Here is a 68,826-nt window from a genome sequence, read left to right on the forward strand (position 1 = left end):
TGGAACACACACCTGCGCTGCCCCACCTCCACCAAGGACATAATCACCCGGTCTTCAGGGATGATGGCATTGTGGCTTGGAGGAAAAACCCTTGTGCGACCGAAATGCAAAGCGGGGAAAGGCCCTAAAGGCTGCGCATCTCCCATTCTTACAACCAGGTGAGCTAAACTGATGTTGCAAATCTATTCAGTGAAGCCACTTATTGTATGGCACGGGAAAAAATCAGAGCCCCTGGTTCCATCACCTTTAGCACTGAGCCCCAGGACACCTTGAAAGCTCTCCTTTTGCTTCGGTCTTTGAACGACAGCTGCCAACGGGGTGATTGACAGGGGTGTACTTCATCGTTCCGGACTTTTCACCCTGCCTTTCGACCACGGAGATGTCAGTCCGGCCACTCCCTCGCGGCGGAGTAATCCTTTGCTCACCCTAAATAGGCCCTGCGTGCTGGCGATGTTCCCTGCCGGAGGATAAAGATAGAGAGGCGCTGCCCCTTTAAATAGTAAAGGGTGTTCTCTCTCAGGCCACCATGACATATCTGGGCGTTGGAACGGGGGTTGAATAAACGGGGCGAGCACGAGACCTGCGGATGCAGTAAAGGGTTTGCAACCAGCGAGGGCTCACTCGGCGCGCACAGGAGTTTAGAGGCAGATCTGCTTCTGTCCTGGATCCAACAACTGGAGTTTAATACCACCTGGCTCTCGCTTTCTAGGGAATACTGCTTGGAAAAAAAAGAGCAAGCTCTTTGGCCTTGGTAAGTTGTTTATTATTTTTATTACTAATTAATTAATAAACGCTCAAATCTAGCAGAGATCAGGATTGGGACAACCTGCCTTTCCTCTTAGAAGCTCGGGGGTGCCAAAGATTCACGAGGAGCACAACTTCGAGAAACGCGGTGGCTGTTCTCTTAATTCGGATTGCCACCGATACAACACTCTAGAACTGATGCTAGATTTCCACTGCTTCGGTTACTATGGGCGGGAGGTGGTGGTAGTAGGAAGAAAGGTGAAAGAGGTCTGTTAGGTGTGAAATCCTAGCAATACAATAAATTTAAAGGGTGAGGTATGCTACCCCCACCGTCGGATTCCTCTCTGGGTGTCAGGTGAGCGGGACACAAATGCAGATAAATGAAATCGAGAGAGGAACGGATGTGAGCGGCTTGAGAGAGGGCGTGCAACATAGGCAACAACAGGTTTTGGGGTGGACAAACCGGAGCCATCTGGCCCAGGAGCAATGCAGCTTGCTCTTGCACGCATCAGCTTGGGGGGCACAGAGCGGTTAAAAAACCCACTGGGAACACGCCAGAAATCGAATCAAGAGCAGCTATAAGGAGAGGGCAGGCTAGCGGTCTCTTCTCCGGGTTACCGACGGAACGCCTTGCGCGTGTGTTGTGTGCCACGCACCGCATCCCATTCCAGTGAAAAAAGCACTGGGACGGGGCGTGTGGAAAAGGAGGCGCTTAATGCGTGGACGGACTGTGCTGAATCCGTTGTGCCTAGCTGAGCTGCCTAGGCGCGTCAGGCCGCCGGCCTCTTCTTCCTCTGGATCCCCGGAGCCCACCAGCGGCTCCATCGTAGCTGCGCCTCCAAACGTGCGGCTCCAAACGTGCCCCCGTCCTGCGCCCCACTTATCGACGGATCTGCATCCGCAGCCATCCGAGGACGACCGGACGCGAAGATCTTCACCGCCGCCGCCCCTTGACCCGCCTTGCGTTTCAGCAAGGAACATCGCTTTCCCAGGACCGGAGAAGGGGAGAGTGGTTGTACCACGGGGCCACGATCTTTCCCATGCCTTCCGCCATAGGAACCAACTCGTAGGTTGCCCACCCAGCAATAAAATATTTGAGTTGGTGGGCATTGCCATTCCTATGATGTGGGTGCCCCTCATTTTGTAATAGATTATCTGGGGCGGGGCTTACCTGGACCCCCAATATTTTATTCAAGTTGGCACCCCTGCATTCCGCTTTTCCACTGGGGATGAGAAAGAAAGAAAAGAAAAGAAAAGCCCAGGGGTACTATAGCTATCCGGGCTTGGATTTCTGGGGCCCACGATCTAAGGCGGCCGCTCCGCTGGCAAAGCGATCGTACGCACGCTCTCCCTTTTCCTTTCCCGTCCGGGAAAGTATTTATAGACGCCCGCCCGTTTTCCCTGCCCGTCGGTTTGCGCCGGCGCCCTGGACCCGCCCTGCTTGGCGCCCGGCCACCATTGGGCGTTGTTCCGGCGGGAAGGCGAAGCTCTTGGGGTCCCGCCCATTCGCGGGCTCACTCGATCTTCGGACAGGGAGGCACGCGGGCGCCCGCACTCGGCGCGCAGTCTTAGTCGGAGAGAGCGTGTGGCCAGGTCGCCTGCCAGAGGGAGCGCGAGCTTTTATTTTATTTTTTGCAGACCAGTAAGTAACCCGCCTGTCTTCCCAGCGCATTCTTTTACATATATATATTTGGGGTGGAGGGGAGCAAGAGTTTTTTCCACTGAAGCGCCCCCTGGGACCACTCTTCGCAACCGGCCCCATGGCCCCTCTCCGCTCCGTGCGCACACTCTAGATTTGGATATAACGTCAGCAGCAGCCCCACCCAGCTTCTACCCCTGGATGCGGGACCCTACTCGACCCAACTCCCCAGAAAGTTTATCGGGGGATCGCTGCGTGTTGATGCCTGTTGCATTGAACCCCACTTTGTAGGACTATTGTGTCTAGCGGTGGGAGTGGGGTGGAGAGCTCTCCCCAAGGCTTCGCGCAGCTGAGAAAGTCCGCTACTCGAGGCTGGGGCTGATATAATTAGAAACGGGTTGAAACATTTTAGCACGTAGGTCTTTCCCCCTCCTCTCCCCCCCCCCCCGCCGGCCCTGGAAGAATTCCACTCCTCATAACAGTCGCTTGGCAGATTTGGAAGTGTGCGTAAAGGGGAGCGAGAGAGAGTGCATGGCGCTCTTCTGTGAAAGAAAACTTTTCTAGAGAGATTTCTCCCACCTGATTATAAAGACACCCCCCCCAAACACACACACACACACACACACACACACACACACACACACACACACACTTTTAAAAACAGTATTTCAAATAACTGATCCTCTGGTCCCTCCGAATCCGCAGAACTTGATTGCTGTTCCTGCTCCCCAAATTCCATCTCTCCCACATTTGGCCTCCTAGGACTCTCGCCCCCCCATACACCCCCAAAAGGGGAAAACACATGTTTGTGTGTGTGAGAGAGAGAATTTAATGCAATCTCTAGTTTTTTTTTTACAGTTTCCACATTCTATTTAGAAGCTGTGGGGAGGTAGCTGGCCGGCTGCGTTTGTGGGGCTGGTGGTTTAATAGGCTCCAAATGTTGATTATTCAAGGGAGAATGGTTGCTTTGTGGCATAACGGTTTCCATTCCCCGCCTCCTGAGCCAGTGGAGGTCTGGTCCAAGCGGGGTGGCTGTTTTCCTGCTTTATTTTAGACTCTTTTCTTTTCTGCTTTGGAGCTCGCTCTTAAGCACCCATTTAGAAAACAGATACTTGATATATGTATATATCACCTCATCATCTGCTGGCTGTTTGGGAGCAGAGTGCACCCCCTCCCCCATAAAATGGAAACTTTGAGGAATGTGATGCCGTTTGAGTTTTTCCATACACCAATAGTCACCATAAGTTTTCCAAATCTTGGGGCTGGGGCTGGGGGCAGGGAGGGGAAGGAATCCAGTCCTGAAAAGAGAAAGATGTGATATTTTAGGGAGAGGTTGGAGGGGAGTTTCAGAACATTTATTCTGACCCCTTCAGCTCTGTTTGCCTTCTGATGGGTATGTTCACTGCACCAGGCTCTGGGTCTGGTTTATTTCAGATCTCACCCTTTACTTTCCAAACCTGCCAAATTGGTTGACTTTCTTCAGACATGCAAGATTAATTACTCCCTGCCCTGCCCTTATTGGCTAGTGCTTTTCATCTTTTTAGATCTCTTAGTTAAGAAGTTTGAAAACTTTCCGTCTGCCTCCACCTTCAGTGCACATTAAATGCCCCCCCCTCCACACACATGATGTATATTGTTTTTTCATGCATTTATTTAGCTTCCTCAAACCATATGGTGTATATTTTCGGTCTCAGAGGCACCCTCTGCTGTTCGTCTCTCAAAATTAGACTTGCCTCATCATCCCAATATCATGCAGAAGGCTGTTCACTGGTAACCTTTCTCCCTTTGCTTAAATGTGTGTGTGTGTTTTATTTTTCCCTTCCAGATCTATCCAACACTTTTGCCAAAATGCTCCTTTTGTTGTTGGGAATCATTGTGCTCCATGTTTCAGTGCTTGTCCTTCTCTTCGTCTCAACAATTGTCAGTGTAAGTACAAACACTCCTCATTTGTTTTCCAGTTTCCTTCCAAGTTGCTAAAGGGCAGAAGAGTGAACCAGAGCTTTTGAACTCTGGTCCTAATGCTCTCTGCCTAGATGCGATTCCATTGGAATCTGTAGAAGTTTACTTTGCATTTAAAAGTGCACTTTCTCCATCGAAGTCAGGTCTGAGCAAACATGTTAGGGTTATGCTTTTTTTGTTTGCAACTCCAATGCTTCTTTATGAACTGATCACAGTGGAGATCCAATGGCTTCTCATGAAAAAGGAAGCTGTTGCAGCCAAAATGGCTCCCAAATGACTTCATTGCTTTGCATCTCAAGAATAACTGAAGAACAGTTTGTTTTTTGGAGATCAGGTTTCTGGAGCATGTGAGCATCTTGAAGCATATGAAACCTTTATAAACATTGTTAGTCTTTGCTAGTTAAAAAGAAAAGCCAAACTAGGAGAGTCACAAAGCTTTGTTAAATCTGAGCCAGGACTCTGTCCCAGAACTGGTTTTAAGTTCTAGGGAAGAGAAAGAGCCTGAAAATCTACAGAGCACATTTCCCTCTCCATTAAGTGACTTGCCTATACAGTCAGCCACTACATATTCAGCATCCAGGAGAAGAATTACTACCGGCATGCTGCTGGATGCATTCACATTTCCATATCTATCTGTTAACTAATCTGTTACCTTAGGCAGAGGTGTGTCAATGAATGCCTGATTGTAATCAGTTGTGTGAGCAGTTGTTTACTGTAGGCTTGTTTCATTTGCATGCTTTTCAAGAAGGTCTTATTAAAAAAAAAAGAAAAAACAGTAAAGGGATGTTTTGGGAGTGCATGAAGACCTGTTTTTGTAGTCTGCCACTGGGAGGTGAGTCTTGGGGAACTGGATTTCCCTTTCCCTGTGGATTTGGCAAAGGCTTAAAGAGAGAGGTGTTTGTTTTTTCTTTGAACTCTCTCTCTCTCCCTCTCCCCTTTTGCAATGGATGCAAAGAATGAAAGTACGAAGCACTTTTTCTTTATTTCTTTGTCAATTTAAATAGGATTGTGTGTGTTTTTGTGTGCCTTCCCCAGAAATAAGCTTTTAGTTATGCACAAAGGTGGTGTGTGTGTGTGTGTGTGTGTGTGTGTGTGTGTGTGTGTTTAGAAAGCTTAAAGTGCCTCGCCTCTTTACTGCCCAGGGATTCATTTCAGTTCTTAAGAACAAAGCAAGAACAGACATGCGGATGAACTTGCATCAGGCAATGGATCAGTTTTAGTGGTCCATGGTTTCTCTGAGTGCTTAGTTTATGTGGCCCTGCTCCTCTTAGACTCCCCCCCCCTCACTGTGTTCTGTCCTTCTCTTTCAGCAATGGCTCATTGGGAATGGGCACACATCAGACCTTTGGCAGAACTGCACCCTCCAGGGATCCCTGAGTTCGTTTCATTGCTCTACATCGTCCACAAATGGTGAGGATTCTGTCACCTTTTCTTCACTTTGCCTCCTATGATACATTTTTTGGAAATAGATTTGACAATGAGCTAGTCCTTAGGGCTTGCTCTGAGTGCAGTTTGGGCGAAACCCTAGTCCCATCAGTGAGTGTCTGTGTGTCTTGCAATGTTCTCCTCATTGTTTAGCACATGTTGCTCAAGGGATGGTCATCTGCCATGGATGCTTTAGCTGAGATTCCTGCATTGATGACCCTTGGGGTCTCTTCCAACTCTATGATTCTAAGGACCTACATCTTCTGACTTCTTGCCAAGCCTTTCAGAAAACCTAGAGTCCAATATGTAACAAGAGAAAGAAAGAATTGGCCCACCATTCTCTAAAATCACGTGAACTTACAGGAATGTGTGAAACTGCCTTATACTGAGTCAGTCCATTGGTCCATCTGGCTTGGTATTGTCTACCCTTGGAGCACATCTTCAAGGCTTCATGGATTCTGCTCTACCTGGAGATGCCAGGGATTGAACCCATGACATTTAATATGCAAATCATGTGGTCAACCACTGAGCTATGATTCTTCCCCTTCTGTTGCCTATTATTATCCATGAATGGTTAATCCAGAGGTGGCTGCTTGAAACATAATCTTGTGTATGATGTACTCTGGCTGCCTACCCACCCGCTTCTGCCTACTCACCTGCTCACTACTTGACATAAGCTTATGTTAACATTTGAAACCTAGACTCCCTTGCTGCGTTTTGAGTCTTGGCTGTGAATAAAACCTGTATGGGTGGCACACTCTTAGTAGCATAATGGACAGCTCTGTGGGTAGGAATGTTCTACAGGCTGGATCACAGTTGTGTTTTGAAGATAAGCTAGTAAGAACTGTAACCTATTTGGCACATTAAGGCTGCAGTCCTGTGCACACTAACCTTTGAGGAAGCCCTATTTTGCACAGTAGGGGTCTTAACTGGTCAGTGGACATGCATTGGATTAAGCTGTAGAAGCTGTTAATAGGTAAACTGAGGATCCATGTTAAAGGAAGTCCCAGTGGAAATGTAAGTTGGGAACTTTCCTAACTTGGCACAAAGTTGCTGCTGGTTCCCCGCCCCCCCCAATCTCTAAGTATCCAAACATTTCTGCTTACTTTTTTGCTTGCAGTTGATTTGTATTTGTTACTATCACTGCTACAGCTTGTTCACACATCTCACGTTGGCTTGTAGCAAAATACTTCCATAGCTTAATGGCTAGAGGTATCCTGTTTCCACAACTCAGGAGTTGGGTCATTCAGAAGTTGGTGAATAAATCTTCTGCACTCAAGACAATTTAAACCACTGACATTATTATTAACTAATTAGATGTTAATGCTATGGAGAAAGGCTTATCGTAAAGGCAATCATGATTCTTTTGCAGCATTGGAGTAGGTGAATGTTTGGTATGATACAGCAAGACTATCCCTACGTACTTGTAGATTTGCAGCTGCACTGTGTTGGAGCAAAGCATCTCCCATTCTCCAGAGTTAAAATCTTCAACCTAGATGATGTAAGCAGAAGTTGAATTTTGTCCATGGAAGAAGGTGGAGAGGGAGAAACCGTTTTGGAGTTATGACCCAAACTGAGCCCTTTTCCATTTCGGTTTGTAAATAATTACTCTCCTAAGATTGTTCTTCTACCCAGCTCAAGTCCTGGAATTTCTTAGCAGATTTGGAGCTGCTGTAGGCTGCAATCCTATACCCCCTTACCAGAGAGAACTAATCTGAATAAACATACATAGGTTTGGGCTGTTTGACGCTGGTCCTTAGTTGCTGATAGAGTGTTTCAAAATTGCAGTGACCTCTCCAGTTTTTTCTTAGGGTGTGGCAAAGATTCCCACCATTCTACTTGTGGCTTGCTTCTGTTCTGAGGATGCCCTAAGGAAATGGCACCAAGTGCCAAATCCATATCATAGTTGTTGTCGCCTCCTACATCACATAGTCTCCTAAGGTCATGAGGCTTTGAGGGCACTTAGTGATTACAGATGTTCCTTATTCCATCATAGCTACTGAAGAGCAGATTTCCTCCAGTCATAACTTGGCCACTTTGAGTATCTTCTCAATGAGTCACTAGGAGTCCAGTCCCAAAGCATTTCTTTAGGCATAGTCATGCAATGTGAGTTGCTCCACTTCTGTATCCCCTCCAGGCACATTTTTTTCCAAAGTTGAAATGTTCTCAAATCAGTGCCTTGAAATTGAGTGTTTATTTATGTAATAATTAAGAGTTAATATTAAAATTGTGGTTGTTCAGTGGGCCATCATTTTTTGTTCTTAGTTTAGAACAGCTTACTCTGGTAGTATGATACTTGGTGTTTTCACGGGAGCTGAAAATCCCATGAGTTGTGACAATCAGTGGGACTGGCCACTGGTGGAGTAAATCTAGGAACCAGTGCCTGATAGCAACTGGAGTGCATTCCCTCCACACATCACCCAGGTAGGCGTTCAGGGAATTAAAAATGATAATTGTGCAGGTGGCGCTGTGGTTAAACCACTGAGCCTAGGGCTTGCTGATCAGAAGGTCGGCGGTTCGAATCCCTGTGACGGGGTGAGCTCCCATTGCTTGGTCCCAGCTCCTGCCAACCTAGCAGTTCGAAAGCACATCAAAATGCAAGTAGATAAATAGGAACCGCTACAGCGGGAAGGTAAACGGTGTTTCCATGTGCTGCTCTGGATTGCCAGAAGCGGCTTTGTCATGCTGGCCACATGACCTGGAAGCTATATGCCGACTCCCTCGGCCAATAATGCGAGATGAGCGCGCAACCCCAGAGTTGGTCACGACTGGACCTAATGGTCAGGGGTCCCTTTACCCTTTACCTTTTTAGTATTGTGGAAGTTCAAGCTTCTTGTATTCATTTATAAGGTCCTTAACAACTTGGCCCAGGATACCCTGAAGACTGCTCAGTCCCTTATATCCAGTGTGATCACTGAGGTCTTCCGGGGAGTCACAGTTAGTGATTCTCCATGGCTCAGATGCATAGCTCACTTCCACCAGGAGTGTTCAGTATTGTGGGTTCAATTCTGTGGAACTCCCTGCCAGTTGAACAGGGAAGGTGCCTGTTTGATGTCAACTTCTGGCACTTAGTGAAGACTTCTAAAAACAAATCGGTGGGCATTTTAAGTGAGATTCCCCCCCCCCATTTTAAATTGCTTTTGTGTTGTATCCTTCATGTATCCCTCTTATATACTGCTTGGAAATGACAGTATTAACTGGTATATAAAATATGAAAAATAAGGAAGAAAGGATAGAAGCAGAATTTTAAAACTGGTTGGCATTTCCATACAACCTATGGACCTCCAGGTGTAGTTGAACCCTGACTCCTATCATCAGGGCCAACTCTAGGGGTAGTCTGGGTGGTGCCGTGCGCCGGCCCGGTAGGGGGGCGCCGTGCGGCAGAGCCGCATCCACCCACCAGCCATGACAAGGAGCGGGGCGGGGGCACCGGAGCGATCACTGCACCACGGCGCCAGGGCACCCGACGTGCTTGAGACGGCCCTGCCAATCATCCCAGACCATTTGACATGTTGGCTGGGGCTGATGGGGGCTGTGGTCTGCCAATGTCTGGAGGGCACCAGAGTTTCCCATACCCGTACAAGATGAGTTGGAGACCTGAGGCTTGGGAAGGGTGAGACATGGTTGCCTACTTGCATAGTTTGGGACAGTGACTGCTTGCTTGCTTTTGTTTTTAAATATGGACCTCTATTCTTCTCTCACTCGTGTGGCATGTCCATACGAACATACGTCTGGCAGCATTTTCTCAGCTGTAGCATGTCTCTCTAGAATCTTTGACTCCAGTGAACGGGAGCATGTGTGTTGCAAACAATGAGCTGCTTTTGCTCTGTGGGAAGTTTATGAAGGAACTGGTGTGACCTTCTAAATCGCTGCAGTATATTTTACGCTGGAGCTCTGTGATACCCTGGGTTTAAAAGACCCCCTAGGTATCCAGTAGCTGTTGTGGGAGCTCAGCGTGGAAGCTTCTGCTGGAATGTTAAACTATGCTGAAAGCTTCAAGGCCCACGGCTGCTCTTTTCCCCAGAAGAGCAAACTCTGCAAAATGGGTGTGTGTGGATGGTGCTGTTTTGTGCCTCTCTGCTGGCCCCTAGTGGTGCCAGCCTCCATATGCAAGTGCCTGGGTACATCTGTGTAACAATGTGGCAGATTTACACGGCTGCAGCGATATCCTTAATCAGCATTCAGAGGCATTAGTTTCGGCACAGCTATATGTGCAGGGTAGGCAAGCCGTTTCAGAGTCGCTCATGCATGGCGGAATTTGGCTGTGTTTGTGTTTCCAATAAAAGATGTCCTTCTTAATTATGTCCTGCAAATCGGGGGTGCCTGTTAGCGCAGCAGGGAAAGGCTAAACTATTATTAGCCGTGTAAATTTATAGTGGTGGATGTTCCAGATTTCACCAACTTATGGAAAAGAAGTACATTTCTTATCCCAAAGGATAACCACAATTAAATAAAGAATTGTAGAGTTGGAAGGGGCCAACTGCAATGCAGGAATCTTTTGCCCAACCCAGGGTTCAAACCCACAACTCTGAGATTAAGAGTCCCATGCCCTACTGATTGAGCTATCTCTTGGCTTTTGTTTTGGATAAGTAAATCGTGAGAACAGGAGGGTGGCCCATAACAAAACTTGGATTACTTTTCTCTGCCTCCTTATTTCTGTTACTTTGTCATCATCTTCACTTTGACACTGTTATGCTCTCAGCTGCAACAATGAGGCTCACAATCTTGCACTGGTGCCTAAGGCTGCCATTGTATTGGAGGCTAGAATACCACAAGTCTCTCGGAACACTGAGTGTTTTCTGTTCCACCCTGTAATAAACCCAAACTCCTCCAGCACCCTGAGAGCTGGTTGCTGCCGAGACATATTGCATCTCCTTCCCGATGCATGCAAGGCACATGGCAGTGCATCCACCCAGTGTGTGTGTGTGTGTGTGTGTGTACATATTGCATGGACCACAGAGGGAGGTGATCACCCCTACTTCACTTAATGGGTATAAGTGACCAGTCAGTCCTCACGTCCTGGGATGTGGTTCCATGCTTACTAAGCATAGCCTCTCATTTGGAGGCTTGGAGAAGAACAAGCCACTAGATGCTTATAGGTGAGGTGCAGAAAGGCCGCGAGGAATGGCTAGGTGTGTTTTACTATCCTCAGTTCATGGCCAACACAAAGCGGACAGAATTGTAGTTCATTCTGTGAGGAGTACCTATACCCTTTGCCAGCTCATACGTGGTGTAAGCTGATATAGATCTGGTACTGACGACACCACAGCCCATTCCCCAATGCAAAGCTGGCAGAATTCCCAGGGGCAATTGTGGTATCCATATACATTCTGGTAATCCAGAGCACCCCTTTTCAAGAAGCTGCTGTGAATCTGGAACTGTTTCAAGTGATTTATCTGCAGATGTGCTATGGGGAAGCCGCCTTGGTTTCCCTTGTCAACCACAAATGTGCCATGAGTAGTTTGTGAGTGTGCATTAATAATAGTATCACCTTCTTGTCTCCGGATCTGTGGCCTGTAGGTTTTTTTATTTTATTTTTGCTATTGAGCACTATGGGTAATGGATTTTACCAGGTGTGCTTTTCATTCACATACCTTTTTTTTAAAAAAAAAACCACCCTTCCCCACAAAACATCATCAGTGGCAGCACTGTACTTATTCTATACAAGGGGGAAACTGAGGCAGTTGCCAACACCCAGCAGGGCTGCCGCAGCAATGCAAAAGTCCCAGGTCAAGAAAGAGTTGCTGACTGTGGTCTTTCAAAAGTCTACACCTGCCTTTCCTCACCTAACACAATTGGTATCCTTGCTTCTAGCAGAACATTTTCAGAAGACTGAATTCTACACTGGGAGAGGGGGAGTTACAGAATTAAGCAATGTGGTCGGATTGAGTGCACATTTCAGATATTGTGGATTGAACACACCTTTCCTACACACCTTTCCTGACTTATCTCTTCAATACAGGACTAGTTCACAGGAGAAGGAATGTAGCTCTTTGGTTGAGTGGTTGAGCATCTATCTGTCTTGCGTGCAGAAGGTCACAGTTTCAGACCCCAGCATCTCCAGCTAGGGCTGGGAATGTCCCCTGACCAAAACTGTGGAAAGCTGCTGCCAGTCTGTGCAGACAGTACTAAACTAGATGGACCAATGGTCTGACTTGATATAGGGCAGCTCCCTATGTTCTTAGTGGAGGTTAAATTCTGTCCACTGGAAGGTCCTTTGAGTGGCAACACCCCTGCTTGCTAAGGCTGAGAACATCTGGTGATGATAGCTGGAGAGTGGCATCAGAACATGGCACCATGATAGCAGGATGCCCTCCTCCCCTAGCCTTTCATGTCTGGGACCAGCTTGTTTGATCTGAGCACATTTTCCCCAGTAAGGACAACTCCTCAATTACCTGATCAATGTGGTCATTGCATGTTCAAATGTTCTGGTCATAGTTTAGTTTGTCCTGCCAGACATTCCTCGTGCAGACTTATCTAAGGAATTCAGGACTGAATCCCACTCGTACCAAAATCAATATCTGTCAGATTCTCTGTTGAAGTGATGCCACTGCAGCCTCTTGATCAAGCCCATATAGCATTTTTCAAATTACATTTCTAGGGACACACACACACACACGCACACACACACACCTCTTCTCTTCTTAGTGTTCTTGCATTCTCAACATGGCTGCAGAATCCAGAGTCTTGGGATTGCTGAAAGCCTTGACAAGACCTACCGGTAGGAGCTAGGTGTGCTACCTCTTCTCATCAACCCTGTTTCTGCACTGTGAGCACAGGACTGAATGATGCTTGTTTGCCATATTTCCCCCCTGATAAACATGCTATGCCTTTATTAGTTTGCATAACAAGCGGAAATCCATCAGGTGCAATTTCATTGCAGGTCATTGCATCTATTTGAATTTCTTCATGGCAGGCTGCTGCCGCGAATACAGAACCTGTTTAGATTGGAATTTGTTTTGATGATGATGCATAGCCCTAAATAGAAATATCTCTGCCCCTGAATCTGCTTTAGTTTGTACTCAGGACAGGATTAGGCTAGCTTCTGCCAGTGCATAGGATGACCATATTTTTCCTGACAGGGTTCTTGTCCCGTCCCCCCAATGCGGAGATGGTGAAACAGCATCTGTTGAATCTCTGTTTGTCCTGCAGCTTTTTAAAGGCAGAGGAGCACTGCCACAAATTTGGCGAGCATACTGCCCTGGTAATCAGGTCGCTCTGCTTCTGTGCAGAACTGGATTCCCGCACATCACGGAATTGAGAGTGGAATATAAGGAAACAGCTGACTGCTTCAGTGCTTAATACAAACAGGCAGGTGGAGACACCTCTTTGCATGATGAATTCATGGACTTTGATGCCCCAAGATTGGGTGCCAGTCACTAGCTTAGGTCACCTTCAAGGAAGACCAGGCAAATGCATGGAGGAAAAGCCTTGTCAATGACTTTTAGTTGCATGAGGGATGTATTCAACATCTCAGTGCTGGTTATTGCCTTCATGTCCTGTTTGCGGTTTCTCCAGAAGCATTGGTTGGCCGCTGTGGGAAGCAGGATTCTTCTGCTTGACCTATCAGTGCCCTTTGATGGGTTCCTCTTATGCTTCCTAGTTCCCTGGAGCTCTTGAACCAGAGTTGAGGAACCTTTGGCCCACCAGGTGTTGCTGAACTACGGCTCGCACAATTCCTGGCCATTGGCTATGCTTTCTAGGACTGATGCGAGTTGTGGTTTAGGAATATCACACCCGTGACCTCAAGAAATGGGGTTTTAGCAGCCCTGCTTTGTTTGCAGATTCTCCCATCACAATATCCCTGTTCCAGGCAAAGCGCCGGCTGCATGTCCAGCCCGATAAGGAAAAGTCAGGGGCAGCACTATAAATTGGTGTGTGTGTGTGTGTGATTTTCCGGGTGGGATGCTTTCTCAGCCAAGGATTATTATGTCTCCTAGGAGTACCATGAAGTATTCTGCAAATGCCCTGAAGCATTGCAACGGAGCCTAAGAGGCATTAGAATTAGGCAGGAGAAAAATGCAAGGCATGCCAAACATCTCCTTGGGATGTTCTCCTCTTTGGAAATGCTTACCTTGCTTGTTGGAGAAGCCACCAGGCAGGGAGCACGTAAGTGAATGCGGCAGCTAGACTGCTGACTGGGAGCGGCCGCCGAGACCACATAACACAGGTCCTGAAAGACCTACATTGGCTCCCAGTACGTTTCCGAGCACAATTCAAAGTGTTGGTGCTGACCTTTAAAGCCCTAAACGGCCTCGGTCCAGTATCCCTGAAGGAGCGTCTCCACCTCCATCGTTCTGCCTGGACATTGAGGTCCAGCGCCGAGGAACTTCTGGCTGTTCCCTCGCTACGAGAAGCCAAGTTATAGGGAACCAGGCAGAGGGCCTTCTTGGTAGTGGCACCCACCCTGTGGAATGCCCTCCCACCAGAGGTCAAAGAGAATAACAATTTCCAAACCATTAGAAGGTATCTTAAGGCAGCCCTGTTTAGGGAAGCTTTTAATGTTTGATGGGTTTCTGTATTTTAATATTTTGTTGGAAGCCGCCCAGAGTGGCTGGGGGAACCCGGGCAGATGGGCAGGGTATAAATAATAAATTATTATTATTATTATTATTATTATTATTATTATTATTATTAGGACATGCAGGCGAAGACACCTCTCCCCCCTGCCCTAAAAAAAAAAAAGCAAAAAGCTTTGCAATCGACTAGAAATCTTGTGTATTTGCAAATGCAAGCAGCCTCTGCATAAAGAGCCTGAGAGGGCCCAAGTGCATTCTTGTCATTCTTTCGTTAGAAGAATCTCAATTTATGGCTTCTCTGCCCCCTCCTCACTAGTAAAGAATTCAAGTCTGTTAATTTCAGGTCTCTGTGAAATCTGCCTGAGAGCCTGGTACTGCAAGATAGCAAACAGAACAAAAAGATATCGCCCTTATTTTTCTTTCTTTCTTAAATGGCACGGTTGCCCTTTTGGCTTGGACCTCATGACCGTAATATATAAATACATCTAGGAAAAAGAAAACGCTGCTAAAATTACAGGTCAAAACAGGCAACTGAAAGGCCTCCCACATCTAATTCTCTCCGCCTGCTTAGATAGCGAAAGTCTTACATCATTCTTGGAATATACCTAGATGGGAGTCTGAGCTAGAGACCAGCCTCTTGCTGATGGTATTTAGGGGCATGACGGCATCGCTGGGAGACTGCAGCGGACACAGTGATGCATTGTGGGGGCATGATATGATCCTGGTAATGTAGTGCTTTAAGTTAAAGCTCCCACCGTGGGTCCTCTTCCTCAGCATGCCGAAACTCTTTGGGTGGGATTTATGCAGGTGGAGGCATTCAAATATTCAGGTGTGGGAAAGTTTTGGTTCCCCAGATGTTGCTGAACGACAATAACAATTTATTACTTGTACCCTGCCCATCTGACTGGGTTGCCCCAGTCACTCTGGGCAGCTTCCAACAGAATATAAAAGAACACAGGATGCAAATCCCATCATTTCTGGCCATTGGCCATGCTTGCTGGCACTGATGGGAATTGTCGTTCAGCAACATCTGGAGGGCCAAAGCTTCCTCATCCCTCAAATATGTGATGTCCTACCTGCTGTCAAAATGGCACAGTCCCAGAAAAATGGGACCCCTGTCAGTGACTTGGTCCCTCCATGGCAAAAGACCTCCCAGCTGTTATTGTTGCAGCCTCCACACATTGCATCTTACCTCCATCCAGCCGCCCAACTAGAGTCAGATGCTGCCCTGTACAAGATTAGCTCAGTAGCACCATTGTAAGATTGGGTTACACAAATCCACGAGGTTAGGCCACACACCAGTTAGTTATGACTGATTCCTGCAACTTGCCATTTTCTTTTGTTTTGCAAGTGCAAGAGAGCCAGGTTTTGTCTAGAGGGCTTATAATGCAGGGGGAGACAAGCGAGGGAACTGGAGCACTAATGTGCTGCTTTGGAAAAACAACCTGCCTTGGTCTAAATTGCTTCTCTAGTGTTTTGTGGACAGTTGGTCTGAAAAGAGCAGACAGGAGAGAGGGTGCCTTTAAATAAGAAAGCTGCCAAATTGGCCCACTTGTTTTTGTGCTCCATCTTTAAAATTGATTTGAGGAAAACTAAAATAGATTGTGTTTTCTTCCCCCAAAATACTGGGATTGGAGGGTCTGGGTAAAATCATTTCCTTGGATTACATGATTGACAACAGACCTCCCTCCCCCCCTGCCATTTCCTTAATGTGGCTTGCTCTATTTTTTGGGTGGTGGTGGCGCCCAAGTTACTGGCTCATCCACAAGGTGCTTTAGGGGTTCCCACTTCAACTTGGGGCACCTTATCTTTATGTTTGTCAAGCCCAGAACTCCACCCAAGACTTTGGGTGTGGCTTGGAATTCATTTGAAGCTGCCACACACCCCTAGAAAACAGGAAAATAATTATTTCAGTGAGCACATGTAATTAGTGTCATTACAGTGCATGTTACATTGTGAAATATGGGCTGTATAAAGGATTTGTGTGTGTGATCTTTTTGCTTGACAATCTTGAAAGTGCTAATCTCAAAAGTTGGATAGCTGGGGGGCAAATCACATGTATGAGCCCACTCATTATACAGTGTATTTTCATTTGCTTCCGCAAGGCGGCAAGTTCAGTCAAGAACCTGCAAGGCTGCCAAACCAATGCTCCCTCTATCCCAGTATGGTTGACACTGCCTGGTAGTAGCTCTCCGAGGTTTTCTGGCTAGTCTTAATTGGAGATGCTGGGGATTGAACCTGGTACTTTGCATGCAAAACATGCTGTTGAGGTGCGGCTCTTGTCTCAATGTTCCACGAATGGGGGAAAGGTGTACAGACCTAGCAACCCTAACAGTGTGTGGTTAAAACAGCGGTGAAAAAGCAGTCCTCTTAATGCAAAGGCTAGGTTTGGTGAGAAAAATATTCAGTGCAAACTTTCTCTCTGTTTTTTCTTTTTAAATATATTCATTGTGTTTTCAAAAACGACATACAAACACTAAAGAAACAAAGACCCAACGATGGTGTGGATATTGCAGTTAAAATAAGACAAACCGAATGTATACTGTATACCAGGCACCCCCAAACTTCGGCCCTCCAGATGTTTTGGACTACAATTCCCACCTTCCCCGACCACTGGTCCTGTTAGCTAGGGATCATGGGAGTTGTAGGCCATAACATCTGGAGGGCCGCAGTTTGGGGATGCCTGCTGTATACTGTAGTTTTGCAGGCATAATAATAAAATGGATTCCACAAAGTGACATTTTGGAAGTCAGAGCTACAAATCAAGAAGGTAACCACACCGCACAGAGGCGCGTGTTGTTGGGGGCTTGTGCAGTGCACAATTTTTATTTATAAAGCCTGTAAATGGAGACCATACAACATCAAAATGGTCTCCTTTCATAACTCCTCTTGAAGCCCTCTTGTGATGGCTTAGATCAGGCATCCCCAAACTACGGCCCTCCAGATCCCATGATCCCTAGCTAAGAGGACCAGTCGTCAGGGATGATGGGAATTGTAGTCCAAAACACCTGGAGGGCCGAAGTTTGGGGATGCCTGGCTTAGATGCTCAGAGAGGACAATGTCCCAAACCCTCTCACAGCATCCATCCCTAGAGAGAATTCACTGCGTCCTTACTTACTCTGAATAGCTTAGCTGCGGAATGGTGTTTACTTCTTTTCTGCATTTGTTTTAATGTTATCTCCCCCCAAGCCTGTTTAGGCTACCAGATATAGTTTATACCCATTTTTACTATGTATTTTCCATTCATATGCAACATTCTATCCATTGTTAGTGGACCAAGCATGCCACATTCTTTCCACCTACTGTTGCCTCACTGCTGTACTGTGTTTATCTTATCAACGTGCCTCTTATATCTTCCGAGGCCAGTTCTTTTGCTCTGACAGTCTTATTATTCTGCCTCTCAAGATTTAGAGGAGTTTTTCTTCCACTGTCATGTGCTGAAGTCAGCTGGCACCACTGGTGTACATCAACTGAAGCTGCTCGCTCTGCAGGTCATGCTCTGAATTAGCTGCCCTTTACCATTTTAGTATTGTTGGCTTTAGTTAGTTGAGGCTTTCTGAGATCTCCGGCCGAGGTTTCCCCCCAGACCTACTCCCACTTCAGGTCCTGCTTTGATCACATTTGCTAGGGAATGAAATCAAGACCATTATACTTCATTTATTTGACTTGCATTCTGCCCTTCCTCTAAAAGGGAGCTCAGGGTAGCAAGCAGCAAGCGATAAAAGCAGAAAGAAAGAAAAAACATCTTTTAGAAAAAACAATTCCATACAGATCCAGACTGAGGAATATCTTGATTTAAGAGGCTTGTTGGAAGAGGAAGGTCTTCAGCAGGGGCTGTGAAAAAGCAACACAGTTAGCAACTGTCTACTGTTCAAAGGGGGGGGGATTACATAGGGTAGGTGTGGCCATGCTAAAGGCCAGATTCCTACACTGAGGAATCAGGAATGGGCCTCCTGATAAGATGATGCCTGCAGGAGCACCCCACCATCACTTGCAGAGTTCAGTAGTCAATTGGGCATATAAGGGACGAGTTTGTCTTTTATGACTTGGATGATGGGCTTGAGGGCATCCTGAGCAAGTTTGCAGATGACACCAAATTGGGAGGGGTGGCTAATACCCCAGAGGACAGGATCACACTTCAAAATGACCTTAACAGATTAGACAACTGGGCCAAAGCAAACAAGATGAATTTTAACAAGGAGAAATGTAAAGTACTACACTTGGGCAAAAAAGAAAGAAAGAAAGGCACAAATACAGGATGGGAGACACCTGGCTTGAGAGCAGTACATGTGAAAAGGATCTAGGAGTCTTGGTAGACCACAAACTAGACATGAGTCAACAGTGTGATGCAGCAGCTAAAAAAGCCAATGCAATTCTGGGCTGCATCAATAGGAGTATAGCGGTATGTTTAGCCTGGAGAAGAGAAGGTTAAGGGGTGATATGATAGCCATGTTCAAATATATAAAAGTATGTCATATAGAGGAGGGAGAAAGGTTGTTTTCTGCTGCTCCAGAGAAGCGGACACAGAGCAATGGATTCAAACTGCAAGAAAGAAGATTCCACCTAAACATTAGGAAGAACTTCCTGACAGTAAGAGCTGTTCAGCAGTGGAATTTGTTGCCATGGAGTGTGGTGGAGTCTCCTTCTTTGGAGGTCTTTAAGCAGAGGCTTGACAGGCATATGTCAAGAATACTTTGGTGGCGTTTCCTGCTTGGCAGGGGGTTGGACTGGATGGCCCTTGTGGTCTCTTCCAACTCTATGATTTTATGTGCATTCATGCTTTCAAACCATTTAGTTCGGTTCTTGCATTTACATCCTACCTTTTTCTTCAAGGAGCTCAAGGTGGCATACACATTCCCCCCCCCCCTGCAGTTATTCCTCACAATACCCCTGCAAAGGAAGTTAGGCTGAGAGGCAGTGACTGTACCAAGGTCACACTGTAACCACTACACCCCACTGGCTCCCACTAGCCTATTGCTGCTGCCCTGCTCTGTGCTTGACCCTTGGTGCATGGTGTGTGGGGGGGGAATAAGCACACCATGTCATTAAAGAACTGGGGCACTTGTAAAGTCTTCTAACTGCAGCTCTCTTCCTCTGAGTGCCTGCATTCTGGAGACAGGTTGCTTTTATTTATTAGTTGCTTACACTAGTGACACTTGTAATAGCTCTTCTCTGCCTGGGGCTACATTCTTGAAAGCTCCTACAGTGATAAAGGGCTTGAAAGAACCTGCACAGTGCATATCGTTCTTATTCCTCATCCTTTTTCTTTTTTTAGTCTAAAAGAAATAATAAGCATTCGAAACCCTTCGTGTGGGTTTCTCATTAGACCACCTAAATGTTCTCAAAAACGTTATCTTCCACTCGGATAGTTTTATTCAAAGGGTGTGTGTGTCTGTGTGTGAAGAGTGAAACCTCTTCCACTGACTATTGTGGGGTTCAGTTGCAACTTGCGGGTGGGGCAGATCATGTAGGACTTTTTCACAAAATGGGCATCCCGCCTTCAGGCATCGGCGAAGGAAAGCCCCACGCAATCCTCTCCACCCACACTGTTGTGTCATTCTCTCACACTCCCCCTGCCCCATCACATCATGGAAAAGTGGCTTCTAGGCAGGTGTGCATGAAGCGAGTCACAATCCCTTCTGGAAACACTGCATTTCAACACTTTGCAATCCTTCCAAAACTTCTTAGAGGCACCCACCCGCCAGCATTTGGCTGTGCAATAGCTACAGCAGAGTGACTGCTCCTGTTCAATAAAAAGGGAACCCGTGGGAAGACTTGGGATTCCATCTGGGAAAAGCTTTTGGGAGAAGGGATGTAGCTCAGTGGTAGATCACATGCCTTGCATGCTGAAGGTCCCTGGTTCAGTCCTTGGAAGCCACTGACACTAAGTCTAGACAAAGCTGAGCTTAATGGATCAATGTGCTTGCTCAGCATGAAACTACTTCATATATTTCTATCCTCTATTGTATGGTGAAATAGCTTCAAGAGTTTCAGAAGCCTCAGGTATACTATCATATGTGAAATTTCATAGGAATATCCCTGTGGTTTTTACACATTTTTGGAAAAGTGGGTATTGTTGGAAGAGTGAATTATATTTGTCCTCGGTGGTGTTTGAATTGGCTTCCATTAATTTTGGTGTGGGCCATTCTCCCGTGATAGACAGTCTGCTTGGATGAATGACTGCAGATGAAGTTCTAAGGGAGCAGGATGTACGTGTGGCAGTTGAGATTTATTTGGGATACTGGAATGACAGCTAGCCCTTAGAATCATAGAATCATAGAGTTGGAAGAGACCACAAGGGCCATCCAGTCCAACCCTCTGCCAAGCTTTTGTAAAATATCAAACATGATTGGGGCAAAATCCTAAGCACACTTAGGTTGGAAATAAGACTCACTGAAATCAAATAAGTGTGCATAGGATGGGAATGTTGTGACTCACCAAGAACAGTGAATGTCCAATATTCACCATTTTTATCCGACCCTATTAATGGATTTATCTAGTAGTGCAAGCCCTACTTTTCCCACTGCTTGCCATAATTGAAGTCTGTCTTCTGAGCTGCTGGCTAACTTCTTTCCACAGCAGTATCTCTAGTGGTGAAATGGAAATATTTATGGATTTATTTCATAAAATTTATGCACTGCTTGATTGTAAAACAAAAACAAAAATCCTCAAAGCAGTTCACAAATCATAAACCAGTAAAATCAAGAAAAAATTACAGCCCTTCTTGAAAACATCCAAAAGTTTCAATGGTGAAACACTGAAATTTGCCTCCAAGTAAATGCTCTTGGGATTATGGCCTAAATATACTGAGTAAATATTACTATGTTTCTTCTTAATAAAAAAATGCATTTATTGAAAAGATTTTTTTAAAAAACCTCAGCTTTGGGGATATCCGGGGCTTCTGTTTGCAGAAGCTTATGTTGTAGCTGAAATGGGGCCGGGAGAGAGAGATGGTAACAGTAAATTAAAACTAAAGATAATAAGATGTTCACATGGGAATAATCAGGATTTCTTAATTTTCTGCTTAAGAAACCAAGTGCTACGGCCAAAATCTCTTTTGAAAACTGTGACTTCAAAAGAACTAGGGCAATATTAGATAAAATACGTACCCAGATTCCCAATGCCCAAATCTTTAATATTTTGCTAAGGAAGATGGGATACATTGTGGGTCAGGATGGAACTCTTCTAAGGCAGAGAGAACCTGGGCACCATAGACAGAGACAGCAGATGGTACAGACTTGACAACACACAAGCCTCTCATCCAAAGGATGCTCTATTGAGGCAAGGCCCCTCTTGCTTCCAGTGGAACAGCTGCGAGGACTCTGATGAAATTCTCAGAGCCTACCTTAGAATAGCCAGACCACCAGTTTGCAGATTTCTGCCTCCTAGACATAGCAGCAGTAGTAAGAGGCCTAGTCATTGAAAGGCCGTCTGTTGAATGTGCAAGTCGAGTAATCCCTTTGCTTGGTCTGGTAACTTTCGGGGAGCTATAAATAGGTGGAGCTGTTCCACTGGTTTAAGCCAACCCTGCCGTCTCCCTTTTATGCTTGCAGGAATAAACTGTATTATATATTAGAAATTTAAAGGTTCCTGGGGTGAAGCAGTGAGCTGTTGTGGTATTTGGAGTGCTCATTGTAGTGTTTGTTTTGCAAGGACACTTACCCGCCCACAAGGCATGCAAATAGTTCAGCTCTGACTCACACATCAAGGATGGCCTTTTGACTGAGCTCATGTTATAAGTCGCCTGACTTTTGACAGCTGTGCTGCAAGTGCCTCGCCTAAGGTTCCAAATGGGGACGGGACTGTCACTTAACGATGCTTGGTTATTTCAGACTTTTGCAGCTTTCTTAGCACCCCAGTCGAATGTTGGGGCCTTTCTAAATAGCTGCTGTTCTACCCCCGCTGGAGATTTCACAACTGCTTCTCTAAACCCTCTTGCTAGCTATTGCTGCAAGCACTGCTACTATGGAGAAATTGCAAGTGTTCAGTTCCCCAAGCCACTGATAAGATCAGTGGTTTGGAAACTGCAATTCTTCTCCCAGCAACTGCAGGTCATTCAGATGAAGTGCTGTGGTTAGTGATCTGGGTCATGGGCATAATGTCTAGCAAATGACTGTGGAACATGACAAAATTGGGGTGTGGGAACCTCCAGACTGCTGGCTGAATCCTCTAGGTCTCTCTAGCTGGCCCTGCTTTGCATCCCAAAAGGGCAATCGTGCCAATTAGTTTTGTTTGACTCAGCCAGGAACTTCCAACCTCGCCAAATAGGTAAAATATCAAGAGCTGCAGGCAAGCTCTGGAAATGATAGAAAGGGGGCTATGCACAGCTGCTTCATTATATTAGGTTCTGGGAGAGTTGTGAGCCAGTGAGTAAGTTGTGGTCTCCTTGTTGTACTTTCCGTGTTTATCCTCTGAAAATTGGATCAAAAGCACTGAAGATTTGGTTGGAGATGGCACAAATGGCCAGAGAAAATTGCTCATGTCCTGCTCACCCCAGAAGCAGCACTTATAAAACATCCTTGAATTTCCTCCTTGTATGCTTGAGATGATATTTGCAAGAGATCCTCTTGGTGCCTTAATTCTGAAACTGCTTGGTTACCTTCCTAGGAAGAAACATGTGCTCCAACAGCTGAGTCTGAAAGTAAGGTAAAGGTAAAGGGATCCCTGCCCGTTAGGTCCAGTCGCGGGCGACTCTGGGGTTGTGGCGCTCATCTCGCTTTACTGGCTGAGGGTCATGTGGCCAGTATGACTAAGCCACTTCTGGTGAACCAGAGCAGCGCACGGAAACGTCTACTTGCACTCTGTGCTTTCGAACTGCTAGGTTCTATTAACTTGACTTCTATTAACACATAGCAGGGGTAGCTATCCTGATGCCCTCCAAATGTTCGTTGGACTCCTATTATTCCTATCCAACATTGCCAATGGTAAGAGATTTGAGGAGCTGTAGTCCAATAGTCTCTGGAGGCACCATGTTGGCTGCAATTGATATAGATGTTTATGATAGTCAATATATTTGTACTGTAGCTTTCATACAAAGAGAATCACTGGATCTTTTTTTTTTTTTTTTTACTGCTTTGCTATCTCATGTTCAGCAGTCAGAGAAGGGAATTTTCTGCCCTTGCGCAGATGAATTTGTAGAACTGCTACTTTGGGTCTGCATTGCCCTAATGGTTTTTTCTTCTTCTTCATTTTTTCTTTTTTACAGAATGGCTGCAGGCTGTCCAAGCTCTGATGAGCCTTTCCATCATCTTCAGCGTATTGTCTTTGTTCCTGTTCTTCTGCCAGCTCTTCACTCTCACTAAGGGTGGACGGTTCTACCTTACTGGCATTTTCCAGATCCTTGCTGGTAAGTAAAGGGGAGTGGAACTGCATATCCTGCAACATTGCCAAGGGAAATTGTCCAAGATGGAGCATTGGTTAATGATGGAAAGCAAGGAGACTCCAGAATAGCCAAGAGTCTACTGTAGGTTAAGATTCAGAACGTGCTCTGCCATGTATGTACAGTGGTGCCTCGCTTAACGAATGCCTTGCTTAACAAAATTTCCGCTTAACGAAAGGATTTTTCAAGCGGAGGTTGCCTCGCTAGACGAATTCGTTTTATGAAAAATTCATCTAGCGAATCGCGGTTTCCCATAGGAATGCATTGAAATTCAATTAATGCGTTCCTATGGGCAAAAAAAAAAAATTCAAAAAAATTCAATGCATTCCTATGGGATTCGCTAGACGAATTTTTGTTATAAGAAAAGACCCGTGGAACGAATTAAATTCGTCTAGCGAGGCACCAATGTAGGTTTATTCTTAAATTTCTTACACAACATTCTAAAAAGGGGGGGGCAAGACATCTTAAAAGAATATAGGATATTCAATATTTAAAAATATATATTTTAAAAAATAGGTGACAGCACAGCACATTTAGCAAGTGAATTTTAATAATTTAAATTGTTAATAATTTAATAATTATGTTTCCTATTGAAAAAGGCATGTTACTATTGTAAGCAACGAGAATTCTCTGGTTGTATTGAACAACATTGTGCATGCTTGATTTAAGATTGCCGTTTTAAAAGAACAACAACTGGCTGTGCTCCTGTGTTCAGTTCACCTTGATCTGCCAAATTGCTGCTTTTGATCTGCAGCAGTTCAAGCAGACAAAGGGGTTTTTTCAACACTTGTCTACTTTCCAGGAAAAGCATAGTTGACTAAAGTTTTGTGTTCCAAGCTCCTGTTAAAAGTCACAGAAGTGAGATAGTTTAAAAAGGAGGTTGGGCATCAACAATAGCAGAACTCCCCTGAAGCGGCATTTCCTTCCCCCAAAGGGAAGTTAGTGAGTTTACCATTTTTATTTGGAGATTGGACATGCACATCTCCAGATGTAGCGGGACTCCAATTTCCATCAGCCTCATCCAGCACAGCCAGTAGTCATGGAGGATGGGAGTTGTAGTCCAACAGCATCTGAAAGTCCAGAAGTTCCCCCATCCCTAATTGGGAATCAACCAACACCACAGCTCTATGGGGGATAAGAACTGCGCTCCAGATTAGATGGACAGGACACCCCCCACAGCTGATGGAGCACACCAGAGGCTTTTTTAAATGCAGGGGTAGGGAACCTGTGGCCCATATTCCATGACCACTGGCCATGCTGACGGGTGCTGGTGGGAGTTGGAAGCCAATGACATCTGGGGGGGGGGGTCAACATTCGGCCAGTCCTGCTGTAGACCTTGAATTAAGCATTGGTCTCAGAAGAAAGCAGCTTTGCAAAATGTCCCGGTGATCCATGAAGACATTACATTGGCACTGCCTTTGAGGCTGCTTGGCTGGCAAGTGCTTTTTTTGCCATTAGCCTTGGCTTCTTGCATCCATAATGAACAAATGGCAGGTGTCAATCTGGTATAGTTAGGTATGGTATCATTTATTTATATGCTGCTTTGGGGCCCAGAGGTTTCCATGTCTGCGAGGTAAACCAGGTTGTTGTGTAGTGAGCCAAAAGCCTAGGCTTGGGAATAAATATTGGGTGAATCATACTTCTTTCATCTGTGGCAGCATTTCTGGGTTTGACAGTAAGGCCTACAATCTTGCCCCAGCCTGGTGCTCTCCAGAGGTTTTGAACATCCATTATCCCTTGTGCTTGTTCTAGTTGATGGTGGACGGCTGGAGTCCAGCAACATACTGAGCATGCCAGCATGGGTTGTGCTGCTCTTGCCTGTTCCTCCTGCACCATACTGCTGTTTCACTTTCACTTTCCAGGTCCCCCCCACCCCCAGATCAGTAGACCTCTCCTAAGACAGTGATGGCCAAACTTGACCTGCCAGCTGTTTGGGGACTACAACTCCCATCATCCCTAGCTAACAGGACCAGTGGTCATGGAGGGTGGGAATTGTAGTCCCCAAACAGCTGGAGGGCCACGTTTGGCCATCACTGTCCTAATCAGGACTGCCTTGCGTACCTGTACTGCCATGCCTTCTGCAATGGCACCATCTCTTGGACTTGTCTTGTGGCATGCTTGCCAACCACTATCCCAGGGCTGAAGTACCATCAACCGCCATTCACCCACTCAGTCCACAGTTCTGACTGCTGTAGCACCAGGCTTGAAAGGGAGCTGCTGTGTGCTTCTGAATAGTTCTTGTGTCAAGCAGCTTCTTCTCCTGTCCCTCATCTCACTGCACTTTAGCCTAGCATTGGGTGAGCATTCCACACCCTGGCTCCTAGAGAGAGAGAGAAAGAGTCTGTTTAAGAGCCTCCCAAGTGGGAGCTGTTTTGGCTTGTGCTCAGATAAATTTGCATTCCTCCAAAAAGGTTTGCTTTTTCAAAGTCAGGGTTGCATTTCCTCATAACATTCCTGGGGCTTTATGGACATTAATCCATACCTTGTATATACCGTTGCTGGTAGCTGTGAAGGTTTAGGAGCCTCAGCAGCCAGCATAAAGATAGCTCCTGTTCGTGTTTTTCCCGATTCTCTCCTGCCAAAGCAGTGTGAGCAATTGGAACCTCTGTTTCTGTTGGGTGGAGCATTTGGAAGCCAGCCCTGCTCTCCAGTCCATGAGAAAGCATTTTCCAAGCCGTCAATCACTTTCTTTGCAGATGATCTTGCCCCCAAGGCAACCTTCCTTCCTGTGACTCAGCCCTGTGCTGCTTGTAAACTGCAGTTTAAATATGGCTGGTTTTAATGTGTAACTTTCCAGCATCTTTGGAAGGAGCAGGGTGCTGGTCACAGGGATCTGGGTAATATGAGGTGTGCTTCTGCTTTTTGTGTGGGTCTTTCAGCGAGAGGGACCCTGAGGTTCATCTAGTCTAACCGCCTGCAATGCAGGAATATGCAGCTGTCCCATAAGGGGATCAAACTTGCAACATTGGCATTATAAACACCATGCTCTAACCAAGTGAACTATCCAGGAAATGCAATTAAAACTGAACTCAGTCTAATAGTCTGAGAGTACATGATGGTTACACAGTGTTGTAGCTTAAGTATGTCTAGTGTGTGCCTGGATGGGGATATTATATAAATATTTCCTCTCTTTTTTGTAAAAACAACAACTAGAAAACAAAATCTGAATTTTGAGCATATGCTTTCATAATAGATTTATCATGCCAAATTCAGTAACTTTCATGCAGATTTTTTTTTACAATAACTGATTGATGCCATCAGCATCTGAATACAGCATGTTACGAATCTGTATCAAATCTGAAGGGTTTTTTCCCCCTGCAGAGGTGTGCAGAAGTGGATCAGATTACAAGATCAATTTGTGTGCATGGCAGATACTGACTTTTAAAATAACACTAGTGTTTTGGTTCCCCGTTCTAGACTTTGAATGCAAATGTTCCATAGCACCAGGTTTCAGTCACACAAAATTTATCCTGGTGTTTCCAGTGGCTCAAATATGTTGCTTTGAAGTTTCTTCCAATGCTCAAAGTTGGAGGGCGGGGGGATGAAATGGGATGGCTAAATTTTATGTTGGGCCCAAATCAATTGACTGGTGCCATCTGTCATATAGGATAGTCCTTCCAACTTCTTCTGTTTGTGCCCTCCTTTTGCTAGAGATGCAAATGAGCACTGGAATTTCAACTCTATTCTGGGTTCAGAGATGAACCTGGTGGCCTTGGCTCCACCGGTGGGTGTTCTCCCATGGAGATTGCATCAGATACTGTCTCTAGGAACTAGCTTTCCATTTTCTTTTGCAAGATGGGAACAGAAGACGTTTGTATTAATTCCCTACCCCTTCAAGTGCCTTCTCTCTCCAACCTCCACACTTCTTGGGGGTCCAGTGAAAAAAAATGGTTACTTCAAGCAGAAACAAAATCACCACCATCTATCTCCTCCCCCTCCTCCCCAGCTCTTCCCATAAAACAATCCACACTCCCTTGTCTAGTGCCAGTAGGTGATTTGTGGCATGACTGCCCTGCTCTCCCCACCCCCACCCCACCCAAAGTGAGAGACAATTGCTTATGCTCCCAGTCCATGGGCTGGATGCTGTGGCTGTGGGTGTCCTCTCGATGGCCCAGAGAATGGGAGCTGCATCAGCAGCTTCTGAATCCAACACATTCCCACTCCTGCACTTTTCTGCAAACAAAGGGGGCAGTGTGGAGGGAGAGAACAGCTCAAATATCACTGTGGTTAGGTGTAGGTGGTCCTGAGGTCACAGGGCTTTGGAACAGAGACTACTCTGGTGGCACATTGAGCAGGTTGCGGAATTGCTGGGATCAATGGAAAGGCCTTGTTCTGGGCACTGAATAGAAGAGCCATTGTGTAATCCTGGCAGTCGCTGGTGCTGAGCTTTTCAGGAGGAGGGAGGAAATAGTTCTAGAGCTGGTATTGCTGAGGTGGCAATACAAAGATGTTGGACTTAGTGGCATTAGTGCCGGAAGGGGGCCTGGTTTGACCTGCTCACGCTTTGATCACAGGGGCTTAGGGTACTGGAGGCAGCAGAGTGGAAAAGAAGACGACAAACCTCTGCTTTAATTATTAGCAGCATGGCAGGATTAGTCATTCCCTAGTACATTATAGAGTAGGGCCTCAGCCAGACCAGAGTACCTGTTGAAGTGCAATGGAGCAGTCCTTTGTAGGAAGAGAGGGCTGATCCAGTTTCCTCAATTGGGCATTGCAGACTCCTCCCAGCTCAAACAAGAGGATTGGTGGCCATTTTTTTGTTCCAGTTAAGAGGAACTTTTAAGGTGGCAGTTACTACAGTAGCTCAGTGTGTGTAATAGGAAAACTTAGGTTCTGTATACCACAATAAATCCAAGATGTGGTGTTTCTGGAGATGGGCGGATAGGCTGATCCTGCATGAATTTAATTCTCTTCTCAAAGCTGATTAAAAAAACACACTAAAGTCCTTATACTGAAGAATATAAAATTGCAAAAGATAGTGATGCCTTGGAGTTTGCAGAACTTTTGAAGTGAGGCTCTTCTTGGCAGGCACCTGCATGATCCTGCTTTCAAAGTCTCTTTCCCTATTGGCAAAATAAAAAAAATTCCTTCAGTAGCACCTTAAAGACCAACTAAGTTTATATTTTGGTATGAGCTTTCGTGTGCATGCACACTTCTTCAGATACACTAGAAACAGAAGTGTCAGACCCTATATATATACAGAGGGTGGTGGGGGTGGGTGGGAATGGGAGATGGGCTGATGGGAGTGGTAAACCTGTAGATGGGTGTTAATGGCTGCTGATGGCTGCAATTAGCACCTCAGCACATGCTCAAGCACTCACCCAGTTGGCCCTTGGTGGCAAAAAGGCTGCTCACACCTGCTTGCAGCCTGAAATTTCTTGACATAAGAGGAACCTTGCTGGATTGGGCCAAAGGCCTGCCTAGTCTGGTATCCTATTCTCACAGTAGCAAACCAGGTGTCTTGAGGTGCTCCTAAGCAGGATATGAGCACAACAGCTCTCTCTCCCCAGCCGCTGGCATTTGGAGGCGTATCTTGTCAAGGTCTGTGGTGAGCCTTGTCCTCCATGAGTTTGTTTAAAGGCCCCCAAGCTGATGGCTCTTGTTAAATATTGTGGTAGGGAAGTCCAGAAGGAGTTAGGTGGAGAAGGAGAGGTGTTCATTATAACGGACACATCCCAGCTTGATCTTCCATAGTGGACCTGGATGGGCTTGCTTACATTCTTTGTTGGCTTCTCTTTTGCAGGTCTATGCGTGATGTCCGGGGCCACCATCTTCACAGCGAGACATACAGATTGGCATCTCCACACAGACAACCTCTCCTTTGGCTTCACGTACATCCTGGCCTGGGTGGCCTTCCCGTTGGCTGTCATCAGTGGGGTGATCTACGTCATCCTGAGGAAGCGCGAATGATGTGTCGAAGGTGGCCGCTGAGACTACAGCACTCAGGACAAGGGGGCCTTGACGAGTTAGGAAATGGAAACAAACAAATAAAAAGGAAGTTAACCAAAACAATATCAACAAAGAGAAAAAAAACCAAACTGAAAGAAGGGTTACTGTGTTCATTGAAGATGTATATAGTATCTATGGTTTAAAAAAAACCTATTTATAACACTTTTTACATATATGTACATAGTACTGTTTGCTTTTGTTTGTTGACCTGCCGCCATGTTTAAAGCCTAAAGAAAGTGCCTAAGGACTCTTTAACTCCTAACAGCATATTCAGAGTGCCGTTCCGCCCCCCTCCCCTGCTGTGGAAGCAAATGGATCCCTCCTCCATAGCTCTCCACTTCCAATCCCCAAGCCACATGCCAAGTCGAGAGCCATAAACTGGGCCCTCAGATAGGTGCGATATGCCACCCAGTGCACTGATGTTTGCTTATGCCCCTCATATGCTCACGTCAACTAAAAGATGGGTTGCAATGGCCACAAAGAGGGCAGGGAGGGGAGGGGAATGTCAATGATGCGGAAGGCATGGCTGGGCGAGCCCACCTTTAGAACCCCCTGGGATGGTAGTCAAGATGAGGTGTTGTATGTGAAGTATAGTCCCACCGATGCAGCCGGAAGCTGCATAATATCACCTCCTCCCCACCCCCCTCTTCGTATGACAACTGGAGCTCTTGGGAGCACAGATATGTTGTCAGCCCTATTGAAAAAGGAGGTACCTAGAGCTAGAGCTCCTTTCCATGTGTTAAATCAGGTCCATTTCTCCGTACTTTGAGATGGCCAAGATGAGCACTGATGCTAAGAAGAAGAAACATTTGAGGGAGACACGGGACGTAAAAGAAGTCCGTCATGTTGGTTTGTAACTAGTCAAGGGTGGGTCGCCCCCCACAACCTTGCCCGTTGTGGGACAATAGGCAGAAAGAATAAGCTAAAGTATGGGAAAGCAAGGAGCCCTTCTAAGTTCCAGACCCCCACCCCTCTCCATAACCCCTTTTACAAAATTGAATACCAAATCTGTGAAATGGTGCTATCTATTTTCCATTCCTTATATCGCTAAGCCATTTAACCTTACTCACTGGAAAGTCAGATAACGATTTTGAGATAAACCAAGGAATAGGAATGATAAATAATTCTTGTGTAATATATACAGCCTGTAACTGCTTTTGTACTTAGGAAAGTTGCTATCATCATTATTATTACTATTTTTTTAATAAATCATTTATAACCAAGGTATTTCTCTCCCCCACTCCTTTTTCTTCATGGTCGGGAGGGACGTAAGTGAACCTTCTAGCCACCTTGAGGATCCCTCTCTCCTTCCAACTCCTCTGTAACCCTTTTCTGTGTCCCCGCCCCCAAAAGTGTGTCTGGCAATGAACTGTATTGGCAGCCGTGTGTAGATGTGTAAGCGGTGCCTTTTGATGCTAAGACTCCAGACATTATTACCGGTATATGATTATTTTGCTTTGCTTTTCTGATTTTATACCAACTTGTGTGGACTAAGAAGCAACGAAATAAAAGTCAGAATAACTCACATGCTTTGGCCTTTGGTTGTATATCTTTGGGGAGGGCACATGTATACGTGGTTAGAACAATAGGATGCTGTATGTATTTATTTAAGGCAGGGGTAAGCAATATGGCACCCTCCAAATTGATGGCCTAGAAATCCCATGGTCAATCATCAGGAATGATGAAAGTGGGCACCCAGCAAAATCTGAAGGGTACCTGTTGGTTGTACCCATTCGGGGCTAGCATATCTACTAGCTGCTTGCAATGAATCATTCTGTAGGAAAACCTCTAACTCTTTGTATTCTGAGTCATAGCCTTCACCAGAGGCTGTAAGTCTTTTTTGCTTTGTGGTGCTGGATCTTAATGGGAAATTGATATGGCCGCTGAAGCAGGCTGCCTCCCTGGGGGGTGTTGGGGGCCAAGAGGTCATGACTTAAATCCCACATGGGGTTGGTTGGGCTCCTCCTACATCTTTGTGACCAGGCTGCCTGGGTGGAGCTTGGTCAATAAAACTGGTGATACTCCACTCACTGTTTTTGTGCTTAAGTTGGGACAGCTGACTTAAGAGGCCAAAATGGAAAGAACATTGCCCCACCAGAACGCCAGCATTTTCCCCACTCAGGCTCTCCTACAATCTGCTGTGGTACAGGTGGCATGGAACACTTTAAGATGGATTTTTTTAATGCATCCTAGATCTGGCTGCGTCTCCTCCATTTGGCCTTTCTGTTGCCCTTACAGTGGTTAACACTAATGGATTTGATAAGCCTTGCTGAAACCGAATTCCCTCCCGATATGTTGGACTACAGCACCCATCAGCCTTTAACATTGGCATTCCTGGCTAGGGCTGATGGGAGCTCAACATATCTGGAGATAATTGGTTGGGAAAAGCTGGATTTCAACTTTGACGTTCCAAGTGGCTGGTTGGCATTACAATATTACAAGAAGAGGAAGAAGAAGAGTTTGGATTTGATATCCCGCTTTATCACTACCCAAAGGAGTAGCAAAGCGGCTAACAATCTCCTTTCCTCTCCTCCCCCACAACAGACACCCTGTGAGATGGGTGGGGCTGAGAGACTTCAGAGAAGTGTGACTAGCCCAAGGTCACCCAGCAGCTGCATGTGGAGGAGCGGAGATGCGAACCCGATTCCCCAGATTACGAGTCTACTGCTCTTAACCATTACACCACACTGGCAGTCAGAAAAAGCAAGTGTGTACTCAACATCACATGGGCAGAAATAAGGTCCTACAGGGTGTTTGAGGAACATTTGGCCTTCCAGATATTACTGAACTATAACTCCTGTCAGCCCCTGGCAAGTTTGGCCAGCACCATACCATTGTATTGAGGAATCAAATACTGGAGATTCAATATGTCATCGGGTTTTGAAACATCTGATAATGGATTCGGCAAAGAATGATTTTCCCACAATGCACTCAAATTGCTCTTTAAATCTTGGCTGAACTTGGAATTCCTGAAACTCTATCTTTCTTCCGCATAATCTCTGCCCTACATGCACAGTCCTGGAAATCATAGAGCCTCATGCTTTTGAGGGAAGCTTTTCAAATGCTCCCTTTTCATTCAGAAATGGTTGGTCTGTGAATCTCCACAGAGGAAAAGCTTGGCTGATATTCAATACACTTTTTGCAGGCACTAGACTGGATTACAGACATTGCTGCTATACTGAAGAAAATTGTGTTTGGTGTCTCATAGAGAAAGCATGTTTATGCTTGAGCAAACAAACAAACAAACAAACCCCTTTATGCTTGGCTGTAGCAGTTTAGCAGCTCTTTAAGTCTTTATCAATGGGAAAGATGGTGAAACTCTGCCATCTCGTGGTGTAAGGCACTACCAGCAATTGCTCTTCCAGATGTAATTTGAAATGGGAAGAAAAGTTATGGTACTGCTTTTGAGCTTTTAAAGGTTACAATAGTTATGTTTTTAATGCATTTTTTTTGGGGGGGGGAGCTGTAAGACCACAGGGAAATGGCCTAAGCTTTCTGGAAATATGAATCCACTCCTTTACAGACTTCGGTCTTTCAAATTTCAGCAGTGCCCTGCACAACACCAATATTCAGGGCCCCTGCCTCTTGCCTTCTGTTCTGCTCACTTCACTATGTGTCATAGTTGCGATGCCCTGCAGTGTTCCCTAGGCTTGGCACCCAGTGTGGCACAACCAGTTGCACTGCCCTAAATCTGCTTCTGCCAACAGATGCCCATGGGAAGCTCACAAGCTATTCAAATAAGAGAAGCAGAGCAAGAGCACTACTAGGAAGTCCAAGAAAACAGCAGCATGATTAATGAGTAGAGTCAAGGAAGCTATTAGAGGCAAGTAAGCTTCATTCAGAAAATGGAGCTCTTGCCCAAATGGGAACAACAAGGAACACAATGTTGGCACAAGAGAAGCAAGTGGATGCCGAGGAACGTGAAAATAATACGAGCAGTGTAACTCTGTAAACATTTAGATCAACCATAAAAATATATATTTAAACATATGAGAAAGGAAACCAGCTGGGGAGGTGATTGGACAAGAAAGTTAAAGGCATGCTATAGAAGGATGAGATTGTAGAGAAGTTTTATGAACTATTTTTGCACCTGTCTTCATGATGTCAGATGTAACAACCTTAACTTCACATATACATTGATATGTATCTCTCATGTCATCATCTGCTGGGAAGCAGATTGGGGTTAAACCCTGTGTTGGCTGTGTGTGCACCTGTTCCCAGCAAGGAACAGGGATGCACCGTCAAACTGAGAGCAGGATTCAAACTCTGATCTCCTCTGGAGCTGGGAAGACACAGAGAGGCCCAACTCGCTTTTTGTGCTGCAGACACTTCCGTCTTATGCTCAGCCTGTGTAGATAAAGCTATATATCCAAAAGACACCACAGTCTCCAATGGGCTTCATTCTGAAGAAGCCAAATCCAAGGTATGTGCTCACACCCATTAAATCTCTCACGCCTTGGAGATTGGGGTTCACGGGATACTGTCTGCTTTATCCACATCATGCATGCACATCTATGATATCCTGCTCCCCTCTTTAATCACCTTTTCTCCAAACTGAAAAGCCCCATTAGGGCTGGGACATACCTGTCCACTTAACTGTACTCAGTCTTTGTGGCCACATTTCCACACACATCCCGTATTCACCTCACCACTTTAAAAAAGTGTGCCGCTCCTATTTTTGACTGGGGGAAAAAAGATTGCTACGAAGTGGAGTGTCTATGAAACGCCAACAGTGAAAATGTGGTTGGTTAAAATGTGGAATAATGTAGAAAGGTTGCAGAGTACATTAGTTGCAGGAAAAACCCTCAATTTTTATGATAATTGGGCATTGTTTATAAACCTTATGGGAAATAGATATGGATTAGATATCAACAGCGATAATACATTCCAACTAACTTGGAATGGTGTTGAGTTATGATGATGATTAATAATTGCATTTAGAAACTTGGCCTACATTACACTTTATTATATTTATGCTATCATTTTAATGTACTTGATTGTATTTGGTGCTATTGATTGGTACTAACCTAGAATTAATCTGAATAAGGAAATCTGAATATGGAACAATATTGGGAAAGCAAGAAGTAGGGTGGCCAGGTTTTTGAATATTGAGTTGATTGTGCAGATATTAACAGTTGCTCTATGTATACCAGGTGCAGATGAACTGAACTCTTCGTTTTGACTACAGAGCTGGACTGAAAGTAAGGGTAATTATATGTATATATGCACACATACCTTCACATATATTGCACTTTCCCTGCATTTTATTCCCCTAATTTCCTGGTGAGGCCACCAGACACTTGAATAGATCTTGCCACGCGTAGGCAGATCTGACGCAACTACATTTGGAACCCAAGGAACCTCTAGAACAGGCACCCCCAAACTGCGGCCCTCCAGATGTTTTGGCCTACAACTCCCATGATCCCTAGCTAAGAGGACCAGTGGTCAGGGATGATGGGAATTGTAGTCCAAAACATCTGGAGGCCCGAAGTTTGGGGATGCCTGCTCTAGAATCTCAGTGCACTTCCATGATGGCTAAATTATAGCAAAACTGCCTAGGAAAGCAGCTGGATAGGAAAACAGCATCAATATGCTGAGAAACAATCCACAGAGGAAGAAAGAGCACCTATTGAGAGAAAATATTTAATGCATGCTGCGTCCTAAAAGTGATTAGTTTAACAACTCCTTCCTGCACTCAACAATAAACCCTTTTGCAAAACGTGTTGAGCAAATACCTTTGCCTTGCACTTACCGCCTTGTGAATGCCAACATATAATTGTAATGCTCTCTCTGTGTTTGTCTAATTTCATTTTGGTTGCATGTGTACCCCCCAAAACAGTACTTCCTTGCTTGGCCACATGGTGGCAAGATTTAGCTGGGTGTAGACACATATCGAAGGCACTGTAATTGAATTACTTGTTTGACTCTGAAGACTTCCCAGTGGATGTGAAAGGAGTGGCAGCAGCAAATGCTCTGTAGCCTGCCTGCCTGCCAGCCTGCCGTGTGTGTGTGTGTGTGTGTGTGTGTGTGTGTGTGTGTGTGTGTTGTTGTTGTTCTTGTTTTGCTGTCACAAAGAAATAAGGTGAGCAAAAGCCTGAATGGGGCAACAGAAGGCCTGTTTCTGTCAGCAGTGTATCCAGAAGCGAATGTGTTTAGGAATAGTTCTCGGATTATAAGATGTTCCCCACTATCAGGCTTTGTTCTTCGTATGTTCTTAACATGGGAAAAGCCTTATATAGAGTAGAACCATTGGCCAATCTAACTCAGTGGGTATGTTTAGCCTGAAAAAGAGGAGACTGAAAGGAGATATGATGTTGTTGTTTAGTCGTTCAGTCGTGTCCGACTCTTCGTGACCCCATGGACCAGAGCACGCCAGGCACTCCTGTCTTCCACTGCCTCCCGCAGTTTGGTCAAACTCATGTTCGTAGCTTCGAGAAAACTGTCCATCCATCTCACCCTCTGCCGTCCCCTTCTCCTTGTGCCCTCCATCTTTCCCAACATCAGGGTCTTTTCCAGGGAGTCTTCTCTTCTCAGGAGGTGGCCAAAGTATTGGAGCCTCAGCTTCAGGATCTGTCCTTCCAATGAGCTCTCAGGGCTGATTTCCTTCAGGATGGATAGGTTTGATCTTCTTGCAGTCCATGGGACTCTCAAGAGAAATGATAGCCATCTTCAAATATCTCAAGGGCTGTCACATGGAAGAGCTTGTTTTCCCCTGCCCTGGAGTGTAGGACCCGAACCAACAGCTTCAGGTTACAAGAAAGGAGATTCTGACTAAATATCAGGGAGAACTTTCTGACAGTAGGAGCCGTTTGACAGTGGAAGAGACTCCTTCAGGAGGTTGTGGACTCTCCTTCATTGGATGTTTTCAAGCAGAGGTTGGATGGCTATCTGCCATGGATACTTGAGGTCCCTTCCAACTCCATGAGTCCAACTCTGTTTCTTTTGACTAATTCCCTGCTCCACTACAGGTGTAAACAGGAGCAGTGGGGTCCTGCTGTGGAACTGCCATGCCGACAATAACATTGCTTACGAGGATGGTGCGAGAGTGGAGCAGGGTAGTAATGAGGCTGGGGTTACGCAGGCACCCTGACAGGAAACCTGTATTGGCTCTGCCAGTGGAACCCACACAATCCTATCTTAATTATCAGTCTGTCCCTCTGGTAGGTGGCAGTGACACCAATAGTAGGAGGGCAGTTCCATGCAGTGCCAGGTTTAAGGTTGGTGCCGCAGGAGGTTCCCCTGCACAGGTCACCCAGCAGAAGGGGCACAAAATTGAGATGATCCATTTGGGGGTGCCAAATGTTGGCCTCGCTCAGGGCACCATATTACCAAAGATGACCAAAGTCTGCTCCTACTCCATCGCACCATGCTGGATGCTCCCAGGTATTAATACAGGCATAGGCAAACTCTGGCTCTCCAGATGTTTGGGACTACAGTTCCCATCATCCCTGACCACTGGTCCTGTTAGCTAGGGATGATGGGAATTGTAGTCCCAAACATCTGGAGGGCCGGAGTTTGCCTATGCCTGTATTAATACAATCATCTCAGAAATGATCACTGATCCACGGTTGTAAGATACTAATATGTGGCTTATTTAACATATCATTCAGTTCTAGTAATCACTGGCTGCACTTTTGGTGCTGAAAAAGTAGGCTTATAGTCGAGTATATATGGTACATTGTCTCTGTTTTCAGAGCAGAGTCCACCACCATTCGAGGTAGTCCATTCCACTGACAAACAGCTTTTACCACCAGAAAATTCATGCTAATGTTTAGCCAGAATCTCCTTTCTTGTACCTGGAAGCCATTGGTTCGAGTCCTATCCTCTGGAGCAGCAGAAAACAAGCTTGCTCCATCTTCCATGTGATCATGACATCCTTTGGGATATTTAAAGATGGCGACCATATGACCTCTCGGTCTTATCTTCCCCAGGCTAAACATACCCCACTCCATCCAACCATTTCTCATAAGGCTTGGTTTCCAGACCCTTGATCATATTCAGCTTGACTTGCCCACTCCGGAGCCCTTGCTGCCGTTTCCCCATTACTCCTGACAAACACACCCAGCAATGGCTGCTCTGTACACCATCCAAAGTCCTCTGCATACACCTTGCCACAGCTTATGCTGCCAATGAGTCACTGCACAAGATTTATTGCATTCAATTAGCAAAGCAACAAAGTTTGTTAGCCACACGTAATTAATCAGCCAAACAAAATCAGGAGAGACAAAGTGCCCCAACCTCCCCCCCCTGGCACCTTGCATTCCACTCAGTGCATTTTCTTGACTCCGTTGGTTAAAGCTTACTCAAGTTTTTATTAGGCAAATAAAATGAGCTTACAACAACAACACACGCTTTTATCGCTATCTTTTAGCAGGATGTTTTTCTCACCCTTGTTGTTTCATGTGGCATAAAATTTTATGGCGGCACTTTCACCAATAGGGTTTATTGCAACTGAAAATCAACCACGATGCAGGAAGCATAGTTCCTTCGTTAAGAAAACATTTTGCTTCTCTGGCCAATGGCTTGATCTAAGTGGCTTCTCAAAATAATAAAATAATAAATAATAAAAATAAATATAAACAGCTACATGAAGGATCAATAAAGGAAAGACAATTAAAGGGAAATGGGGGAATGGAGTGGCTGGATGCTTTCAGTTTTCACAAAAAGTTCCCCAAGCAGCCTTGTTTTGCAATATCACACCCCAGGGCACCAGAGGTAGGTGCCTGTTAAAGTGCTCTCCAAAGCAACAGAGCTTTGTGGCCAGCAGGACTAGGCCAGTTCTGGTGAACCAGAGCAGCGCACGGAAACACCGTTTACCTTCCTGCTGGAAGGTACTTGCACTTTGATGACGTGCTTTCGAACTGCTAGGGCAGGAACAGGGACCGAGCAATGGGAGGTCACCCCGTCGTGGGGATTCGAACAACTGACCTTCTGATCGGCAAGCCTAGGATGCCTAAAGTAAAATCTACACAGCAGCCTTAAGACTTCACCATCATTCCCTCTCATTAGATAATCATGGGAACTGTAGTTCTGAAACTGAGAGCAATGACAGCAGGTGAAAAAGACAATACAGTGGAACCTTGGTTCTTGAACTTAATCCATTCCAGGAGTCCATTCGACTCCCAAAACCATTTAAAAACCAAGGCACAGCCTCTGATTGGCTGCAGGAGCTTCCTGCACTTATGCGGAAGCCACGCCAGATGTTCAGCTTCCAAAAAATGTTTGCAAACCGGAACACATACTTTCGGGTTTGCGGTGTTCAGGAGCCGAGTTGTTCGGGAGCCAAGCTGTTTGAGAACTAAGGTACGGTAGTAGTAATGTTGGAATATAAAAGCCATGTATCATGTGGCTTGCTGCCAGAAAAATGCAGTTATCAGCAAGTCAGAAATTTCCCACCCTGATTTCCTTAACTCTTCTGCCTTCAGTGCTCATCCTCCTTTGCTTTTCTACAATTTTCTTGGTCACTGATCTGCATGGGAATTGCAGCACTTCAAAGCTGATGGCAAGATGAAACCCATCAATCCCAGCCCAGACGCCCAATACATGCAGACAGCAAGGTTAGTTAGTAGATGGTTGGCCATGGTGCTGTGTGACCTGCACTAATATTTATTATTATAGCAGGGGACTTGGAAGAAGCCATTCTTGCTGTAATCATGGGGGAAACAAATTTTGAGGAGCACATATCCTAGGCACCCCCAAACTTGGCCCTCCAGATGTTTTGGGACTACAATTCCCGCCATCCCTGACCACCGGTCCTGTTAGCTAGGGATGATGGGATTTGTAGTCCCAAAACATCTGGAGGGCCAAGTTTGGGGATGCCTGACATTATCCTATATGCACTGTGGGGAAAAGAAAGGGGTTGTGTGTCCTACCCTGAGTCTTGCTCAAAGTGCTGGAGCTCAGAGAACCCATACAAGCACTGCTTGCAGTGTTGATGAAGAGAGATTTGATTGGATGCCATTTCTTAGGGAGGGAGGGATGGAGGGAGGGAGGGAGCTCAGGCCACACTGCTTTAGCTGTTGCATCCCACCAGCAGGAGGTCATACAGCCCTCTTGGCTTTGATCTCTGCTTCCCATTTTGCATCCATCAATGTCACTTGCTATCTATAACTGCCTTTGCCCTTTCCCTTTCCCATTCCCCCCACCTTATCTATAGAGACCTGATTCCAGTATTTCAGAGAAGTGGCTGAGTGGAGGCCAGGTGGAAGAAAGGAGACAACCCCTGCCCCTAAAGATGGCTTAATTACAGCATCCCATGGGTATATAATATCTGAAGAAAACACGGTTGCATATAGGCCCTGCCTGCCACTCCCCCTCCCATCCCTCCAATGGCCTCTCTTTGAAATTCACTCATTTTCACAGCTTCATCCATCAAAGAACACTTTTCATCTTTGGAAACAGTGGAGAGGGAGAGGGAGAGAGAGAGAGAGAGAGAGAGAGAAAGAGAGAGACTCAGGGAGCTTAATAGGATTTCGGACCACCCCAAAACACAACCCCTCCCCCAGTTGCTGCTGCCGGTGTGCTGTTTGCTTCTTTAACGCTCCCATCAAAAACTGCTGTGTTTAGGAAACCTTTTTTAAAAAATAATAATAATCAGAAATAGCTCAGCTGCTTCTGGCAGAATCTATTCTAGGAGCTGAATTGGGGTTGCTTTTCTAGGAGTGTAATGGGACCCAGGTGGCGCTGTGGGTTAAACCACAGAGTCTAGGGCTTGCTGATCAGAAGGTCGGCGGTTCGAATCCCTGCAACGGGGTGAGCTCCCGTTGCTCGGTCCCAGCTCCTGCCCACCTAGCAGTTTGAAAGCACATCAAAGTGCAAGTAGATAAATAGGGACCGCTCCGGCGGGAAGGTAAACGGTGTTTCCGTGCGCTGCTCTGGTTCGCCAGAAGCAGCTTTGTCATGCTGGCCACATGACCCAGAAGCTGTCTGCGGACAAACGCTGGCTCCCTCGGCCTATAGAGCGAGATGAGTGCCGCAACCCCAGATTAGGACACAATTGGACCTGATGGTCAGGGGCCCCTTTACCTTTTTAATGGATCACCTTAATCCAGACCTCTGTCTTGATTCTCAAAATTGCAAAGGGATGTCCATTGATATTGTTTTTAAAATATTTGCACTGCAGAGAATCCAGGGAAAGTTACCCAAGTCTGGCCCAGGTGAACAAAAAACTAAAGCAGTCTTTTGGGGTGGTGGGTGGTGGCGAAGAGCAACAATGTTGCTTAGGGGTGCCAATCATGGGAGGAGCCAAGGGAGGGCAGCTGCCCCCCCAATCAATCAAAATCAATACAAATCTGGTGTTCTGCCCCCCCCAACAAAAGCCTGCCCCCCTTGACAAAAATCCTGGCTATGCCCATGGTACCAATGAAGAAGCACATGATTTAGAACAGGCATCCCCAAACTGCGGCCCTCCAGATGTTTTGGCCTACAACTCCCATGATCCCTAGCTAAGAGGACCAGTGGTCAGGGATGATGGGAATTGTAATAATAATAATAAATAATAAATTTTTATTTATACCCCGCCCTCCCCAGTCAAAAACCGGGCTCAGGGCGGCTGACACCAACAGAACCACAATAAAACATAAAAACAATTAATTAAAATACAGATTAAAATACAGTATTAAAATTTAAAGTGCAGCCTCATTTCAAGTAGGCCATAAGTGGCTGACACCAACAGAACCACAATAAAACATAAAAAAAAAAAATTAGTTAAAATACAGATTAAAATACAGTATTAAAATTTAAAGTGCAGCCTCATTTCAAGTAGGCCATAAATCCAAGCCATGAGGGAGAAAAACACAGGGGTCAGGCTGAGTCTAACCCAAAGGCCAGGCGGAACAGCTCTGTCTTGCAGGCCCTGCGGAAAGATGACAAATCCCGCAGGGCCCTGGTCTCCTGGGAAAGAGCGTTCCACCAGGTTGGGGCCAGTACTGAAAAGGCCCTGGCTCTAGTAGAGGCCAATCTAGCCATCTTATGACTCGGGATCTCCAGAATATTATTGTTTGTGGACCTTAAGGTCCTCCGCGGGGCATACCAGGAGAGGCGGTCCCGTAGGTACGAGGGTCCCAAGTCGCATAGGGCTTTAAAGGTCAAAACCAGCACCTTAAACCTGATCCTGTACTCCACCGGGAGCCAGTGCAGCTGGTAAAGCACTGGATGAATGTGATCCCACGGCCGGGACCCTGTAAGGAGCCTCGCCGCGGCATTCTGCACCCGCTGGAGTTTCTGGGTCAGCTTTAAGGGCAACCCTGCGTAGAGCGAGTTACAATAGTCTAAAACATCTGGAGGGCTGAAGTTTGGGGATGCCTGATTTAGAAGGTCCACCCCAGAATGTTTTGCAATGTCATAGAGAAATGCATAATGTTTGGAGAAAATGGATAAAAGGTCTTCAGCCTGCTTCTTACAAATTAGCAGACTGTCTCCTACAAGGAAGGACCAGGACAGTAACACAGCATCCATCTGTAGTTTTTTGTTTCCAGATTTTCTTCTCCCGTTGCTTTATTGAAGGTGTCCTATCCATTTCCCATGTAATCAATATGCACCACTGTTATGTGACTAATCAAAAGACGTTACGCTGTCCTTGAAGTTTTAGATATCCCCAAACATTGTCACCGGATTCAGCTGCAGTCGGCAGCCAGTTGTTTCTTTAATCCACCCCCGCCAAATATTTAATTAAGCAACTGTCCCATTATATATGGGGGGGGGAGGAAAGTACCTTTAACTAACCTTCCTACATCTGCAGCAAATATCTGATACTCTTCCATACACTTTAATTTATCTGGAGTATAATACCTGCTATATATTATTTTATAAACGTCTCCTTGGAGGTTCGCGCTAATTAAGTTTATCGCTCTCTGTTTGCATGCATATCCCCATTTTTCATCAGAAATCTCAAAAGAGGCATTTCCAGGGGGGGGGGTGAACCTCTTTTGTTCTTTATTGGAAACAACACCCTGCAAGGGTATCAGTTTTGATGGATATTCCAAGCCAAAAGCGCTGGGAAAGACACCTGCTTGGAGCTGGCGAGTCAGTGTGGACAGTTACATGAGCTACATGGATCACGATACGACAGCTCCTAAGACAGCAGTGGGGATCCCTTTCCAACTCAAGGGCCACATTCTCTTCTGGGCAACCCTCCAAGCACCACATGCTAAGAGTCAAAAGTGGGTGAAGCAATAAATGCAGGTTTCGCCTTTTGTATTGCAGGCTGTTTTCGACACACATACTCATCTCTAGCCTCCATCCAGACAAACAAGAGGCATGACCAGAGTTCAAGGGCATCTTCCAGCCACACAAAACACTTGGGGCTTGTGCAGAGTGCCCATTCCTCATGCCAGCAGAGTGTGCCAAAAGAACACACTTGAGGACATCCTGAGCAAGTTTGCAGATGACACCAAATTGGGAGGGGTGGTGGCTAATACCCCAGAGGACAGGATCACACTTCAAAATGACCTTAACAGATTAGACAACTGGGCCAAAGCAAACAAGATGTATTTTAATAAGGAGAAATGTAAAGTACTACACTTGGGCAAAAAAAATTGAAAGCTACAAATACAGGATGGGAGACACCTGGCTTGAGAGCAGTACATGTGAAAAGGATCTAGGAGTCTTGGTAGACCACAAACTTGACATGAGTCAGCAGTGTGATGCAGCAGCTAAAAAAGCCAATGCCATTCTGGGCTGCATCAATAGGAGTATAGCATCTAGATCAAGGGAAGTAATAGTACCACTGTATTCTGCTCTGGTCAGACCTCACCTGGAGTACTCTGTCCAGTTCTGGGCACCACAGTTCAAGAAGGATACTGTCAAGCTGGAACATGTCCAGAAGAGGGCAACCAAAATGGTCAAAGGCCTGGAAACAATGCCTTATGAGGAACGGCTTAGGGAGCTGGGTATGTTTAGCCTGGAGAAGAGGAGGTTAAGGGGTGATATGATAGCCATGTTCAAATATATAAAAGGATGTCATATAGAAGAGGGAGAAAGGTTGTTTTCTTCTGCTCCAGAGAAGCGGACACAGAGCAATGGATTCAAACTACAAGAAAGAAGATTCCACCTAAACATTAGGAAGGACTTCCTGACAGTAAGAGCTGTTCGGCAGTGGAATTTGCTACCAAGGAGTGTGGTGGAGTCTCCTTCTTTGGAGGTCTTTAAGCAGAGGCTTGACAGGCATATGCCAAGAATGCTTTGATGGTGTTTCCTGCTTGGCAGGGGGTTGGATGGATGGCCCTTGTGGTCTCTTCCAACTCTATGATTCTATGATTCTAACACAGAAACACCAAACAGTTCTAGGGGGAGTCAGTCGCTTTACTGACAGTATCATGCTGTTTCAGTTACATACAGTTGTAGATACATTCTTTCCAGCAGCACAGTCTCCTTACAGAATACAGACCACACTCTGGGCAAGGGCAGGAGCCAGGGACAAACTTGCCTTAAACACAGCAGCGTTTGTGCTGAGTCATTCTCACATACTTGCTGACTCATTCTCACATGCCTAACTAGCTACAGGTGCAGGACAAAACACACCCAAATTAAGCAGCACACTGAAACTAACCCTTTCTTATCCTTTCCCCTGCATGTATAAACCCTTACACAGTGGCTTGGGAAAAGTTTCAGGGCGTGAGAAAAGTTTAATTACTAAGTTTTTGGATAAAGTGCTGGACAGTTCAAAGAAACCTAAAATTTTCAGCAGAATTTTCTTGTGCTCTGTCGGGGGGTATCCTCTTCCCAGGCCCCTGGGGGGGCAGTGTGAGGATGGGGTGGGGTGGGGGTGGCTCAGAAACCAGGGGTGCCGGCGGCAGCTGCCCGGAGGGATTAGAAGGAGATGGGAGAGAAGGTTGAGGGAACACTTTACAAGGGAGGGTGTCTGAAAAGGGATGAGAGGGTGCCAGCTCTGTGGGAAAAGGGGTGGCGTAACTGGGCTCCTGAGCCCCACAGGGGTGCTGCAGAAAGAATGCAGTTGGTCAAGGGAGATGTGGTCTCAAAAATGTTGAAAACCTCTGGTTATAGGTAGACAACATTTGCCATTCACTATCAGGTGAAGGGGGAAAAAATCATTCTCTGTTGTCCTGTTCCAGACCTCTTGGAATCTCTGTCCTGATCTCACACTGTCTTTTCTCGAAACACATACTGTGGAAACCGCTAACCTCACGACATTGGAATTATCCTTACAATCCTGGTTATTTTCCTAGTGGTTTTTGTTCAGAGAATGGTATCCTTCTCCAGTTTCGGAGACAGGGCTTCTTTCTCTCCCCGCTGCCCCTCTGGCCCCCTTCATCCAAAGAGAAAAGAGGCGATCCGTTGCCCCTCAGCATTCAGGGAGGCCTTTGAAGTAAATTAAACTAAATTAGTGCCTGTGATACAGATGAACTTCAGGGCCTCCTGCTGTGGCCTAGCCAGGCCCTTTGAGGAATCCACAACCTCGCTCCCTTCCGCCATTGCTACTAATGCACCGCGAAGCACCTGGGGGGTGATTTGGAGGTGATCCCATCTGCCCTGGCACAACACCTATTCCCCTGCCAAGGAGAGGGGAGCATTTAATGGGCCAGAGAATGAGCCGGGATAATGAATTACTTTCCGTTTGCTAAGCTGTGTCTAATCTTTTTTTTCTTTTTTTGCATGTGTGCGCTTGCCTTTCCCCTCCTTTAATGAGAGACCCCCTGAGTCCTGCCATGACCCACGCCTCAAGCGCTGGTGCCTCCGACTGCACAGGGCAGGCCTGGAGCAGCACCTGACCCTTCAGCCACACAGAAGCAGGTGGGGATTTCATACAGATCAGATCAGCAGATGATCATTAATGCTCCGTAGGTTACATTTCCCCGATGGGCAGGCTACTCGATGGGCTTTTGTGTGCAACAAAGCCACCTGGGAGCTTAAGGGAGGGAGCGTGAATAGGAAATAAAAGTCAATTTGGGGGTCTGGGGCAGCATGTTTCCTAATATGGCTGTAGGGGAACAGGTTGGCAAACCCCGTTTCTTTTAGGGGGATTAGCAAGCAGCTTAACTCATATTTACAATCGGGGAGAGGAGGGTTTGCTTGTTGTGTTTGGTTGTTTGTTAACCCTTTCTTAAGACTTCCGGCTACGGTGCTCTGAGCCAGCTGCAGATCTCACAGGGACAACACCCAAGAGGTGTAAGGGAATTTAGGACCATACCCTTAAGGAACTTGATTTCCCCCCCTCCAAAGTGGAATGTCCCAAAATATGCCACTGCCATTGGTGCCATCTATTTGCAAGGGAACGGCAGAGGGGATGCACATGCATGGATCCAGTGCAATTAATGGCCTTGCCTTATTTAGGGTCAGGAATTGGAATGAGTCTACGCTGTGTAGCATTCAGTTGGATAGAAAACCCTTCCATTCTAAAAGCATGAAATCCCCTCCTAACTAGACTATGTTCTACCTCCACTGCTGGAAGCAGCATACCTCTGAATACCAGTAGCCGGGAATCACAAATAGGGAGAATGCTACTGCCTATGAGCTCCCCATATGCATCTGGTTGAGCATTGTGGGTGCTGGGCTCTGGCCTGACCCAGCCGGGTTCTTCTGCTGTTCCCGTGGCCGACCAGCCATCACCATCCCGAATCAATGAGTGAGGACTATGTGGGGTCAACTGGGGATGTGATGTTTTTGTCTGGTACTTCATTTAAATTTTTTTTAAGTGTTGCTATTTCACACACCCCAAAGAAACCCTGCAGTATAAAGAAGTAGAGATTGTAATAACTCTTTGGATGCAGGAAAAATAAATAAAAGTAAAATGAAAATACACAGGCTAAAAGAAACGACCATAAGCCAGGTAGAGAATCGGATTAAAAGTAAAAAATAAAATAAAATAAGGGAGAGAAGAAGGAAAAGCCAAAGGCCTAAGCATTCCAGTCTCTATTTCTTCTGGGAGATAATACTTTTAATTTTTGCTACACAAAGGCTATGTCCTGAACCAGAAGGGGTTTGCCTCATTCATCATGCTTCCTTGCCACACAATGCCAGGCCTGACAACCATAACACTTGAAAATGAGAGGAGTGGACATAATTAATGCTCATGAATTGCAAAGACTTCTTTATAAAGGGCTCCTGCTTGCCCCGGACCATCTGCTTGGTATCACCAGGCCTGGAGCATCCCGAGGCTATAATAATTTGTGGCTTTAATAATTTTACCTCTTAATTAAAGCTCGGTTTGCAGCATAGAGTGAACACAGGCCAGTGGGCCTTGCCCAGGCTGGATTCAAATGAGACCATCCTTGATGCTTGAATAACAAACACTGGACTCCATTAGGTAACATTACTGAGGGCAATGAGTGGACCACTTCCAGGTCCCCCAGCCTCTCGTGTTTGACCCATGGAAGGGGACCCCGGTTGCTTCCAGATGACCTGTTTATTGACTAGTCATCCTGAATACTTTGCAGGGAGATTAGGAAACCCAGCTATTTATCAAACATTTTCTCTTCCTTGTTTGCAGGGTGGGTAGATGATGTTGCATCAAGCCAAGGTTGTACCCCACTCTCTAAAATGTGTTCCCCTTGAATTTTCTGGTATGCAATTGAATCTCACCTGGAATGATAGCTGGGCTCTCCCTCCACTGTTGGAGGCAGTAATGTTTCCAAATACCAATGGCTGGAAACCAAGGAAAGGGAGAGTACTCTTGCGTGTCACATTCTGCTCCTTGGATTCCCACTCAGGCACCTGCTTGGCCACTGTGAGAGCAGGATGCTGGACTAAATGGGCCATTGGCCTGATCCAGCAAGCTCTTCTTATGTTCTTATCTTCTTAAACAAAACGTGACTGTGTTGCTTCCCCATCATCCCTCCCCTCGCCTTGTGCAGAAATTAAAAGTGGCTGGATGTCTTTGAGCTGCAGCTATTCTTTACTTACGGAAGACTATGAGATTCCAACCAATAAGAATAAAGAAATAACATTCACCAAAACATCCATAAATTGCTTTGAAGGGGAAACTCCTGGGGTCCCTTCACACCTGTGCAGAACAGGTTATTATGAATGAATCCAATGCATAAAGAAGATTGTGGTAGGGGAGCTTGATGTGAGTTCAAGTATTGCAGGTGCTGCCCCTCTTCTCCTTTCATCTGTGAGCCCTCAGAGGGTGTGCACCAATGGCAATAGAGTGAGCTCATTGCTTATACCTGAGATCTTGGATGTGGTGACTGTGGCACTCCCCAAGGCTCCCTGTCCATCTCGATTTGTAACTTTAATTGAGAGGTTTGGGCTTTTTTTGTTTGTTTGGTGGGGGTTGCCTGCTTTTTTGGCCTGTCTTTTGTTTTGGGGTGTGTGTGGGTGATTTGTCTGTTTACTTGTATGTATGTAAGAAGAAGAGAAGAAGAAGAGTTTGGATTTGATATCCCGCTTTATCACTACCCGAAGAAGTCTCAAAGCGGCTAACAATCTCCTTTCCCCTCCTCCCCCACAACAAACACCCTGTGAGGTGGGTGGGGCTGAGAGACTTCAGAGAAGTGTGGCTAGCCCAAGGTCACCCAGCAACTGCATGTGGAGGAGTGGAGACACGAACCCGGTTCCCCAGATTACGAGTCTACCGCTCTTAACCATTACTGGCTCTACAGTGGCAGGTTTTGAGCATCATCAGTTTCTCTTCTATGAAATGGGTACTTAGATTTCCAAATGTGCATGTGCATGTGGGTGCTAGCTTATAATCAAGAATCAAGGAAGGTTAACCTTTGAAAGACTGGGGAAACAGGCCAGAGGAAATATAATAGACATCAGAAGGGCACTCCCTGATATACGACTGGGCTAATGCAAAACAGGAAGGCGTCTCTTTGGCATCTTTTTGCCTGATTATTGTTTTTGTCAGGGAAATGGGGGATTCTTGCACCATCCATCTTTAGCTTGTGAATGAAGCTTTGCTATCGTTTGTTAAAAGACAATGGCTCTGGAACAGGTCAACACATTTTGTGAAAAACAAGATGCTTCCCCTTCCACACACGGAAGCCGACTGGACTGGCAGTTGAAGTTTACTTCAACACTAGCATACCCTCCAACATTTTCAACCCCCAAATTGGGGTCTCAGGAGGGGTGTGCCTGCTGGTCTGACAGTCCGGCGATCGTCCACAGGGTTGCCCCAGAATGCCTTCTGGCCCAAGACTCTGGCATGAGTCCTCATGCCAGAGCACTGGAGTAAAAAAAATAGGAACATTCTGGAATCCAAACAGAAGCCAGAACTGGCTTCTGTGATCTGGGATTTCCCGCTTAAAACAGGACACTTGAGGACATCAGGCTGGTTTAGGGAGCCTTGCTCCTTAGTCTTTAGCTGCTGCTCACTCGTGGTTCAGCCAAGCACCAGATCGCTCCCCTCTCTGACAAACAGTGCAATCTGGGCAGATCAACACATGTCAACACATGATGCCTGCTGGAGTGTGTGGCCTGCGTTGCCTGCCTCTCTGCTTCCTCACTCAGTCAGGGAGTTTCCCCAGTGACATCCCTTATGATGCAACGAGAGAAGGCGATAAGACAACTCAGCCCGCCCAAGCAAGCATCCCCACCACTGGGGCACCAGTGGATGGGAATGGCTGAGGGTAGCCCCCCCCATCATCCTCTTGCTGGGAGGGGGCAGTCACCCCCTTCTGTTTAGTGGTCGAGGCAGCCCTGGCATGGCAAACTGTTGGTGCGCATCTCGTCTCTGCCACTGATTGTCTCTTCCACAGGCTCTCGCTGAGAGCGATGCTGCATTTGTCCATGGTGTGCACAGCTGAGATGTTCGCGGCAGGACTTCGCAGTGAAGGTTTGGCAAGGGAGCAATTGTAGTCGCCGAGTCTAGCGGGCGCCTGCCGCAATGAAACGAAAGCCAGCAAATCCTTCGTGACCGATCTGTGACACTGGCCAGGACCAGATGTTTTGGAGGAAGAGGCAAGGAATGGAGTAATGGAATAAGCTGCTATCTTTGCACCCAGACTGTCCCCTTCATCCCCCCCCCTTGCATCTCTTTATGACCTTTCCAAAGCTGCACAATATTTAAATGAGAAGGAGTGACCGTGCGTGAAATGGACGGGGGTGGGGAATCAATTCATGCCTCACTGTTGCTAAGAGTGAGGCCAAAGGCCAAGACCCATTAAGAAAACCAGTTATGAATTAATACCCCATAATTCACATATCTGGAGCCATGTATGGACAGAACATTTTATGCTGAAATGTTATTTTAATTATTAATGTGTTAATTGATTGATATAGGGCCGGATTCAGCGGGGGGGGGGGGTCATTTAAAAAGTGAGCATCAACAATCACTTTTAAAATGATGACCTGTTTGTTGAAATGGAGAAGTTAATTAGTAATATATGATTTAAGCTCACCATTGTGGATTTTCTAACTGAGGGCGTGTTATGGAGAGAAATAGTCAAAACAACCCAGAAAAATGCTGAATTTTTGGGAAAGTTGCTAAATGACAGATGAAGCTGAAGCCTGAAGGTCTTTGTCAGTCATGGGGAACCTGTGGTCCTCTCGATGTTGTTGGACTCCAACTCCCATCAGCACCAGCTAGTGTGGCCAATGGCAAGGGATCTTGGGAGTTGTAGTCTGACAACATTTGGAAGGCCACAGCTCTGCTACCCTTGGTACACACTCTTGCATATTTGTGTGTGTGGAAAAGTGAGTAAATCATTTTTATTTTTTTATTTTTGAGATTTTAATAGTATGCTTCATTGATTTTATTATAATGTTAGCTCGCCTCTTCTGCAGAGAGCTCCAGGAGATATATCCATGCACACCCCAGCCAGACCTAGGCTGCTTAACTTCAGTAGGAAATAAAATCTTGCTATTATAAAGAATTATTAGAGCATGCTATTGCTTTGCCAACTAACTGGGCTGTTGACTTCTGTGAATGAGGTTTAGGAAGGAGCTGTAGCTCAGTGGTAGAGCAATGGGGTGGCATGCAGAGAGGTTCAATCCTTGACATCTCCAGGGTGGGCGGCGAGAGACCCCTGCCAGAAATCCAGGACAGCCACTGCCAGGACAGTTTAGGCCAGGGGTTCCCAACAAAATTTTCTCGAGGACCCCTCATCGAGCCGCTATTGTGACAAGGACCCCCATTAATTCCTAATCCTAAAATTAAAAAGTGAGAGCCAAATTAAGAGTCTTTTTATATTTTATATTTATACGTTTTTTACAGTTACAACAGAGTACTCAATCAGTATAAGTTAGTTTTAATTTTAAGTTCTTAATGAGATGAGTTAAATCTGTCCTTTGAGTCCATTATTTCTGAAATATTAGGTTCCAAACTTGAAACTTTCACTTTGAAATCCGACCGCATGTCGAGCCGATTCCTATATTTGTTTTTAATGAAACACATGGAAGAAAATGCTTGCTTTGTTTACAAACACTACTGTTTTGCAAAGAGGCAGCGCGCGCCAGGGAGGAGGGAGAGGAATGGAGAAGACAGGGTACCTGCGCACAAATGAAGCCGACGCGCGCAAACCATCTTGGGGAGGTGAGCGTTAGAATGTGCGCGCTGCCTCTTTGCAAAACAGTAGTGTTTGTAAAGTGCCACCTAACGGCATACAGCAGAACTACTGCCTCTATCTAATTCTAGTTTTGCGCTAGACACTGCTCATGCAGGAAGCGGCCAAAACAAAAAATCTGTTATCATACAAAATATATTTAATATATTTTTTATTCTAATAGCATCTTGCGGACCCCTCTGGCATAGCTCGCGGACCCCTGGGGGTCCCCGGACCACCTGTTGGGAACCACTGGTTTAGGCAATACTGAGCTAAATGGACACATATAAGGCAGCTTCCTATGTTCCTCTGTTGCAACTGGGAAGACTTCTGAGGTGGTGGTGGTGAACTTATTATTCCCTCTTCTGATTATAGGGTCAGTTCTGGCACAGAGAACAATTCAGATGTGCCCCAGGCACTGCTCCCTATTCCCATGTACCTCGCTGGGGAAAAAACTTTATAAGGCTCCATTCAGGAAGACTGCTGAGGTGGAGGCAAAGCTCTTTCCCTTTCCCTTGCATTTCAGTCCTCTTCTGGGCACCTCCAGGCTGCCAGTACTGCACAGGAGGGATTCCAGAATATTCTGGAACTTAATTAATGCGGATCAAAGGGTTCTGCCATCCTAGTGGAACAAATCCACTTTTTAAAAGTACAGTTGTACTTTGGCTGCCGAACGCCTTGGAGTTGAATGTTCTGGCTCCTGAACGATCGAAAACCGGAAGTGAGTGTTCCGGTTTCCTAATGTTTTTTCAGAACCAAATGTCAGACGGGGCTTCCGAGGCTTCCAATTGGCTGCAGGAGCCTTGGAAGTCGAACGGACTTCTGGAACGGATTCTGTTTGACTTCCAAGGTACGACTGTATTGGACTTTTTTACGGTTTGGAAAGTGGCGGGGAAATGCATTGAACAGCATGGGGCGTATGAATGGGAAGATATGTAAATACCCCACGACCAAATCAGGGAAAGTGCCTTGCTTGTATAGCTGCCCCGCAAACAAATAAGAAAGGGTATAATCTAGCTTCAAGCAGGATGAATGCTCAATGAACAGGTCATGTGGAGGAGCCTTGTATTTTATGCAGATGCACTACTTAAGCACTTTGTAGTTTCAAGCATATAAATGAACAGGGTTGAAATCTGACCAGATTTATTCTTGCAGTGGTACTCTTTGGTCTAGTAGCTAGCATAAGGTGTAAACCAAGCAAGGCAGTGGCGTGGGGGAGCCTGTAGGCATCATGTTCCCCCTTTTCCCCACTAGAGGGAGGCTTTGAGCTATGTACCTTGATTTATGCAAAGCAATATCTTTTTCTTAACCCCAACTCTTTTCTAAAGAGCTGCCGCTGTATTAGATGAGCTTCTCCCGAGGACAAGTGTATCGAAATACGCGAGGAAGTGACTTCCACTGTCATTCAGTGTGGTGAGTTTTCTTGGCAACTCTTTAATCCCGCTGAAGTCAAAGGAAGAATCTCTTTGCAATATTCCGGAACACACACACAAAAGTAAATTCCACATCAGTTCTGGTTGGCAGGCCTGGGGTCCATCCACTTCTGATGGATTCTGGGTCTGAACTAAGAGGAGCATGTGTGATGCCTGTCTGCAATAGCCTCCACAGCACCCATTCCAAGCTCTGCAGTGCAACACATTAAGGGCTTGAGGATATCACTAAACCTCATCCTCTGCTCCCATTTCTCCAATACAACCAGAGGAAAATAGGACATCTGCATGAGACTGCTCTTCACTTTCAGCTGTGCCCCAGGGCAAGAGGACTGCTTGCACCAGCCTAGTGATGCTCCTGCCTTTGGGTTTAATTGGTTTATTTATTTTGAGGAATATTATGAAAAACCACGGTGACACCAGGGCTAGATTTTGGGGCAGATGTCCATCTGAATGAGCAGCAGGGCAGGCTTCGCACATTTTGAACTGATGAGCATCTAAGGTCATCAAGTCTGGAGGCCAAAATTATCTAACTACACCATGGCAGAGAAAGCCCTGTTGTTGACTCTGCAATGTGTAGCATGCATCTCTTGAACTGTGTGGACTTGTTTTTAAACTAATTGTGGGCCCTGAAGGTGCTTTTACAGTGACTGAGGAGGAATGGTGGGAGCCCCCTCGCCTCTCTGCACCTTCCCAAGAAGAGGAGGACAGTATAGATGTAGAACAGTGGTTTGCAGAAGACTGCCGAGGGAAAAAGCTAGGAAATATTGGGGGGAGCAGCAGGAAGGAGAAGCATCAGGGGAGAGACAATTAACAGACTCAGTGTCTCTTGAAAGCATTCCTGATCCCCCCTCTCCCGGAACCAGGTGTGCCATGAGAGTAGTAGAGCAGAAATCTCAGAGGCAGAAAGCACTGACCAGCCGGCGCTGGGGTGATGTAGATTAGGAGAGACTGAGGGGGTCGAACTATACTTGGAGCAACGCCATTATCTAAGACCGCAAGCCTGCATCTCTCTCTCTCTCTCTCTCTCTCTCTCTCTCTCTCTCTCTCTCTCTCTCTCTCTGTGAATATTTAATAAACTCCTTGGTAAGAACTCTTCTTGTTTATTCTGCTTCTTGGCATCCCACCTGGGAGGGATAGGATTCTCTTGAAGCCTTGGCATCATCATTCTCATAATTGTCAGTTTTTAAAGGGGGAATAGTGAGTGTGGGGAATTAATTTAGACCTGACACGGCTTTAATACTTTGCCCCTCACTGTGGTCCTAATCCAGTTCAGGCTCTTACACTTGCAGCTTGTATTGGAAGAAAAGCGTCCATTGGTACAAACAAGAGCTTTATCGCCAATGCAAACAGTGGGCATGGATTAGGTTCTCAGCAGCAGACAAAAAACCACTGTCTCCTTCCAGGTCTCATGCCATATGGCTAGGGTTGCCAGACTCAACAGAGGACAGGACTTCTGTGCCTTTAATTGCCCTGCTCTCTTTTGAGTCTGGAAACCTTAAAGAGAAACCAGCAGACCCTTTGCTTGGAAATTAAACAAAGGGTCTGCTGGTTTCTCTTTAAGGTTTCCAAACTCAAAAGAGAGCAGGGCAATTAAAGGCACAGAAGTCCTGTCCTCTATTGAGTCTGGCAACCCTACTTCATAGCTGCCAAGTTTTCCCTTTTCTCGCGAGGAAGCCTATTTAGCATAAGGGAAAATCCCTTTAAAAAAGGGATAACTTGGCAGCTATGCCCTACTTATGGCTCCTGAATTTTGTATTTACTTTTTGAATGCCATGCATTTGAAGTTGCTAACTGCATGAATGCCACCCCGTTCAGTTTTCTTTCAGCACCATTCTTGCTCACACCACTCTTACAATTCAGGACAGTGAGGTGCCTATTTAAGGCAGCAGGTGCTGGTGGGTAGGGAATGGTGCTCCTTAGATCAACTTGCTAACCTTTGTTGTGCTGGAGGACACTGGCCATGTCCAAGTAAGAGTCAGTTTTGCATGCGTTTGGGGTTGGGGATGGGGATAACTTGTCCTTTGCCTCAGGTGGCAAAATGACCCTGTCCTTACAAACCTGCTAGCTGCAGAGAAGGGCCTTTAAGCAGCACAGGTGATTCTGTAAACTCCAAATTCAGGATGACTGGAAGCCCTAACACACCTTTCTCCTCCTCAAGAATTTGAACTATGTTTCCCTTCATGTGGTTTTCAAAGGTCCCTCTAGTCCTCTGATTTATTTATTTAGATATTATTTTTTCACTTTGAGCACCTGGTTCTCATACACGAGCTGACATGAGCGAGCGGAAACTGAGGTTACGCCGTCTCCTTCTAATGCAATTCCAGCATCCATTAACACCAGAAAAGCTTTTTTCTTCTTTCTGTGCAGAAATCATAATAATGATGGTGGGGTGGAAGGGGGGAGAAGAACATAAACTGTAGAATGGAGAAGCAGAAGTCTGGAGAAAATATCATTAATAAAGGAGAATAAACATACCGAGCAGGGATTTTCAAAATGCATTTAAAACCACAAATGTTCCATGGCATTTTGCCTGCTAACAAGTAAATGGAACATATCCTAAATTATTGCAAACTGTCAAGGGGAGCTGGGCGATGTGAAACCACTATTCTATGCTTCAGGGGAATTTAATTCCCAAAATCAAATGGGCTGCGTGGGCTTTGATTCAGCATGAAATTTTATTTTTCCCACTGGCAAAATGCATTTTTTAAACTGAAGGATTACAAATTTCAGCCCATTTTTCCAGAAAATGCTCAGGAGGTTTGTCCATTGCTTGATAGAGGAGGGAGATTTCCATATTTTTCATAAAAATAAAATAAGACCAGTGTCATTTTTAACATACAAGAGCCCAATGAAGAGGAGCTTTTTTGCAAGCTATGCTTCGTGTCCTTGTTCAGCCATCCATGAAACTGCCATCTATGGATGTATGAAATTAATTTGTCCCAGTCTGGGCTTGTGGAACCAAAGCTAGAGGTACACTATACATCTGGAATCAGAAAACATATTCCCTAGCAGAACACAAATTCACTGCCAGTGATACATATGCTTGAGAAGATACCGTACGTTCCTCATTCGGGCCAAGGAAGAGGTTGGTCACTTGGTTGGTCACATCCACAGCATATAGTTTGTTAACAGTGCTGGGAACTGTAGCTCTCTGAGGAGTTGCCCAACATTCTTAGCAACCTCAACAAACTACAGTTCCCAAAATCCAGGGCGGGGGGGGGGAGCCCTAACTTTTTAAGTGGTATGAGTGGTTTAGATGGCTGGTGTGCATGTGACCTGCCCTGCCACTTCTTCTGCTGCCACCGCCATACCTGTTGCCACGGGTGCTGCTTCTCCACCCATCCTGCTGCCTGTACACTGGTGAAGAAATGGTGCCCTGGAGGGGGTGTCACTCGGGGCCCCGCCCTGCGATCAGTGCCTCTAAAGCTGCACGCCTCGCTCAAGCTACAAACTCCAGGAAAAAGCCTGCTCAGTGTGGCGGGTGCATGCGTCATTACGTAACTTGCATGCGTTGTTACGTAGCGACGCCACGCCCACCCGGGTGCATGGCAATTTGCCGCCCCGGGTGTCGCGGCGCCTCGCTACGCCCCTGGTGCTAACATTGGGGTCAATTTGATTTGGGCAAGATCCTGCTGAAAACACAAGAGACCTTGTACGCTTGCAACATCTTATGCAACTTGTGACACGGTTTCAGCTGATACCAGTGCCACTTCTGCATCAGTTTGCCTAATGGCAGGTGTGCCGACCTGGGGAAAAGATTGAGGGGCTGACATTGTGCACAATGTCACGATGTGGTGTCTGGGTGTTGTGTGTGACATCACAGCATCATGTGCAGTGCCCGACCATCGGCCATGATGCCACACACGCGATGTCTGGGCATCGTGCGGCAGCTCGACTTCCATGGTTGGCTCCTCCTGCTGCTGCTGCCACCATGGACCATAGCAGGCATCCCCAAACTTCGGCCCTTCAGATGTTTTGGACCACAATTCCCATCTTCCCCGACCACTGGTCCTGTTAGCTAGGGATCATGGGAGTTGTAGGCCAAAGCATCTGGAGGGCTGCAGTTTGGGGATGCCTGGACCATAGGCTACATCCCCTCTGTGACAGAAGGAGGAGGAGCCACCGTGTGCCTGGCTCATGTGACTGCCACGAGGTGCTGTGGCCGCACTTCTGGAAGCTGCTGACATACTTCCGGAAGCACACTTCCGGCGCCAGCTTCCAGAACTACAGCAATGGCGGCCTAGCAGACCTACCAGCAGCCTGGCAAGCCTCATGGACTGCCACACCTTGCAGCAGCAATAGCAGTAGCAGCAGCTGCTGCCTATCAACTTTGTGAGGTGCTTAGCCCCATCAAATACATTTGAGGGAGGCTGCTGAAGTCACCTCAGCCCCTAGGAGTTGGTGCCCATGCCAAATGGCATAGCTGCATGGATGTCTCCACTCTGAGTGGTTGCCTCCACTGTTTCCAAAACCCTTACATAGGGGCATGGGCCTCAACAGGGTGGCACATCTCTGCTGCAGCACAATTCTGTTGTTCGAGAACTCAATTATATAAGCTAATCTTATATATTTCAAAGAACTGACCCAAAAAATATATCGGTGAGACTCTTACCACTCACACACAATCCCTCTAGCTTTATAGAAAATGGCAGCTCGAAAGTCCAAAATGATGTTAACGCCACTCTCCATTCTCTATTTTGATGTGCACTCAGAGGCATTGCTACGTTGAGGTCATTGTTATTATTATTATTATGGTGCAGAGACTACAAAAAGTTTTTGTTTGTTTTTCATTTAAAATAAATAAGAACTTGGTTCCTGAATCCTTAATGAGCCTTACTGGCTGTTGGCCTTTTAATGTTTACTTCGCCTGGACTTTTTTTTAAAAAAACTGTTTGCTCTGCACTATAGTCAGCACTAAAGAACAAATGTGTTTTTTGCATTGTTTGAGCCAAAGAGATAACATATTCCCTTAAGTACAGGAAGAACAGTAAGACACGGAGATGCAGTTTATAGGAAATATACTCAAAGTGAGGTGCTAGCCTCTAACCAAGGACTGAAGGTTTATTGTAGGATTTGTAGCTATTATTGTTTCAAGATCTGACATTTTCCTTCTAGTTCTTGGACAGATCTTAGGGAATCTCAGGTCCAGAAGCCGAATGAGACCCCACCCAACCAGGACTCTCTACGGTATGTGATGTTCAGTACCCTCCCCAGGCTATACCCCTCAGTAGCCCTTCTCTGCACCCTCCTTGTATACTTTGGCCTGGCTGGAATCTGTCCTTGAATTATGATCATGCATACCATGTGAAGGTTCTGTGTGAGTGCCTGGAGGTGGTTGGAGGATGGATGGCAGCTAATAGATTGAGGTTGAATCCTGACAAGACAGAAGTACTGCTTTGGGGGGACAGGGGGCAGGCGAGTGTGGAGGACTCCCTGGTCCTGAATAGGGTAACTGTGCCCCTGAAGGACCAGGTGCTCAGCCAGGGAGTCATTATGGACTCACAGCTGTCCATGGAGGTGCAGGTGAATTCTGTGTCCAGGGCAGCTGTCTACCAGCTCCATCTGGTATGCAGGCTGAGGCCCTACTTGACTTTTGCCAGAGCGGACTGTCTTGCCGAGTGTTGCATGCTCTGGTTATCTCCCGCTTGGACTACTGCAATGCGCTCTATGTGGGGCTACCTTTGAAGGTGACCCAGAAACTACAACTAATCCAGAATGTGGCAGCCAGACTAGTGACGGAGTGGCCGGCGAGACCATATAACACCGGTCCTGAAAGATCTTCATTGGCTCCCAGTATATTTCTGAGCACAATTCAAGTGTTGGTGCTGACCTTTAAAGCTCTAAATGGCTTCAGCCCAGTATACCTGAAGGAGCGTCTCAACCCCCATCGTTCATCCCGGACACTGAGGTCCAGTGCTGAGGGCCTTCTGGCAGTTCCCTTATTGCAAGGTTACAGAGAACCAGGCAGAGGGCCTTCTCGGTAGTGGCGCCTGCCCTGTGGAACGCCCTCCCTTCAGATGTCATGGAAATAACACCCGCAAGCTCCTTTGGTATCCTTGGGTGCAGCTCGTCAGGCCCTGAATATTTGAATTCATTTAAAGTAGCTAGGTGTTCCCTTACTACCTCTTTTCCTGTCTTGGGCTGCAGCTCACTCCTTACATTGTGTACCCTGCTATCACCATACCTGCCAAGTCTCCCGCTAAAAAATGCGGGAACAGCAGCGGTGCGGAACCGGAAGTTGTGTAGAAGCAACTTCCGGGGCCGCTCTGACCATGTGCGGGCACCAGAAATAGGGCAGAGCGACACCAGAAGTCGCTTCTACTCATGCCCGGCGGCCATCTTGGTGGTGGCCGCATGGTGGCCAAGATGGCCACCGGGCACGCATAGAAGCGACTTCTGGTGCCGCTCTGCCCGATTTCTGGTGCCCACACATGGGAAGTGCGGCACCCAAAATGGAGGCTCCCTGGCAGGTAAGAAATCCGGGGGATTTCTGGGATTTTTCTCCATTCGGGAAAACAGCAGGAAACGGATTAAAATCCGGGGGTTTTCCGCAAAAAAATGGGATACTTGGCAGCTAAGGCTATCACTGCTTTACTTTTGCGTGAAGACAAAGGCAATGTAGGTGTTGAGCACTTCTGCCTTCTGTTACCCAAAAGCATTTCTTCATCTTCTCTGTGCAGAGGACGTACTACTTGTTTGCTTTTCCTCTTTCTTCAAACATAGCCAAGTAAACCTTTTTAGTACTTTTTAACCTCTCTGGCAAATGTGGGAAATATTACTTCAAAATAATCTTCAAAAATGATGGGCGCCATTCTTATTTTTTCCTGCTAGGGTTGTCAGCTTTTCCTATAGGCCCTTGTCCTTTGAATCTCCTACTGAAGAGGGGAAAAAACCCGACCTGATTCCTCCTGCCCATTCCTCCCACATCCTCTCTTCTCCCTCAGGTAAGGTAGGAGGTACTGTGAGAGGCCTGCAAAAGGAATGGACAAGAAAAGGACCCACAGGTACCTTTTCTCTCACTTAAACTGTAGATTTAAAGGGTAACACCTGGTGTTTGGCATAAGAGGTGGTTTGCATGTGTGCAAATGTAGAACTTTGTGTTCTAGTGCATTGGTGAGGCCGTGGTATTAATTGAGCCAGTAGCTGGATTTGGAGAAACAGGTGTTGGTTGTGCTAAACCCTTATAATTATAGCTGGTGGTTCAGATGATGTAGGATTTGCCTTATGTCTTTAATTACCAGATACATGAGACAAACATGGGTTATCATGGTCCTCCCTCAGTGTGAACTTCCCTGAACCATCTGCCTGCTGGGCTAGTTCATTCTTAGGCTTGCTAGAGTTATCATTCCTGGAAAAAGAGCTTCCTGAAAAAATAAGGTGGCAGTAATAAGGATTTCATCTTCATTTGTGGTCCTAGCAGCCTGCCGGGTAGATTGCTTATTGAAAATACACAGTGAGATAGACAAGCTTCAATGTTGAAGATTAAAGGAATTTTCTATCCAGACATGCTGATTTAGTTAAGGGGAATCCCTGTACGCTCCCCCCGCCCCCGGTGTTTCCATGCCTCTCATAGATGAGCCCTGATGTCATCCTACAACCAGCATTGTGAATTGCTTGTTGTTTCTTGTAGCTTGAGGCACCTCACATCTTTCCTGGTTGCTGCTCATAAAGCAGAGGGCCATTGAAACGAAGCCAGTGCGCTAGCAATTTGATGCCTGCTGGCGAGAAAGTTACCTAATAGGATCAAGCACCGATGAGCCTGAATGTATTTATATGCCATTCTTGTTTAATCCCCTGCTAGACTTGTGTGTCAGGATTCCTGAAAGTCAGGTACTGTACTTGCAAGAGATTCAACCATTCCATCGTAATCACAGAATGTGCTGCAAAGCAGAAATCAAGGAAGTTGCAACAAACATCTTGCTAAACCAAAACAAGCATAGCTTTCTTGTTTTCTCACATAGTGGCAGGCAATTTTGGAAACACAGTAGCCCCCTTTGGAGTGAATTGACCCTGCAAAGTTTCAAATGGGTAGGTCCAGGGGTTTTCATGCTAAGCGCCTTTAAAATGTGCTTTCCCCCATTTTCTAAAAAAATAAAAAATAAAATAAAAACTGTGGGTGCTGATCCATGCTAATTCTCATATTGCTGCATTTGCCTTGTGCTTTCCCTCCATCAGGATTTTGAAAGGGCTTAAAAATATTAATAATAAGGGTTGAGATACTACAGGCAGGCAGCATCAGGCAGACACTGGTGGGCAGCAGCATGAAGATATGCACAGGGTGAATAATAGAGGCACAGGAGTCTTTTGAGGGGTGGATTGTCAGTAATGAGAAAAAAATAAAATATTCATTGGAGTCATATAATAGATCCTATCATATAGGGGATAGATTACCAGCAGCAGCAGGGAGGTAGGGTGAAATTGCAATATTATTTAATATTAATAAAATTCACTGTAGTTGGCCAAATAATAATAATAATAATAATAATAATAATAATAATAATAATAATAATATCAGAAAGTTGGGTAATAGGCCCACAAGGTGTGAGTGGTTAAATAATAATAATAATAATAATAATAATAATAATAATAATAATCAGCAGCAGCAAAGAGATTAAAATTGTGTACCATACAACTAGGTTATTGTATTGCTTGTTAACTGGTAGCTACTTAGCAACTGGAAATGATGGTGGTGGTGATGATGATGATGATGATATCGTTATCATAAGGGTGTTGTCAGAGGGTCGTTGTGGCTACTCTAGAGTAACTCCGCTTGAGTCCAATTTGTCTTTAAAGACTTTTATTGAGCAAGATATTTACAGTGCAGAGACAGCTTAAAACATGACCTCTCGTTCTGAATCAGAATCCGGCAATGGCGTACGCCTGCTCTTATGCCAGCAAAGTAGTTGGGGCACCCCAAAACGCCTCCCCCTTGACCTGCGTCACGGTGCTCTCCTTAACTCTTGCGCCGGAAGGAGCGATGCCCTCTCAATCTCCTCCCTGAGCTGGCGGTGGAAGGGCTCTCCAGCATCCCTTAGCTTCTGCCTGCATCTCTCCGCCCCCGAGCTTTCCCATTGTTCCTCACGCTGATTTCTCTTTCCCTCCAAGTCTTTCGCCTCCCCCCTGGCTGCTTCAGACCCACTGCTGCTCTCTGTGCTTGGTGAGGTGGACGTCAGGACGATGGGGGCTGGCTCCCTGTAGGGAGTCACCCTTACAGGTGTGGTTGGCTGCTTTAACAGTAAAGTGCTGGCCTGTGTACATTGTACCCACAAGACAAACACATACAACACAATGTACTAATAAAGACCCCTTAATTATTATTTGTATTTTTAAGTGATGTTTTATGTTTCAGAGTATACACTACCTTGAAGTTTAATGAAGGGTACAGACAAGCTGGAAGGATACAGACAAGCTGGAACATGTCCAGAAGAGGGCAACCAAAATGGTCAAAGGCCTGGAAACGATGCCTTATGAGGAACGGCTTAGGGAGCTGGGTATGTTTAGCCTGGAGAAGAGAAGGTTAAGGGGTGATATGATAGCCATGTTCAAATATATAAAAGGATGTCATATAGAGGAGGGAGAAAGAATGTTTTCTGCTGCTCCAGAGAAGCGAACACGGAGCAATGGATTCAAACTACAAGAAAGAAGATTCTACCTAAACATTAGGAAGAACTTCCTGACAGTAAGAGCTGTTTGACAGTGGAATTTGCTACCAAGGAGTGCATAGCTGCCAAGTTATCCCTTTTTTACAGTGATTTTCCCTTATGCTGAATAGGCTTCCTCGTGAGAAAAGCGAAAACTTGGCAGCTATGGGAGTGTGGTGGAGTCTCCTTCTTTGGAGGTCTTTAAGCAGAGGCTTGACAGGCATATGTCAAGAATGCTTTGATGGTGTTTCCTGCTTGGCAGGGGGTTGGACTGGATGGCCCTTGTGGTCTCTTCCAACTCTATGATTCTATGATATAGCAGTAAGATATACTTCTATAAATAGATAAATAAATAAATAAATAAATGTTTATCCACTGATAAAAAGCCATGTGTGGTTTGCAAGATGATGTGAATGTCCCCTGCAGGCAGCAAAGAGTTGTTTAGCTATTTAGATTTTCCTACATCTAAGAAGATAGATGAGGGAAACAATATATCCTAATCTTTTCCTAAATGATATTTATTGCCATTATAATCAGATCACAATAGAGAGAAGCTAAGCAAAAAGAGATTAAGCCCTGCTGGAACACAGAGATCAGACAGTGTGACCAATCTCATGTAGACAAGGGCCGAGACCTATATTTAAAAGCACCAAACCAGAAGTTACTTCTGACTTCTTTGCTTTAAATCACCAGGGCTCAAGCGTAATGTCAATTTCATTTCAGGCAATTTTGCGAGCCCCTTTCACTCCAGAGACAATTTCCAAAAATGCTGGGAATCCTTTTCAAACTGTGTAACATTGGATAAACTAACTCAAGGATGATCAACATGGAATATTCCAGAAGTTGGACTTCAATGCCTGACGGTCCCAGCCAACAGGGCCAATGATCAGGAGTGATCAGTTGTACTACAACAACAAATCTGGAGAGCATCGTGTTGGCTACCCCTGAACCAGCTGAAGAAAATGGCAGATCACACAGGCCGAGTCTATTCTTAAATAGCTCCTGTTTTTCAAACAAGTTGTGATTTTTTTTAAATGGAGGTTGCCTTTGTCTGTCATGTTGCAACTTAAACAGACAATTTGGAGTGCCATTGCATCCATTTGCCCCACCCTGGCCATGGGTCTGGACAGAATGTTTAAGAAAAACCACAACTTCCAGTCATTTTTAATAGTATATCCTCCCTCGGTCTCACAGACACATATAGTCCTTTGTAGGCTGTTATGTACTGAGCTGAATCCTAGAACAATAGGATTCAGAATCAGCGGGAGCTACCCAATCCAACTCCAGGTGGAAGTGAATCCGCAACCTGATTGGCCTGCTGGAGCAGCCAATCAGGCGGCTGGCAGAAGTGAATCTGCTACCTGATTGGCCTGTAGGAGCAGCCAATCAGGCTGCAGGCAGAAGTCAATCCACAATATAATTGGCCCACAGGTGTAGCCCTGAAGTAGCCAATCACGCAAGGCCCATTGTGTAAATAATGTATATAAGCAGATGGTTTTGGGAAAAGAGCCATTCGTCTTCTCTTCTTCTCCTTGATGAATATGAGCTGAATAAAGAGCATGAAATTCACTCTCGACTCCGAGTATATTTCACTGGCGACGAAGGTGGGATCCTGCTGAGCTGACCGCCACCACGCACTGCACTGCAGCACCGCCACCTGCTGCACCGCTGCATCGCACCGTGCATCCAGGCTTCAGCTCCAGGACCCAAGGAACCCAGAATGGCAACCGACAGCAGCTTCTTGCCATTCAAACCAGCATCAGGAGACTGGGAAGGGTACGCCGCCCGTTTCAACTTCCTCCTGCAAGCGAAAGAAGTCACCAACGATGCCATGAAGAGGGCGACATTCTTCAGCGTCTGTGGAGAGGAGACGTTTGAAATTGCCCGGGCTCTCCTTGCACCTAGAGATGTCGCTACCGTCTCTTACAAAACAATAATGGAACGGCTGAAGGAGCACTTTTCACCACAGCCCTCGGTGGTAGCTTGCCGAAATGCCTTCTACGCAAAGCGGCAAGCCCCAGGGGAAACCATAACTGGGTTTGTGACCTCCCTCCGCCAAGCCGCCCGGTTATGCAACTTCTCAGAGTTGGAGAACATGCTTCGTGACCGCCTCGTTGGTGGCCTGAGGGACGAGATGTTGCAACGACGCCTCTACGCCAAAAAAGACCTCACGTTCCAGATTGCTCTGGAGGAAGCCCTGGCAACCGAAGCCGCCGAGAGGTCAACGCAAGAGGCACGACCGGCCCCGCCATCCCAACCGAGGGTCTACCACGAAGACCTCACCGACGAATCCGAATCTGACAGGGAGGAAGTACACCGAGTACAGCGGCGCACTCAAGCAGCACACACACCACAGCAGCCTCGACGAGAAGGAGGGAACTGTGCAAGCTGCGGGGAGAACCACGAGAGGAGGACCTGTCGTTTCCGCAACGCAGAGTGCAGGCAGTGCAGAAAATTGGGACACATCGCCCGGGTGTGTCGGGCTCGACTCACCCGTCGACAAGCATCAGATGACCGACCCAGGAGCCCCAGGTCACATGGCACCATGCACCAAGGCAACTCGACGGAGATCACGGACTACCAGGTATTCCAGTTGCCCCATCCCAGCACAGAGAAAATTTATATAGAGGTACAGATAGAGGGAGCCCCATGCCGCATGGAGCTGGACACGGGTTCAACTCTATCCATAATCTCGGCCCGAACATTAAGGGAACTGTGCCCTAATGGGGGTCCCAAACTAAGGCCGGCCCCATTCACCCTCCGGGACTTCCAGAAACGTAAGGTCCCTACAATGGGGGTGGGGACCTTCAGGGTGCAATATCGAGGGCGAAAGCAACAATTGGACTTGCTGGTAGTTAAGGGCCCCTACGTTAGCTTACTGGGACTGGCATGGTTTGGACCTCTGGGGCTAGCCGTTACCGGGGTGAACCGCACTAGCTTACAAGTGGACGTGGACGCCATATGCAAAGAGTTTCCAGGGGTTTTCGATGGGGCATTGGGACGATATACAGGACCCCCCATTGCCCTACAGCTAGACCCCGCTGTACGACCCATCAGGCACAAGGCCCGCCGGGTCCCGTTCGCCCTGAAACCCCGCATAGACGAGGAATTGGACCGGCTCGTGGAGCAAGGAGTGCTGGAGCCGGTGCCCAACGCCCCCTGGGAAACTCCAATTGTCACACCCGTCAAGCCTAACGGTTCGGTCCGCATCTGTGCAGACTACAAATGCACCATAAACAAGGCTCTCACGGCCCATGCATACCCAGTGCCAGTGGTCAGCCATGTCCTCGCCACCCTGGCTGGGTCAAAAATCTTTGGCAAACTGGACTTGGCCCAAGCGTATCAACAGTTGCCTGTGGACGAAGCCACAGCAGAGGCTCAGACGATTGTGACGCACAGAGGGGCATTCAGAGTAAAGCGGCTGCAATTTGGCGTTAGCGTGGCACCAGGCATATTCCAGAATCTAATGGACTCTCTCCTTAAAGGGATTCCTGGCGTCACCCCCTTCTTCGATGATGTACTGATCGCCGGGCCCACACCAGAGGAATTTGAGGACCGCCTCCGCTCCGTCCTGCACCGTTTCCAGACGGCGGGCCTCAAGGTGAAGCGGGAAAAGTGTTTACTGGGAGTGCCGCAGGTGGACTTTCTGGGATTTAAGGTGGACGCAGAAGGGGTCCATCCAACCGGTGACAAGGTACGGGCCATTTGTGAGGCCCCAGCGCCCAAGAGCAAGCCCGAACTTCAGTCATTCTTGGGACTATTGAACTTTTACCATGCCTTCCTTCCCCATAAGGCAGCGGTAGCGGAGCCCCTACACAGACTCCTAGATAAAAGGGCCCCTTGGGTGTGGGGCCAGCGACAAAGGGCCGCATTCCAGGCAGTCAAGGACTTGCTCGTCTCGAACTCGGTCTTGGCACACTTCGACGAGAGGCTGCCAGTGGTGCTGGCATGCGACGCCTCTCCCTATGGCATCGGCGCTGTCCTGGGACACCAACTCCCGGATGGAAGAGAGGTGCCGGTGGCATACTTCTCCCAGACGCTTGCTGCAGCCGAACGAAACTACTCACAGATTGACAAGGAGGGTCTGGCAAGCGTGAAGGGCGTAAAAAAATTCCATGATTTCTTGTACGGGCGGCCCTTTACCATAGTGACTGACCACAAGCCGTTGCTTGGCCTGTTTGCCCCCGAGAAGCAGACCCCCCAAGTGTTGTCTCCACGTGTCCTCAGGTGGTCAATTTTCCTTGCCGGCTACCAGTATGCACTAATCCACCGCCCTGGGAAGGCGATGGGCCACGCAGACGCACTCAGCAGGCTACCACTACCAGAAACAGGCCCCGACCCAGCGCCTGCGCAAGAGGTTATGACCCTGGAGCTGCTTCACGACCGACCCATTCAGGCACAAGAAGTTGCGCACCATTCCACAAAAGATAGGGTCATCTCCCGGGTCCTGGACTGGGTGTGGCGAGGATGGCCCAGCAGCAGCCCCGGGCCAGAATTCGCTGGCTACACAAACCGCAAACATGAACTGTCGGCCCACAAGGGGTGCCTGTTATGGGGAAGCAGGGTCGTTGTTCCCCAGCCCCTCCGCAAAAGGGTCCTCACAGCCCTACACGAGACACACCCAGGGGTAGTGAGGATGAAGGCCCTTGCCAGGAGTTATGTGTGGTGGCCGGGGATTGACAGAGAGATAGAGGCCTGGGTCCAACACTGCCAGACCTGCCAAGAATCCCGCCCGGATCCCCCAAGGGCCCCAGTCCAGCCCTGGGAGTCCGCCCGACATCCATGGTCACGCTTGCACGTGGACTTCGCTGGCCCCTTCCAGGGAAAAACATTCTTCATAGTGGTGGATTCCTACACCAAATGGCTGGAGGTCGCACTGGTACCGTCCACTTCTACGGCGGCAGCCATCCGGGTACTACGTAAGCTGTTTGCAACCCACGGGCTCCCTGACACCCTCGTCTCGGACAATGGAACCGCATTCACGTCAGAGGAGTTCCAGACCTTCACAGCGCAGAACGCCATCCGCCACATCCGCTCAGCACCATTCCACCCTGCCACCAATGGCCAAGCGGAGCGCATGGTGCGGACCACCAAGGACAGCCTCCGCCGCATAACACAAGGGGACTGGGAATATCGCCTTGCCACATTTCTTCTAGCACAGCACAGCACCCCAAGCACAACGACGGGCCGGAGCCCAGCTGAACTACTCATGGGCCGGCGCCTTGCAACTAGACTGGACCGACTTCACCCCGACAGAGCTCAGGATGAGGTAGTGGAGGGGAAAGGCAGGAACCCCCGGACATTTGTGGCCCAGGACCCAGTGTATGCAAAGAATTTTGGGGCAGGCCCAGCATGGGTACCCGCCACAGTCACCAAGGTGACCGGTCCCGTGTCGTACGAGGTACTAACGGAAGGGGGGCAATGTTGGCGCCGCCACTGCGACCAGCTACGGCGACGATTCCCAGGAGGAACCCGGGAGGAGAGCGGGACAGAGGGGCCCCAAGGGGACAGCAGGGCAGTGAGGCCTGTAGAGCGAGAGGGGTGGGCAGGGGAAGCAGAAGCAGTAGGCACAGAGGGGCGCCCCGAGGCTGGAAGGACACCGGAACCAGAGTCACAACCTAGTGGTTCAGTGGCGCCAGACCAGACAGCCCCGGCACAGCCAGCAGCCTCGGAACACGAGCCAGAACCAGAACCCCTGACCAAGGAACACCCCAGGCCACAACGCACACGGAGGCGGCCAGCAGACCTTGGGGACTATGAATGCAACTTCCCGGGCAGGACTGGAACTTAGAGGGGAGGGGTGTTATGTACTGAGCTGAATCCTAGAACAATAGGATTCAGAATCAGCGGGAGCTACCCAATCCAACTCCAGGTGGAAGTGAATCCGCAACCTGATTGGCCTGCTGGAGCAGCCAATCAGGCGGCTGGCAGAAGTGAATCTGCTACCTGATTGGCCTGTAGGAGCAGCCAATCAGGCTGCAGGCAGAAGTCAATCCACAATATAATTGGCCCACAGGTGTAGCCCTGAAGTAGCCAATCACGCAAGGCCCATTGTGTAAATAATGTATATAAGCAGATGGTTTTGGGAAAAGAGCCATTCGTCTTCTCTTCTTCTCCTTGATGAATATGAGCTGAATAAAGAGCATGAAATTCACTCTCGACTCCGAGTATATTTCATAGGCCTTTCTCGGTCTTTCCTGGCTGATGAAGCTTCTGGTTTCTTGTTCCGACCAAGGGGAGGCTTATGCACATAAAACTACTTTCAACAGCCTCTATCAGTCAGGGATGTTGTTGTCAGGTAAACAGTCTGATCTCTGCAAAGGGCCCTGTAATTTACGGCTGAGATCAGCTCCACACCTTGGCTTAGCTTCAACAAATGCTTCTGCTGGAGCTGTAATGCCAAATTGTCCTCCGCGCCATCTGCTTGCAATATCCACTTCCAAGCACATAAAACCCATTAACATCCTCACAAACCAGCCTGTTTTATCAAGCTCCATATGAATGACTTCAGAACAATTACAAGGGGACCAGGGAGGGAGGGGGAATTACTAAAACACATAGCACTCATCATTAATAGCTTGTTATATACAAAACTGATGTATATAGCTATCATATACTACACTTGATCCACTGCATAAATGTTTTCTTTAGCATATTTCTAATGTTGTTAATTTATCTGTTGCTGTCACACTGCT

At 46.7% G+C, this 68,826-nt stretch overlaps 2 protein-coding genes across 3 annotated transcripts; both read left to right on the forward strand.

The window, feature by feature from the left end:
• Positions 1 to 540: 540 nt before the first annotated feature.
• On the forward strand, positions 541 to 31,141 carry PMP22 (peripheral myelin protein 22). 2 transcript variants are annotated; one of them, XM_035104666.2, is made up of 5 exons: positions 541 to 751; positions 4,209 to 4,309; positions 5,653 to 5,752; positions 23,492 to 23,632; positions 29,409 to 31,141. In XM_035104666.2, the coding sequence occupies exons 2-5, from the start codon at positions 4,232 to 4,234 to the stop codon at positions 29,573 to 29,575; spliced, it is 486 nt and encodes a 161-aa protein (XP_034960557.1). In that variant the 5' UTR covers positions 541 to 751; positions 4,209 to 4,231; the 3' UTR covers positions 29,576 to 31,141. The 2 variants fall into 2 exon arrangements, with proteins under 2 accessions (XP_034960557.1, XP_034960558.1); XM_035104667.2 differs by lacking the exon at positions 541 to 751 and adding an exon at positions 2,248 to 2,386.
• Positions 31,142 to 63,366: 32,225 nt separating this feature from the next.
• LOC132591745 (uncharacterized protein K02A2.6-like) lies at positions 63,367 to 68,272 on the forward strand. Its single transcript, XM_060271810.1, has one exon. It carries the CDS (start codon positions 63,852 to 63,854, stop codon positions 67,920 to 67,922), a length of 4,071 nt encoding a protein of 1,356 aa, XP_060127793.1. The 5' UTR covers positions 63,367 to 63,851; the 3' UTR covers positions 67,923 to 68,272.
• Positions 68,273 to 68,826: the final 554 nt, after the last annotated feature.

The sequence above is a fragment of the Zootoca vivipara genome, chromosome 2 (genome assembly GCF_963506605.1).
Source record: "Zootoca vivipara chromosome 2, rZooViv1.1, whole genome shotgun sequence".
In the NCBI taxonomy this organism is placed as follows: Eukaryota; Metazoa; Chordata; class Lepidosauria; order Squamata; family Lacertidae; genus Zootoca; species Zootoca vivipara.

What these genes read in the sequence shown, in the direction of transcription:
- PMP22 (XM_035104666.2), top strand. Translation starts at nt 4,232, where the DNA reads ATGCTCCTTTTGTTGTTGGGAATCATTGTGCTCCATGTTTCAGTGCTT. An exon ending in TCGTCTCAACAATTGTCAGT is followed by an intron (nt 4,310 to 5,652) that starts GTAAGTACAAAC and finishes CTTCTCTTTCAG; the next exon opens with CAATGGCTCATTGGGAATGG. An exon ending in CTCTACATCGTCCACAAATG is followed by an intron (nt 5,753 to 23,491) that starts GTGAGGATTCTG and finishes TCTTTTTTACAG; the next exon opens with AATGGCTGCAGGCTGTCCAA.
- LOC132591745 (XM_060271810.1), top strand. Translation starts at nt 63,852, where the DNA reads ATGGCAACCGACAGCAGCTTCTTGCCATTCAAACCAGCATCAGGAGAC.